Raw genomic sequence first — 72,089 nt, forward strand, 5'->3', positions numbered from 1 at the left:
ACCAACACAGCTCAACAGGGTTTGACAAATCCTGACAGCGCCTGATAGCGAACGATAGAGCCCAGCAGGAACTGACAGGAATTGAGAGAGCGCAACTATGCCCGACAGTGCCCGACAAAGCTCGACAAGGACCAACAGAGCCAGATAAAGCGTGACAGAGCCTGAAAGAGCATGACAGGGCCTGAAAGAGCCTACCAGAAACTGAGAGAGCCCGCCAGAGCATGACAGAGCATGACAGAGCCTGACAGACTTCAACAAAGCTTGACAGAGTCAAACAGAAACTGAGAAAGCCTGACAGAGCCAGTCAGAGTGTTACAGGGCCCCACAAAGCCTGAATAATGGCAACAAAGCCTGACAAAGCCCGACAGGGATTGAAAGAGCCTGACAAAGCACGACAGAGCTGCGGCAATTAGGAACGACGCATACCAGGATGCAGACAGAAATTCACGCAGAGGCAGAGATCTTGTTCAGGAAGGAGAGCAGAGCCTGGCCAAGCCAAGAGCTGACCTAGGCCTAGGCTGCTTTCTTTATTCACCATTGACAATTTATAGGATTTACAGGTACAGGCCTGGACTAAGATGTTTACAAAAAGGTGCTTTTCCACTGATTCTTATTAAGAACACACTAAACTCATGTGGTGTTTGTCTCATTTGTTTTTCCACTCATTCACAGATCAGGCCCAAGGACATTCACACATCCCATGCACTTGGGGGCGCTTATCCGGCCCAAGATACCATTCTCACGAGTCTGGACCATAACTTTTTACAATTACAAGAAATGTACTTCAAAGTAATCTCTCCAAGGCCCTTATATATTATTATGTTAGTATTATGTCTTTGACCGTCCAGATGGTCATGTTAGTATTGATCTTCCTTTATCATCCAGGTGGCTGGAACCGCACATCTTGCTTTCCCACATCTTTGCTTTCCAACACAGAGCCCTACAGAGCCTGACAGATCTTGACAGAGACTGATAGAGCCCAAAAGTGGCTTACAGAGCCTCAGAGGTCCTGTCAGAAGCCATCAAAGCCCGACTGAGACTGACAAAGCTAGACAGGGATCCAAAAAGCCCAAGAAAGACAAATACTGCCCAACAACACTTGAGAGGGCCTGACAGAGCCCAACAAAACCTGACAGAGCCTGAGTAGGCCCTGCAGAGTCAGACAAAAGCTGACTAACCCTGGTAGAGCCGATCACAGCCTGAAAATGCCCTAGAGAGCCCGACATAGATAGACAGAGCCCGTAAAGGCCTAAATGTCCTGGACAGAGCTTGACAAGGCCTGACAGAGCTTGACAGGTCATAACAGAGATTAGAAGTGCCTTACATGACCCAAAAAAGATCGACAGAGCCTGATATGGCCAGAGAGATCAGGACAGAGTACGACAAAGCTGGAGAAAGCCCAACAAATCCCAACAGATTCTGAGAGAACCCAACAGGGTCTGACAGAGCATGACAGGGCCCAGCAAAGCCCAACAGAGCTTGACAGGGCCTGACAGAACCTGTCAGAACCTGACAGAGCTCACCAGGAACTGACAGAAAGTGCAAGTGCCACACAGAACACGACAAAACCCGACATAGACCAACAGAGCTCGGTAAAGATTGACGGAGCCCACCAGGGCATGACAGAGCCTGACATAGCTCAACAGGGTACAAAAAACCCTGATAAAGCCTGACAGAACCCAACAGAGCCTGTCAAGGTCTGACAGAGCATGACAGGACGTTACAGAGCCTAAAAAAGCCTGGTAGGGCAGAAAGAGCACAAAAAAGCTTGACAGATCCCAACAGGGCCTGACAGAGTCCAAGAGACACACAGATCTCAACAAAGTCACGCAGAGACTGAGAGGGCCTGAAAGAGCCTGACAAAACTTGACAGGGATTGACAGAGCCCTACAGAGCACAACAGGGCCCAACAAAGCCCAACAGAGCTTGAAAAGGCCTGACAGAACCCAAAAGAGCTTGCCACAAACTGACAGAGCATGTAAGAGCCACAAAGAACCTGACAAAACTTGAGAGAGCCCAACAGAGACAGGCAAAGCCCGACAGAGCCCAACAGGGACTTACAGAGCCCTACAGAACTCGACAGGGCCTGACAGAGCACGACAGGGCCCAACAAAACCTGACAGAGCCCAGCAGAACCTGACAGAACCCAACAGAACTCGACAGGGCCTGACAAACTCAGACAGTACCTGACAGCGAACTATAGAGTCCAGCAGGGCCTGACAAGGCCAACAAAGCATGACAGAGCCTGAAAGAGCTCAGGAAAACATTACAGAGCACGACAGGGCCTGACACAGCTTGACAGAGCCTTACAGATCCTGACAGAGGCTGACAGAACCTGACAGAGGCTGACAGAACCCGACAGGACCCAACAAATCTTGAAAGAGCCAAACAGCGCTCAGTGGAGCCTGACAGACCTCACCAATACCCAACAATGCCTGACAAAACACGACAGAGCCCTACAAATGTGGAAATGGCATGAAAGAGCCCAATAGACAACCAGAAAGTCCGACAGATCCTGACAAAGCCTGACTAAGGGCGAAAAAGCCCAACAAAGCCTAAGAAAGCCTGATATGACCCAACAGAACCCGATAAAGACTGACAATGCCCAATGGATCCCAACAGATCCTGACCGAGTACGACAAGGCCCAACAAAGCCCTGATACAGGGAGTTGACAATTAACTAATTAACACTTAGAAAACTAACACTTGACACTTAAAGAACTAACCCTACCTCGCATCACTAAAGACACTTAGAGAGCTAACCCTTTAACCCACATCACTATTGCCTAGCCTTGCTTAACTCTGTGTAACCTATTGTACGAAAAACAGGACTTCACTGACACCTTGCAAAAATAATAATCCTTGGGTGCATCCTTGGGTGAACTAGATTACAGAAACTTGGGCACAGGACAGGAGATACGCCAGTTTTAACCCACTCAGCAGTCTGAGACCTAACCAACTCATCACACTGGACCAAAGGTGACCATGTACAGAGCAAGAGGACCCTGGTTCACGATCACTGTGCAGCTGCAACCAGGAGGAGCCGGAGGTGGAGACTATGGAAATGGTCTCCCAGAACTCATTGTAATAAGAATCACCTTCTTGGGGACAGGTTATGAATATGTATAGGCGTTCCTGAAACTTTCATGAATATGTAACACTTTACTGCATTTCACCAAGCTCACAGCTACTGTAATTTTAAACACGTATAAAGAGAAATGATTCCCCGTGTGTCCAGCGTCGTAAAGAAATACATACCTTCTTTATAACCTCAAGGGTTGTAAGGTTATTCCACACCTCAGCCCAACAGAGCTTGACAGGGCTTGGTTTCAAACTTTGCTAACACTTGTCTCGTGACTCTGTTGTTTTTCAGAACGAGCAATTTATGTGTTTTACCTTGGGTTGCCATCTCAGGGTCTACAGGCATTGCAGTAATTTGCATTCCTTGAACTACTGAGTGCATTAACCGAATAAGGCATGGAATCATACATGGTAAAAATAACAATCTTAGAAGTACACATAATAACATAAATCTTAATTTTTCCACTAGGTTTCCCCAAACAATTGGTTACACTAATCATCTATTAGTAAAGAATTCTATTTTTTTTTTTTAAGTGATATACATATGACCCGTTTGATTTCTTCTACAATTTTCATTATTGCGTACCCATTGCCATCTATCTTTAAACAACACTCAGAGATATTCCACTTTACACAAACACCTCCTTCTTCTGCTAAGAGGTAGTCTAAGGCTACTCGATTTTGATATACTGCAGCTCAGGTTTGTGATAATCATTTTGCTATTAGTTTTAGAGCCTCAGCTGTCCGGTTATATATTATTTTTATTACAGCCTGTAATCAGATTATTCTATTTAACATGTACATCAGTGTACGGTATCTCCAATGTCTCCAACTCCCATCTTAGACCTACGTTCCAATTTAGGAGGGTTAGTAGTAAGTACCATTTTACAAGAAGTATGTATATACATATATATTTTTTTTCTTTTTTTTTTAAGTATTTCCACTTGTGAAATACATATTTACCCAATTACTTTATAACTTAAAATTTATCTTTCTGGTCTAGCTTCTCCTGATATGTGTGTTTTATTTCATCTTAATAATTGTTTAGGCTCTACACCTTCTCTATCTGAATATCTCACATTCTAGATCCTACTCTGAAACCTCCTTTTTCCTATAGTCTGTACTACCTATACCTGCAAACTTTGAAACATACATTTTCCCAGTTTCTTTTGACTATAGCATCTTAAATTTATGTGGATGTGATACTGAAGAACTAATTTCATTTTTCTGCTATATCCAACATTTTAGAAGCACTTTAAGCATGGATTCACAATCCCACCCAGGGGCAGGCTCATGAGTAGGGTTATTAGTCCCCACATGATTAGTATCCCTCTGCCTCCTTTGCCTACTGGGTTGCTTCCAGCAGCAAGGCAAGCTATCTTCTTGGCAGCAAGGATAGTCTTCAGGGGATCCATAGGAGCTGTTGCGTTTCCAATGACTGGCTTTAAAGGTTTCTCAAGTTTTGGTTCTTACCAGTGCACACCCACCAGATGCTTGATTTTGTTTTCTACACTCTACCTGTATTTTTTTTTTTTTTGCCTTACTTCACATCTTTTTGCTAATCCCGTGGTCTCACAATTGCTACTATTCCTGAGAATCTAACACTACTATTCTCTTCTGTACTCCTTCCCCCCAATATGTTCTTTGCTTAATTTGTTCACACGTTGGACACAACCCTCCAGGAGGATAACTCCTACGGCAATGGTAATTACTACTTCTCCTTACAGACGTTACATTCAGTCTTTACAAAAAAAAAAAAAACAATTACTATTATCAACTTCAATCCATATTGTGATCCTGTTCTAATTGGTATTGGCCGAGCCAAGATGGGAGCAGCAGAGCAGCACACCAGCCATAGCAGAGGGAACAGGTTCAGGTTCCTACACCCTCTGCAACCAGTCGCTGAGTGACTTGTCTTCTCGGCAGCAAGGGTAGTGTCCCTGCCTTTCCCATTTATCCTGCCTTTTTGCATGGCGGCTTTTTATCTTTTCCCAACTCCTGGGTTTAACTTCCAACGAAAGACAGGAACGGCATGGGACACAATTTTTCTTTCTACACTCGATTCATTCTATAACGGATTCACTTCCCAAACCCCCTTTCATTCCATTTAAAAACAATTCCCACCACTCTTGACTATCTAATTCTATCTTCCCTGTGGATATCAAGACTCTTAGCTGGGCTTCTGTCTCTTTATGTTCTATTCTCAGGCAATTAAAACATAAACCTGATGGCAAATATCCTCCATGTATGTGTTTATACCACAATTCTTTACAATATAGACACCAAATACATGCAAAAGGGTGCGAGGGCAAAAAATCATGGACTCCACACAAACCAATATGAATTCAAGCGAAGCCATTTATTACAGAAACAAGCCTCCTTATATACGCAGTTATTTCCTGATCACGCATCCACGCTCCAAGCATGCATTAGGTGATTGGATATCGTCTATGTTAACGAGCTGTCCACGCGCCCGAGTCTCACTGCTAATAGGTCTGTTGATTTATGTTGTGTTTTCAGCTTTCCAAGGCGGCCTTGAAATTCTTTTGGGCCTGGGTAGTTTAATAACAAATCTCCATCTAATAGAAACCCATCCACACAGTAACTTCAAGAAAATCCAAAAACATCCAAAACACTTCAAAAACTGATCACGGAGAGCTCTGGTTCCCCAATGAGTAAATTTAGAATTCCTTTAACCTAATTTTTGGGGACTATCTCTCTACTATCCGGTAAAAAAAATAACATCCTCCATTCCTGAATTCTGATTTTGTGGTGTTTCCCCTACTTCACCCCTTTTTGGTTTTGAAAAAAAAAAAAACAAACACAAAAACCAAACACAAAAACCAAACACAAAAACCAAACACAAAAAACCAAACACAAAAAACCAAACAAAAAACAAACAAAAACCAAGAAAAAACAAAAACCAACAAAAAACAAACAAAAAACAAACAAACAAAAAAAAACAAACAAAAAACCAAACAAACAAAAAAAACAAACAAAACCCCCCCAGTTAAGAATCAGATAAGTGCGCTGGACCTTGACTACATACTCCGAATCACAAATCAAATTTAGAGGTTCCTCCTTAAAAAGCTCTAAGTCATGTAAAGCTGTGCCAAGTTCTGCTAATTGGGTTGAACCTTCAATAATTTTTTACATAATGACGCCAATTGTTATCTTCGTGCCAGATCACTGCAGCTTTATGAGACTTCCCAGAACCATAAAAAAAAAACAACTGTGCAAGCATGTAGGATCAGACCAGATACAAGTATGGTCTGTGACCTCATGTTAAAGACTTGCAGGTTCTGCTGTTAAGAAAATCAGCTAGTGCAATTTACAAGGACATAGATTGCAAATAAAAAATCAGAATTAAATTTCACAAGTGGTACATATATGACGAAAGGATCATAGCCTATTAAGACTTAAATTCATTCCCTGCATTTCTTGATCAGACTAACAATCGGTATATCAGTCTGTTAGCATTCTCATCATACTGTCCCACAAGAGCCACAGGTTGTTTCTATGTTGTAGCTATAAATAGACAAATCTGCAAGTCCAGTCGAATGCAGTCAGCCTGTAAGCTTGTCATAAATTTATTTCTCAAAGTTTCTAACTCCATTTTGGCTGTCATATTTATTGGATATTGTTTTCCCTTACTGGATCGAAGTCCTGTTACAGTTCTATCAGTGTAGTATTTGTTTTATCAAAACATTGGCTGTTAATACTAGTGGAAATACAGTATTCAGAATTTCCTTGGAGATTTCTCACTTGCAGCAAGCAGATCTGCACCATCCAGGCAGCTTCTTGTAGGACATGCAACTAAACAGAATTCTCAGAAAACGTTATTTGAGCTTACAATTTACTTAACAAATCTTGACCCAAGAGAGGTATAGGGCTTTCTGGCAAATACAAGTATTCCTATGGTAAAACTTGGTTCCAAATTTGGCATTCCATTGTTCTCAAAAAAAGGCCTTTCTTTCTTTCTCTCCCATGACCTCAAAAACTAGCACGGTGAATATACTGAGAAGTCTCTTACAACTAGTTACCATGGAATAAGTCCATTAAAAAACATTTTTACTTTAATTACCCAGCTTTATTAGAACTATGGTTCCACTGGTGATGCCTTCAAATTTCAACCCTCAGATGCCTTCATGCAGTATTACAGTTCTCTAGCAGTAACATTGCTGGGGGGGAGGGGGTGGGGGGGAATAAAACCTCACTCTCACCCCCATCTGAGATGGCAAGACCTCCAGTCCAGCATGAAAACAAAGCAGTTCAAACTCCACATCAAACCATCCTGTCTCCGTTCCACACCCAAATCAGTACCAGTCTGACCCAGAGCAAGACTGAGCACTCTGACCCCCTAAGGCTGACCAGTGTTAAAAGACTGACTTCAGCCAGGAGGTAAAATGATGAGCTCTCTCCCCAGATGTGCCAGAACCTAGGAAACAAGACTGAAGCAAAAAGTAACAGCACCAATGACCCCGATTCAAAGCTGAGAAGCAACACAGTGCCACAATAAGGATGGACGAAAACACTCCAAGAAAAAAAAAAAAAAAAGAAGGACGGGGAGAGAATAAAGCCCCCCTTTCTCTGCTTAGCAGTGGGCAACTGGCTTTTACCTTATTTATTTTTATTTTTTTGTAATATTCTTGCTGCAGTTTAGATATAGCCAAGGCCACGCAGGTGGCGTAATCACTGGTTTGAATTGGGAGGCTCTGGCAAACTCCTCAGTTACAATGAGCTGAGTCTATCTTGCAGTTTGCACAGGTCTGATATATTTTGCTTTTTTGTTTTCCCATTTCATTCCAAACATAAAGCCCTCTATACGCAACTCCAATTAGCTCAACAGTTGTTACATTCCTCAGTCCCATTTACCTTTTACAATTTACAGATCTCAAAAAACAGTATATTAAACATCAATCCATTATTCCATTTTCCTACACCTAAATCAGTTCATATTCTAGCAACTTTTAAAAACAACCTCATAAAATACCAAGTTCACATCCATTTAGGAGTTTTGGTTTGGTTTGGTTTGTGTGTTTTTGTTTGTTTTGTTTGTTTTTTTGCATTCAATGCAAATCAGAGTTTAACAATTTAAATTCTTTTCTGGTCTCAAAATTACTAGATGACAATATGAGCAATTACGCTAATGTGTAAGGATGCATCCTAAGTGGGACAAGGTGGCATTTTAGCAGTGGAACCATTCCCCATTTTGTAATCATCTCCCCAAACAAAATTCTTTTGGTACCGAATATAAATATGCAAATTAAAATATTGAGCTCAGATATGAAAACCAAATACCAAGTTCAAATATGCAGATGGATCACAGTTACACTTATTCAAGACAATATCTCAATTTTTGCACTGCACCTTTGGGCCGCTTACTGCTCAGTCAGGCAGAGGTACCGCTGGGTCTCCCTGACAAAACAGGTCAGTGCACGCTGGAGCCCAAATGGCACCTGCCCCCCCACCGCCGCTGCAAGCTGGACTAGGCAAGGTTTTCATTAGCGTCTCATCTGGTGTGCTACAACTGTCATTCCAAAACAAGGATTCTTTACTTGGTGTGCATACTAAAGAACCAAATCCGGCACATCGAGATGAGACACGGTCTATCAGAGAGTTGCGCAAGTCTTGATACTGCAATAAAGCTAGCATGCTAGAAAGAAAAGTAACAGCTACTACACACAAAATTTTACCATCACATTTACGCAGTAAAGAACTAAATTACTCATGATCTTCTGTATTATCACAAAACGCACATTTTGAGTCCATGGATTCTCATTATGTAACAGTCTATGAACTTACTGTACCATGTAACAGACAAAGACCTATTAAACTGTAATATGCTTAAACAGATACCTACAAAGAAAACAGGTTAATGAGGAAAGTATCTTGCAGACTTCAGCAACTGTTCTATGACCTGTGTGTTATCAGTTAATTCTCAGCTTGTTGAAGTTCAAGTCGTTCCACCTGTAAAACTGTCTGAAACGATTTAATGATCTCTTGTAGAGATTTATTTTGTCCTGCTCTGCACAGAATCACAGAATGTTAGGTATTGGAAGGGACCACGAAAGATCATCTAGTCCAGTCCCCCTGCCGGAGGAGGAACACCTAGATGAGGTTACACAGAAAGGCATCCAGGCAGGTCTTGAATGCCTCCAGAGTAGTAGACCCCACAACCTCTCTGGGCAGCCTGTTCCAGTGTTCTGTTACCCTCACTGAGAAGAAGTTTCTTCTCAACTTTAAGTGAAACCTCTTGTGTTCCAGTTTGTACCCATTACCCCTTGTCCTACCGTTGGTTGTCACTGAGAAGAGCCTGGCTCCATCCTCATCACACTCACCCTTTACATATTTGTAAACATTAATTAGGACACCCCTCAGTCTCCTCTTCTCCAAGCTAAAGAGAACCAGCTCCCTCAGTCTTTCCTCATAAGGGAGATGCTCCACTCCCTTGATCAAATTTCTTGCCCTACGCTGGACTCTCTCCAGCAGTTCCCTGTCCTTCTTTAACTGAGGGGTCCAGAACGGGACACAATATTCCAGATGGGGTCTCACCAGGGCGGAGTAGAGGGGAAGGAGAACCTCTTGTGACCTACTAACCACCCCCCTTCTAATACACCCCAGGATGCCATTGGCCTTCCTGGCCACAAGGGCACAGTGCTGGCTCATGGTCATCCTGCTGTCCACCAGGACCCCCAGGTCCCTTTCCCCTACACTGCTCTCTAATAGGTCATTCCCCAACTTATACTGGAACCTGGGGTTGTTCCTACTCAGATGCAAGACTCTACACTTGCCCTTGTTATATTTCATTACATTTTTCCCTGCCCAACTCTCCAGCCTGTCCAGGTCTCGCTGGATGGTGGCACAGCCTTCTGGCGTGTCAGCCACTCCTCCCAGCTTGGTGTCATCAGCAAACTTGCTGATAGTACACTCTATTCCCTCATCCAAATCGTTCATGAATATATTGAATAATATAGGCCCCAGTACTGATCCCTGAGGCACTCCACTAGATAAGGGCCTCCAACTAGACTTCGCCCCACTGACCACAACTCTCTGGCTTCTTTCCTTCAGCCAGTTCGCAGTCCACCTCACTATCTGATCATCCAGACCGCACTCCCTCAATTTAGCTGTGAGGATGCTGTGGGAGATTGTGTCAAGTGCCTTACTCAAGTCAAGGTAGACCACATCCACCACTCTGCCATCATCCATCCATCTTGTTATGTCCTCCTAAAAGTGAATGAGGTTGGTCAAGCACGACTTCCCCTTGGTGAAGCCATGTTGACTGCCCCTAACGACCCTCTTATCACTGATATGCCTTGAGGTGGCACCAAGGATAAGTCGTTCCATCAGTTTCCCAGGGATGGAGGTGAGGCTGACCGGTCTATAGTTACCTGGGTCCTCCTTCCTGCCCTTTTTGAAGACTGGAGTAACATTTGCATTCCTCCAGTCCTCAGGCACCTCTCCCATTTCCCAAGACTTGGCAAAGATGATGGAGAGAGGTCCAGCAATTACCTCAGCCAGCTCCTTCAGCACCTGCGGTTGCATCCAATCTGGACCCATGGATTTATGAATGTCCAGATTGCCTAATTGCTCCCTAACCCATTCCTCATCAACCGAGGCAAACTCCTCCATTGTCCTGCCTTCCTCTGGGGCCTCAGCGGTACGGGGCTCCTCAGGACAGCCTCCAGCAGAGTAGACAGAGACAAAGAAGGCATTCAGTAACTTTGCCTTCTCTGTATCTTCTGTCACCAGGGCACCCACCCCATTCATCAGTGGGCCTACATTGCCTCTGGTGGTAGTTTTATCTGCCACGTATTTGAAAAAGCTCTTCCTGTTGTCCTTGACCCCTTTCGCCAGGTGTACTTCCAAGGAGGTCTTAGCTTTCCTAGTTGCCTCCCTACATCCTCTGACAACAGCCTTATATTGTCCCCAAGTGGCCAGCCCCTCCTTCCATGATCTATAAACTCTCCTCTTCCACTTGATCATACCCAGCAGTTCCCTGTTTAACCACTCAGGTCTCCTGGCTCCCTTCCTTGACTTCCTACGTGTCGGGATGCTCTGATCTTGTGCCCGGAAGAAACAGTCCCGGAACACTAACCAACTATCTTGGGCCCCTTTACCTTCAAGCAGCCTTGCCCATGGGATTTCCCCTAGTAATTGCTTGAAAAGGCCAAGGTTTGCCCTGCTCAAGTCTAGGGTTGCAATTCTGCTTGCTATCGTGCTCCTACCACATGAGATCCTGAACTCCATCTCATGGTCGCTGCAATCAAGGCAGCCCTCAACCTTTACCGCTTCAACCAGACCCTCCTTGTTAGTGAGGATGAGGTCCAGTAGTTCACCTCTTCCAGTCGGCTCCTCCACCCTTTGCATCAGAAAGTTATTTTCAAGGCACTGGAGGAACCTCCTAAACTGTGGATGGCTGGCTGAGCAGTCTTTCCAACAAACATCAGGGAAGTTAAAATCCCCCACCACAACCATGGCTTGTGATTGTGAGGCTGCTCTCAGCTGTCTGTAGAAGGCCTCATCAACTTTCTCACCCTGATCTGGTGGCCTATAACAGACCCCAACAATAGTATCACCCTTGCCAGCCTGCCCCTTAATTCTCACCCATAGACTCTCAACTCGCTCCTCATCCGAGCCTGGACAATACTCAATACATTGTAGTTGCTCTCTCACGTAAAGAGTGACTCCGCCACCACGCCTGGCTGGCCTGTCTTCTCGCCTTAAAAACAACATTAATTGCAACAAAGTATTATACTTCAAGGTTATATCCTCCAGCCACTTTTCCCATTCATCTAAGTTACACAACAGCCACCATTGATCATAATATTTCACAAGATCTTCCTTGCTCATATTTCCAGGTGCTCTCCTAGGTTTTAAAACACCTCCCAATACCGATTTCTTAGGAACAAGACTGAAAACAGTCATTCCTGACACCACCTCATAAGTAAAAACCATGAGAAGAGGGAGGGAGGGAGGGAGGGGAAGCACAGGGCTGCTTGCAGCATGAGTGGGAAAAGCAGGGAGAAGGCCCACAGTGTATCCACATAAACAATGTCACAAAGAAAGAACTGCAAACAGCAATCAGTGACTCATTCTGCTCTCTCGTGGAAGTTGGAGGGTTAAAAGGCGGTAAAGGCAGATACAAATTGGTAAAAAGAACTGATAGTACACTTGTTTATGACTTCAGCGTTCTCAACTTTCACAGGTTCTTTGGGCAAGTTGTCTGACTCCAGTCCTCTGGACTTGCTGTTCTCATCAGTGTTAGGCAATGGTACAGGAGGCCACCCGCTCGCCATCTTTCCTCCCCCTGCCCCGGACTGCTGAACCATCTGGGGTGCCGAAGGCACAGCAGGGGATGGAGTAGGGAGGACACTGAAGACATGAACTAGGTAAGTTTCATAGCAATTTTCAGGATACTTATCAGGCTGCAATGCTGCAAAAATTCCGGCAGCAGCAGACCGTTCAGCCTTAAGATCTTTTAAGACGGTAATTATAAGCTGCCATGTAGTTGCTAATGATTTAGCTTCTTTATCTCCATTGCTGACTTTATCCCATGATTTCTGCCCTATATCATCCCAAAGTTCAAGTTTAAGTTTTGTGCCACTAATGCTCATAACAGTCTTTTCAGGTTTTAATTGCTTCACTGTAGTAATTATCAGTTTCCAGGCGGTTACAAGGCCGAGAATATCTTTTTCACTGCAACTGATCACCTTCCACAACACAGTTCCCACTTTTTCTCAAGTCTCTATTTGAAAAGCTCCTGACAGATCAGCAGGAAACTCATTGCCTCTCCACCAAAATCAAAGTTTTTTGAGGTTACTCTCCTCATATTTCACCCCTCTCATAGAGAGGATATGCAAGAGGAGCCGCAGAATTTCTTCTTCTTTAGACACATTCTGCCCCATCTCCTCTCGCCCCCAGCTGCTCACCTCTTTGGGTGTCCATTGCAACGATATCAGATCCTCTGTCCCTCCTCTGTCACTTCTGTAGCGATCAATCAGGAGACACACAGCCCGCAGACTACGTCCCGGTCACGGTCCAGCTGTGCCGTCTCCAGCTGGGGTTCGTTCCTTGCAGCAACCATCCCCTCACCGTAAATTCTCCTTTCATATCACGTCAGCATCACCACTTGCAAGTGTGAAAAATCATGAACTCCACACAATCCAATATGAATTCAAGCGAAGCCATTTATTACAGAAACAAGCCTCCTTATATACGTAGTTATTTCCTGATCACGCATCCACGCTCCAAGCATGCATTAGCTGATTGGATATCGTCTATGTTGACGAGCTGTCCACGCGCCCGAGTCTCACTGCTAATAGGTCTGTTGATTTATGTTGTGTTTTCAGCTTTCCAAGGCGGCTTTGAAATTCTTTTGGGCCTGGGTAGTTTAATAACAAATCTCCATCTAATAGAAACCCATCCACACAGTAACTTCAAGAAAATCCAAAAACATCCAAAACACTTCAAAAACTGATCACGGAGAGCTCTGGTTCCCCAATGAGTAAATTTAGAATTCCCTTAACCTAATTTTTGGGGACTATCTCTCTACTATCCGGTAAAAAAAATAACATCCCCCATTCTTGAATTCTGCACCTATCCATTGTCTACAATATCCTAACAATCCTAACAATTGTCTTTTCCCTTTTATAAGCCAATGTCCTAAATATTTTATGTCTGGTTCTACAAACTTCAATTTACTCTCTGATACATTTAATCCTTTGTGTCTAAAAAAGTTCAATAATCCTATGGTTCTTTTTCATACTGTCTCTTCTGCTTCTTTCCGGCAATTAATGTCATCTATTATATTAACTTTACCCCAGAAGGGGATTCAAATTCTAACAATAGTTTTTCTAACGCTTATCCAAATAAATTTGGTAATTCTGTAAAACCCTGTGACAATACAATCTATCTTAGTTGTTTTCGTCCCATTCAAAAGCAAAATAATTCCTGCTACCCTCATCTAAGGAGCAGGCCCAAAATACATCTTTTAGATTTACTACGCTATACTAAATGTTTTCTGGGGACATCTGGTTTAGCAATGTATATAGATTTGCTACCACAGGAAATCAGGATATGGTTGGTTTTGACTTTGTCCTGTGGCGTTAACACATAGTTTTACTTTTAATATTCCCTGTTCAATTTCTATAGTCATGCCTGATGCCACAATTAAATCTCTCCCCAATAGATTATTTTCAGCCTCTGGGACTAATAATAAGTCATTTAGGCAAATTCTTATTTAGATTCAATTTCCACATTATCCAGTATGAGAACTTTGAAGGGTTCTCCCTTTGCTTCCACTACGAGGGAAGTCTTTAAAATGCATCCTCTGGGAAGGTGTTGTATGGTAGACCTTCCTACCCCCGTATCCACTAAAAAGATCACTTCATCTTTATGGGGGCCTATCTTGAGTTTTATCAAGGGCTCTGTTGTTGTCTTTGCCCCTAATATATATAGAGCCCCTGCTCCTCTAAACATCTTCTCATCTTGCTCTCTATTTCTACAACTTTGCTGCATATGTCCCTTTTTCCCACAATAATAACAAATAGGGACATTCTCTCCCTGTATTCGATTCATAGGAGGTCTTTTTACTGGGATCGACCTCCCCCTTTGCTCATTTTGTTCTTCTCTATCTGGTGTTAGTTTCTCTGCCTTTTGACTCTCCCTTACTGCGGCTACTAAAAATTTTTTCCTTTGCTCTTTGTTTCTCCCCATCTCTTTGAGTTTTTCTAATTTCTTTCTTATATCTCCCCAGGATTTTGCTACAAACTGGGGGTCTACTCCTGAGTATATTTATCCTTTTTCTCAAATACATATATTTCTACAGTTCTCAAACTTCCTTCCCAGCATGAAACATAACTGCTTTCTTCTTGATCAAAAAGTTCTTTACCATTTACATACAGTAACAGATCATTTTCTCTTTACCCTTCCCCTGGGTAAATTCCTCATTCCAAAATTCTAACATGACCCCCCACCAGGGACTCTCAGGGGGATTTCTCTGGCAGGTCGCTCCCCTTTAACCTCTTGGGCCCCTTCCGTGGGCCCCACTAGACCTAAGGACTTGCTTGTTCCCTGGCCTATCCTGACTGGTTCACAATATGTGACTCGAATCCACAACCAAAACAAACTGTTCACTCGCTTCGTCCCTTCAGTGGCCAAGCCCCTTGCGGGGTGTCGAAACCGCAATTAGAAGGACTCCACACTCGCTTTGCAACCAGGTTGCATCTCAGCCAACACCAGTCACACACACCACCCGACCCGGAGGTACTTACAGTCCACTTTTCCCGTCCGGACCTTCGTGCACTCTGGATTACAGGTGAACTGCAGTATGGGGAGGAGCTCAGTTCTTTTGCTTATGCTTTATCATGTAATAACGTTGGATCTCCAGACACTCCGAGCACTAGGGTCACTGGTTAGAGTGGGGCACCTCCCCGAGCTCAGAGTGGCACAGAGATATCCAAGATTATCACGTTCGGGTCACCAATTGCAATAAACAACTCAGGCTACTCCAATCATGGATAGCAGCACTTCATGCAATTTATTATAATGTGTTCGCTAATAGAATAAGCAAAACAGTGCTGGGTGTGCAGGGAATCTGTGCTCCACAAACACGCACACTAAGATCTCCAAACTGGCCCTTTTTATTGTCTTTGAGTTCCGGATTTCGGTTAGTTTTAGCCTATTTTTGTTTCTTTGGTATTACTTGTTCTTTCCTTTGCGGTCTTCAGGAGGCCTTCTTGCGGTTAGTCATTCTGGAGAAAGTTCCTCTTTTTTCCTCCGTGTCTTCTTCTTACCTTGTGACCTAGTTTCACAACTAGTCTTACAGTTGGTTTAAAGCAAGCCAGGTTTACAATTAGCCACACAGTTTGCTCAAAGCTTAGCCCTTATTTCCTTTGTCCTAGTGATAGAGGGAATTGACAATTAACAAATTAACACTTAAAGAGCTAACACTTGACACTTAAGAGAGCTAACCCTTTAACCCACATCACTATTGCCTAGTTGTGACGGAGGTACCCCGAGGTTAGTTTAAGGGACAACAGGGTCCAAAACAACTTTTATTAAACCGGTGAGAAACAGGGTTTTAGCACTCCAAAAGTGACTTAAATACAGGTTCGGATATCAATTGAGGAAAATGATTAAGAGGCAGCAACTAATACAACAGGCGGTCCACAGAGTGCATGCACGTGGCTTCACCCAAAACAATGCCGGAGCCGTCTCTGAGTCCCAGAGGAGTACACACTTGCCTGAACACAGTGCGGGATTATTCTTAAAGAGATACACATACTCGTAGTGAGTACGGAAAGTTAGAACACTCGCGATTCTGCAAGGGTAAATTTAGAATACACTCACAATCCTGTGAGGGTTAATTTACTTACGTGTGCAAATGTGCACAGAATATTACATGTGCTTATGTGGAAGCACGGGAGGAAAATACACTCGCGATTGTGCGAAGAAATAATTTATACATGTGCTCGTATTGAGCACGGAAAGTTACACGTGCAAATGTGCACGGAAAGTACACGCGCTTGTATTAAGCACAGAAAGTACGCATGCAAATGTGCACAGAAAGTTACTCGTGTTTGTATTAAGCACGGAAAATTACACGTGCTTATGTGGAAGCACGGGAGAAAAATACACCTGCGATCATGCGAGGATTAAGTTTACACGTGCTCATATTGAGCACGGAAAGTTACACGTGCATATGTGCACAGAAGGGATACACTCGCAATCCTGCGAGAAGTTTTACTCACACCCGTGGCGGCAAGGCAAGCAGAGTCTCCATCCTGGGGAGAGGGGCTCTCGGCAGCAGCATCTTGCTCGTGCTCCGAGAGACCCACGACAATGGGCGGAGTCTCAACGAGAATCCCATTTTTATACTGGCTGATCAGACCTGACTGTAGGCATTCTAGAAGCTTCTCTGCACCCCCACACTGGCTGTGGGGTGCCCCTGAAGCCTCCAAGCATCCCCCACACTGGCCGCAGGTGCCCAGCGGCTCACTGGCACCTCGGCACTCCCTTCTCCTAATGGCCCTGGCCAGGGTGCTCTGAGGCCAAACAAAAGAAGCTGTTAGCCTCAAACAGCAGAGAGAGAGGGAATTGTGCCTACTCCTTCCATACTGAAGGAGGGAGGGGGAGAGAGGGGGGTTTGCATCCTTCCACACAAGCCTTGTTTAACTCTGTGCAACTTATTGTACGGAAAACAGGACTTCACTGACGCCTTGCAAAAATAATAATCCTTGGGTGAATCCTTGGTGCATCCTTGGGTGAACTAGATTACAGAAACTTGGGCACAGGACAGGAGATACTTAACCAACTCATCACACTGTACTGAAGGTGACAGTGTACAAAGAAAGAGGACCCGTGTTAACAATCACTGCGCAGCTGCGACCAGGAGTAACCGGAGGTTGAGACTCTGGAAATGGTCTCTCGGAACTCATTGTAATAAGAACTGCCTTCTCGGGGACAGGTTATGAATATGTATAGGCATTCCTAAAACTTTCATGAATATGTAACACTTCACTGCATTTAACCAAGCTCACAGCTACTGTAATTTTACACACGTATTAGGTGAAATGATTCCCCGTGTGTCTGGCATCGTAGATAAATACATACCTTCTTTATAACCTCAAGGGTTGTAAGGTCATTCCATGCCTCACTAGCTCCATGCCCTATTTGGTTAAGAGGGCGTCCCACCAGAAACCACAATGTGTTTTGCAACCCTCGCAATGTCCCCCTTGCAACCCTCAATGCAAGCAGAATAGTTGCACTCCTTCAGCACGAATCATAACTACATTTTTCACACAATTATACTTTTGGTCATCTTGACAAACTAGGCCTTCAGTTTCGATTCTTGGATGATTCAGGTTATTCTCTCTGTCCCTCAGAGTTCTCCTGCAAAAAGGAAAACAAACAAGGCTCACCTCTTTGAGGCAAAAATAATTAAAATGATGGAAATATCCAGCGGGTATTTATCCGATGTTCCTTGCCCAGGGCATCGGAAGCTACCCATGAATTTGTGTTTAAAGGGGTTTTCAATACCAGTGATACACTTCCCACAGTGGGGAGTTCCACCAGGACTGGCTGTCCCGGGTAATGGGCTGAACCCTTGGAATCATTTGGTCCCTTTAGAGAGGGAATCAAGGAAGGGGCTTTTGGACAGAAAGCAGTGATTTTGAGGCATCCATTTACCCCCCACCTGTCATTTACCCCTGTGACAGCTTGCCACAGACGAGTATCCCAGTTACCCTCATGAGGTCTCAAAGGCCGTTTTAGGAGGCCGTTTTTTCTTTCTACAATTCCATTAGCCTGTGGGTAATATAGGGTGTGAAAAGTCCATTTGATCCCCTCACTTTGTGCCCAATCTTGTACAATTTTAACAGTGAAATGGGAACCGTTGTCAGACTGTATTTCTTGTGTCTTTGGAAAAGTTCCAAACCGTTCTCGCAATGCTTTCACAGTATTTTCACCTGTAGCTTTTTTAAAAGTTTCTGCTTGGACTAGTTCTGACGTAATTTCTGCTCCCACTAGTACGAAGTGCCTGCCCCCTGATTTCTTGAGGGAGGTAATGCAATCCACCTGCCAGGCGTCCCACAAACCTTTACCTTCCCTTAAATGCAGAGGGTTATCTTCTAAAGGGTGCCTTTCTAGCTGTCTCCGACATTGTTTGCAAGCTGATATGCAGGTTTTACACATTTCTCTGGTGACAGGCCAGCCTCGGGCCAGAGCTTCACGATACAAGTCTTTAGCTCCGATGTGTTTGCGCTTTACATGTAACCATTCTAACAAGTGTTCCCAATCTTCTGAAATTTGATCCTTTTGTACAGGGGCCAGTCTTGCTAATTCAACAGCTCAGTTATTCCATTCTCCTACGGATTCCCCATCTACTTGAAGAGAAGCCACCCAGCCCATAGAAAAGTTTCCTTTCCTAGCAATACTTAAAATTTCTTGCCACTTGTCTTTTTACCACAGTGGAATCCTATTAACTTCCCATCCATTCTGTTCCCGGAATGAAGCCACTCGGTACAGCCCTTAAACACAGCATAAGAGTCAGTATAAATGTGTACAGGGGTAGCAGTTTGTGCTTCATCTTGGAAAACACTCCATACTGCAATTAATTCACCTACTTGTGCACTACCATCTCCCTCTGTTATAATCTGTTCTTCGGAAGAGGTATGGAGCATGACTACCCTGTATTTCCACACTTTTCCCTCTCTTTTAGCAGAAGTGTCAGTAAACCAAGCACTAGCTGATCGATCATGCGAAAAGGGAGGTGCGACTTGAATCACTGAGGCAGGTTTATCTTGGTCATCGTCCAAGCTCTCCATTTCTTGTATAGTTAGATTTTTTAAAGCTCCTTCAGATACTGAGAAAATGTTACAATAATGTTCAATCTGAGCATACCGCTTTCGTACTGAGGCCTTTTGGGCTACCCCATCAGGAGGAAGGGTCCCAGAAGTGACTGTTTTTATGACTTTAAATGGGCCTCTTAATATGATTGGCTGCTGTCGTGCAATCTCCTCTACTTCTACTAGAGCCAGACTAACAATAAACAAACCTTTCTCCCGAGCAGTGTATCTCTTTTCGTCATCCCTAAAACCCCAGGAGAAAAATCCCACAGGTCGGGTTGGACCCTCAGGGCCTCTCTTCCATATGTGAACTGACAAGCCTGATAAAGCAAACCCCCATTCCACCTGAAAAGGGTCTGTACGGTGAATAGGACCAAGGGCTTGGTGAGCTGTTGCTTCAAAAATCAGTAATCTCATAGCTTCTTCCTGAGAAGCTGTCCATTCCCGTTTTACCCCTTTTCTTAACAGATCGTAAAGAGGTCTAGCAATGATAGAAAAGTCTGGGATGTGTTTCCTCCAAAAAACTAACAACCCTAAAACATACTGCAAATCCTTTTTTGATTCAGGCATTTTAATCTGAACTAAGGAAGCAAGAGTGTCTGGTAGGATGCAGGTCATCCCTCCCTTCCACCAGATTCCCAGGAATTTTACTTCTTGTGGAATTTGCAAACCCAGATTTTCTAAATGTGTAATTATATCCTGTTGGGTTGCCCCTACTTCTGTTATTTCATTTCCACCCACAAGAATATCATCAATGTACTGATAAACAGCTATGCCTTCGGGTTTGGGTATTTTTTCTAGCTCTTGGGGTAAAGCGTGATGAGCTAGTGTGGGAGAATGTTTATACCGCTGGGGAAGTCAGGTGAAAGGGTATTCTTGTCTTTCCCAGGTGAAAGCAAAACGATCTCTTGTCTTCTGGCTGCAATGGTATCATAAAAAACATGTCCTTAACATCTGTTGTTGCCATGATTGGATGAGCCTTTTCTTGTATCATGGTTATTAGCTCAGCCAGATTGGGGATTGCGGTGGTTAGAGGATCAGTGTTGGCATTTAGCTGCCGAAAATCTATTGTAAGTTGCCACATCCCATTGGGCTTTCTAACTGGCCGCACTGGAGAGTTAAAAGGAGAGTGTGTGTTAATTATTACTCCTTGTTCTCACATTTCTTGTATAACCGGTTTGATGCCTTCTTTGGCACCAAGGGGCAACGGGTATTGTTTTACATTTGTAACATGACTACATGGGAGTGCCGGTGCGACTTGCAGTAGCCTTAGATGTGACAATCCAAAAGTCCACAATAATCCTTCTGAATCTTCCCACTGTCTACCTTTGAGGGTATCCATACCTAGAAAACTGTTAGGAATGTCACCATTTTAATAGTGACTGTGCTCTCATTTCCTGGCAACAAGAATTTTACCCAAGCAACTTTCATAACTTCTGTTGACCCTAAAGCATTAAGGACACAAAAACGTCACTTCGAGGGAAAAACTCCACACCTGTCAGCATCTACATCACTTAGAGCAGAAATTTGTGCACAGGTGTCAATGAAAAAAGTTACAGGTTCATGCTTAGGGCCCCCTTTGGTACGCATGAGCTGTTGGATATAAATCCATCCCCCATTCCCCCACCCACTAGTAAGGAATGGAGGTTCTAGTTTTCCTGTTTCTGGGAGAGACTTTCATCCTTGACGGGGGAGGGAGCTGAAGGTATAACAGGTAGGATTTCTTTTACATTCTGTGAAGGCTCTTTTGGATTTCGCCACCTTGATACTAGTTTACTAAGTTTATCAAGGGGTAAACCTTCCATTATGTCTCTGGGAACTCCCTTTTTAGTTCCCAAAACCCACCATTGTTGTTGGGACTTAGACTGTTCTCCCTTTGCCTGTTTTAATGCATGGATGTTCTTTTTTTGGGATACCGGTAACAGCAGCAGTGTTGGCAGAGAGGCGCAGCTTTTTGATTTCAATATTATGGATTCCTCTCGACCTCTCTTCTAGGATTTTTACTGGGTCATATTTCTTATTGTAATCTATCAATTCTTGTGCTACTTCCCCCCACGCCCACACCTTTTGAGTATTTGTTATTGCGGGAAGTCAGGGGAGGGGTGAAAGAGGCATCCATGCTAGTATTAGTTCCTTCCCTCTGGCTCCCACTTCTGTTACCCTGGCTCCTAGCCATATTTTCCAATCTTTCTATTGGGCTCATTAGTGTGATTGTCCTTTGAATGTTAATTCCAGTAGATTTTAGTGACTCTGGAAGTCCCCTTATTAAGGGAGTCATCATGACTGGATTTACTGACAACATCACTGGAGATTCACATTCAGGAATTAATTTCCTTTCATGCATCATTTGCAAGCATACTGCTTTGTGTACACTTTCTAACAATTGATCAGGTGTGCCAGTAATTGCTAAGGGCTCTCCCCTATCTAAGGGGTTTAGCCCTCCAACCCAGTAAGCAGCTCGCTGGGTTAGAGACCGTGGGGCACGTCTGTCACCAGTTGTTAAGAAGACTCCATGCCCCCAGTATCCATTTGCCTCTTGTTCACTTAACTGAATTTGGTCTCCCCCAGTTAGGGATACACGCCACACATATTCAGTTTCAGATTCTTTAGGGAGGCGACCGTACTCTTTTTTAAGTTTGGCCAGCTCCGTGGCAGTGTAAGGTGTTTGCTTAGTTGTAATGTGAGGGTCAGTATCCTCCTCCTTTGCATAAAAGTATTCTGTTTTAACTAAGGGTTTCACGTGTGGGAATTCGTCATAACATTTTCCCATGTCCTCCAATTCTTTCCGAGGGTAGATTTGATTTATGTGTGGGATATTTTTCTCCTCTAACTCCCTCTCCCTCAGCACCCCCATGTTTTCCTTTAGAGTAGCTTTCAATGAGCAGTTTTCTTCCCTCTCCTTTTCTAATTGTTGAAAGCAGTTTTCTAATTGTTGTTCTAAATTGGAGGTTGTTTTTTGCAGGACCTGCACCAGATTTTCAAGGGATTCTATTATTTTACTTTCATTACTCCGCCGCATGAAGCGATCTTCAATTGCCGCTACTAGGCTGGCTCCTAGAACAGTGCAGACTACAGTCTTATCTCTATTTGATCCAAACTTAGAATTAGTCTGCAAAGAAATCACTCGGTCCACTACACTCTGTAAATTAGCCCAATTATCATGAACTCAGTCTTCTCCGGGTACAGAGGGTCAGGCTCCACACTTTGCTAAAAGCATGTAGAATGAGTCCTGATCTTTCCCTAACCGAAAATCCTGATTGTCAGCTTTTCCGGTCATTCTTACTACGAAGGGGCAGTACACACTCTAGGAAGGCACAACTTAGTTATGAAAACCACAGCAACAACTGCGTCACCCTTCTCTTTCCTGAGTGGTTTAAGAGGTCTAGAAATCTGCTATGTGAGGATCAAACTTAGCTACACAAACACACAAGATTGCCCCTTCACTCTCCCTAGCAGACGATACTCATTATCATGAGAACAACACCCCTTTTTGCACTTTGAGATCTTTTGTGTTAGATTCTGGGAAACAGAACCCTCAACATGAGTTTGGGGTGCTTTACACCAAGGCGTGTATGGTGTGTGGGAAATCTGAATCGCCTCCCTTGCGTTCTAGGCACTTATCACTGATAAATCAGTGTAAGGCTAGGTGCAGCTGAGACGAAACATCCTTCCCCTGGTGCAGACCATACACTACCTACACCCCTCTGTTTTCCCAGAATCCCATCCTCGTCGCCAATTTACCTTGATCTCAGAGCTCAAAATTAAGGCAACCAAAAGGCCGAGGGGTTATGGTTACTTTATTAATTTGCCCGTAAAGCAGCACGCGATAGAAAGAGAGAGTAAGAAAAAGAGAAGGGAAAAGAAACGGGGAACAGTAAAAGGAAAGATGAGAAGTAAGGTTGCATTTACCACCAGTCGATCTTCAGAGGCGTCACTCTGATCTCCAGGCCCGTAGAGTCCTGACAGTCCTCCGTCGTGGTTCAGGATCCTCTGGTGGGAAGATCTTGACAGTGTCCATTCGGGAGTCATCTCTTATGCTTCTTCACCCCACCTCCCTCACTTTTTTGGGGTATATAGGGCACTGTCAATCTGTGTCATGCTTTATCAGGCTCTGCCAAGTTCCTTTGGGCTCTTTCTGCCCTACTAGGCCTTTTCAGGCACTGTAATGCCCTGTCATGCTCTGTCAGGCCTTGTCTGGCACCTGACAATTTTCAGTCTCTGTCAGGTCCTGCCAGGCTCTATCATTCGCTATCAGGTGCTGTCAGAATTTGTTGAACCCTCTTCAGTTGTGTTGGGCTCTGGCAGGCCTGTTCATGCTCTGTCAGGTGGTGGTGGGCTCTGTCAAGCTTTGTCGAGCTCTGTTGTGCTTTGTCGGGTTTTGTCAAGCTCTGTTGGGTTTTTTCAGGCTCTCTCAAGCTCTCGTGGGCTCTGTCAGTCCCTGGCGGGCTCTGTCGAGTTCTGTCAGTATCTGTCAGGCTCTGTCAGCTTCTGTCAGGATCTGTAAGGCTCTCTCAAGCTGTGTCAAGCCCTGTTGTGCTCTGTCAAGCTTTGTTGAGCTCTTTCAGGCTCTGTTGCGCTTTTTCAGCCTCTGTCAGGCCCTACTGAACTCTGTAGTGTACTGTAAGGAGCTGTGGGGATTTGTCGTGCTTTTTTGGCCTCTTTCAGGCTTTGCTGGACTCAATAGTTCACTGTCAGGTGCTGTCTGGATTAGTCGGGCCCTATCACATTCTGTTGGGCTCTATCAGACCTTCTTGGTCTCTGTTGGGCTTTGTTGGGCTGTTTTGAGACTGTGTCAGGCTCTATCATACTTTCTCAGATTGTGTCAGGTTCTTTTTGGCTCTGTCAAGATTTGTCGATATCTTTCAGGCTCTGTCAGGCTCTGTCGTGCCCTGGCAGGCTCTCTCAGTTTCTGGTAGGCTCTTTCAGACCCTGTCATGCTGTGTCACACCCTGGTGGGCCTTGTCTAGCTTTGTCGAGTTCTGTTGGGCTCTGTCGGGTTTAGTCGAGCTCTATCAGGTTCTTACAGGCTCTGGCAGTCTCTGGCAAACTCTCTCGGGTTCTGTCAGGATCTGTCAGTCCTTGTCAGACTCTGTCAGAAGCTGTCAGGATCTGCTGGGCTTTCTCAAGCTTTGTAGGGCATTTAGGGCACTGTTAATGTGTGTCATGCCCTGTCAGGCTTTGTGGGACCTTGTCAACCTCTGTCCAGGTCTTTTAGGCTGTTACAGGCTCTGTCTATCTATGTCAGGTTTTCTAGGGAATTTTTGGGCTGTGATCGGCTCTGCCGGGCTTAGTCAGCTTCTGTCTGACTCTTCAGGGCCTACTCACACTCTGTCAGGTTTTGTTGGGCTCTGTCAGGCCCTGTCAAGAGTTGTTGGGCAGTGTTGGGCTTTTTGGATCCCTGTCGGGCTTTGTCAGTTTCTGTCGGGCTTTGACGGCTTCTGTCAGGACCTGTGTGCCTTTGTAAGCCCCTTTCGGACTCTGTCTGTCTCTGTCACGATCTGTCAGGCTCTGTTGGGTTTTGTGAGGCTCTGTCTGGCTCTGCAGGGCTCTGTCAATCCCTGTCAGGTTTTGTCAGGCTCCCAGACAGGGATCACAGAATCACAGAATGTTAGGGATTGGATGGGACCTCAAAAGATCATCTAGTCCAATCCACTTGCCGGAGCAGGAACACCTAGATGAGGTTACACAGGAAGGCGTCCAGGCAGGTCTTGAATGCCTCCAGAGTAGGAGACTTCACAACCTCCTTGGGCAGCCTGTTCCAGTGTTCTGTCACCCTCACTGAGAAGAAGTTTCTTCTCAAATTTAAGTGGAACCTTTTGTGTTCCAGCCCTGCTATGCTCTGTCAGTCCTTCTCAGGCTCTGTCAAGTTCTGTCAAGCTTTCTCGGGCTCTTCCAATCCCTTTCAGGCTCTGACAGTCTCTGTCAGGCTCTGTCAAGCTTTGTCGGGGTCTATTAGGCTCTGTCAGGCCTTGTCAGGATTTGTAGGACTCTGTCAGGTTTTGTCCGGCTCTGTTGGGTACTGTCAAGATCTTTCAGGCTCTATTGGGCACTGTTGTGCTCTTTCAAGCTTTGTCAGGCTCTGTCAGGTCTTGCTGGGCTCTATTGTTCACTATCAGGCACTGTCAGAATTTGTCGAACCCTTTTGAGCTGTTTTGAACTCCGGCAGTCCCTGTCATGCTCTGTCAGGCCCTGACAAGCTCTGTTAAGTTTTGTTGAGCTCTGTTAGGCTTTGTCACGCTCTGTCTGGCTCTGCAGGACTCTGTCCATCCATGTCAGCTTTTGTCAGGCTCTTTCAGGACCTGTCAGTCTCTGTGTGGCTTTGTCGAGATCTCTCGGTCTCTCTCAAGCTCTGTCAGGCTCTGTCAGGCAAGCTTTTTTGTGCTCTTTTTGCCCTACCAGGCTTTTTCAGGTTTTGTAAAGCCCTGTCATGCTGTGTCAGGCCTTGTCCGACTCTGTCGGGTTCTCTCTGGCTTTGTCAGGTTTTTTTGATCCCTGGCAGGCTCTGTCAGGCTTTTTCAACCTTTATTGCCCTTATTCAGGTTTTGTCGGGCTCTGTTAGTCTTTCTCAAGGTCTATCATGCTCTGTCAGGCCATGTCAGGAGTTGTAGGGCTCTGTCGGGTTTTGCTGGGCACTGTTGGGTATTGCTGAGCTCTGTCAGGCTCCACTGTGTGCTTTTGGGCTTCTTCAAGCTCTTTTTGGCTCTGCCGGGCTCTGTCAGGTTCTGTTGGGATCTTTAAGGCTCTGTCAAGGTGTGTCAGGCTCTGTCGTACTCTGTAATGCTTTGTTGAGCTCCTTCAGACTCTGTCGCGCTTTGTCGGCCTTGTCAAGCCCTGATGGAATTCGTAGTTTGCTGTCAGGTGCTGTCAGGATGTGCCAGACCCCATCGAATTCTGTCAGGCACAGTCAGGCACTGTTAGGCTCTGTCAGGTTTGTCAGGCCCTATGAGACTGTGTTGGGATCCGTCAGGCTTTCTCAGGTTCCATTGGGCTCTGTCAAGCTTAGTCGAAATCTGCCAGGCTCTGATCAGCTCTGTAATGCACTGGCAGGCTCTCTCAGTTTCTGGTAGGCTCTGTTAGGCCCTGTCGTGCTCTGACATGCTCTTTCGGGCTTTGTCATTGTCACGGAGGCACCCCGAGGCTAATTTAAGGGACAACAGGGTCCAAAACAACTTTTATTAAACCAGTGAGAAACAGGGTTTTAGCACTCCAAAAGTGACTTAAATACAGGTTCGGGTATCAGTTGAGGAAAATTATTAAGGGGCAGCAACTAGTACAACAGGCGGTTCACAGAGTGCATGCACGTGGCTTCACCTAAAACAATGCCGGAACCACCCCCGAGTCCCAGAGGAGTACACACTTGCCTGAATACGGTGCGGGATTATTCTTACAGGTAAAGCATACGCTCGCGATTCCGCAAGGGTAAATTTATAATACACTCGCAATTCTGCGAGGGTTAATTTACTTACACATGAGAATGTGCACGGAATACTACATGTGCTTATGTAGAAGCACGGGAGGAAAATACACTCGCGATTGTGCGAGGATAAATTTATAATACACTCGCAATTGTGCGAGGAAATAATTTTATACGTGCATATGTGCACGGAAAGGATAAATATACTCGCAATCCTGCGAGGGGTTTTACTCACACACGTGGCGGCAAGGCAAGCAGAGTCTCCATCCCGGGGACGGGGGGTCTCGGCGGCAGCATCTTCAACTCGTGCTCCGAGAGACCGGCGACAATGGGCTCAGTCTCGACGAGAGAGTCCCGTTTTTATACTGGCTGATCAGACCTGACTGTAGGCATTCTAGAAACTTCTCTGCACCCCCACACCATGTGTGGGGTGCCCCTCAAGCCTCCAAACATCCCCCACACTGGTCACAGGCGCCCAGCGGCTCACTGGTGCCTTGGCAATCCCTTCTCCTAATGACCCTGGCCAGGGTGCTCTGGGCCAAACAAAAGAAGCTATTAGTCTCAAGTAACAGAGAGAGGGAGATGTGCCTACTCCCTCCATACTGAAGGAGGAGGGGGGAGAGAGGGGGGTTTGCATTCTGCCACAGTCATGCTTTACGTGGCTCTGTTGGGTCTTTAGAGCTTTGTCAGGCACTGTCAGGTTTAGTTGGGCTCTGTCAATTCGTGTCAGTTTCTGTTTGGCTCTTTCAAACTCTGTCAGGCCCTGTCAGGCTCTGTAATGCTTTGTTGAGCTCTTTTAGTCTCTGTCGCACTCTGTCAGCCTCTGTCAGGTTGTGCCGGGCTCTATCATTCACTATCAGGTGCTGTCAGGATTTGTTGAACCCTGTTGAGCTGTGTCAGGCTCTGTTAGTTCCTGGCAGTCTCTGTCGGGTTTTGTCGGGCTTTGTCAGGTTCTTGTGGGCTCTGTCAGTCCCTGGCAGGCTTTGTCAGGCTTTGTCGGGCTTTCTTGCCCTTATTCAGGCTTTGTTGGGCTCTGTTAGGCTTTCTCAAACTCTGTTGAGGAATAGAAATGACCTTAGAACCCTTGAGGTTTTAAGGAAGGTATGCATTTTTCCTATTTATTTATGACATCGGACACACGGGGAATCATTTCACCTAATGCATGTGTAAAATTACAGTAGCTGTGAGCTTGGTTAAATGCAGTGAAGTGTTACATATTCATGAAAGTTTTAGGAATGCCTATACATATTCATAACCTGTCCCCAAGAAGGCGGTTCTTATTACAATGCGTTCCGGAAGACCATTTCCATAGTCTTCACCTCTGTCTCCTCCTGGTTGCAGCTGCGCAGTGATCGTGAACCTGGGTCCTCTTTCTCTGTACATGGTCGCCTTTGGTCCAGTGCGATGAGTTGGTTAGGACTCAGACTGCTGACTTGGTTAAAACTGGCATATCTCCTGTCCTGTGCTCAAGTTTCTGTAATCTAGTTCACCCAAGGATGCACCAAGGATGCACCCAAGGATTATTATCTTTGCAAGGCTTCAGTGAAGTCCTGTTTCTTGTACAATAAGTTACACAAAGCTAAACTAGGCTAGGCAATAGTGATGTAGGTTAAAGGGTTAGCTCTCTAAGTGTCTTTAAGTGTTAGTTAGTTACTTGTTAGTTAATTATTTGTTAATTCCCAGTATCAATCCCCTCTTTTCTAAGAGGTTAGTAAATTCTTTTGCTAATGTGATGATTCTTTACCTAATGTCTTTACAAAATACCTATTAGATTCTAGCTCCTGTCTTAATTGATGTTTCTTCCAGTTGCTGTAAGCATTCCCGGTACTCTGGCAACACCACAAGAAACACCTCATCATCATACAGACCAGTATCCCGAAAGCTAATATTCCCACTAAAGCTACAAATAAGGATCGTAATCAGGTTAAGTTGGGAAGCCAGGAAGTGAGGCCTTCCCATAAATTAGAGAATCCCCATGTTGTATTGTCTCTAGTAACTACATGGAGGATCTGAGATTGTTCCCATATCTTTTGAATATCTGTTTCTACCCGTTTCTCCTGATTAATATATGAACAACAACTTTGGTTTATCACCACACAAACTCCTCCTTCTTTTGCAGTCAGGAGGTCTAGGACCATGCGATTTTGTAGGACTGTCTTGCCTAGTGATGATATCTCCTCCTGGAACCCCTGAAGAGCATCCATAGTGGCATTTTCCATTTTCTTGATTGTGTCTGATATATTTACTATGGCTTTTTCTAGTTCAGTAACTCCTAGTTGAGGAATAAACCATCTAGCAAAACTAGGAAATCCAGAGGGCCTCTTTACAAGAGAGTTATTCAGCACTGAACGTGTTTTTTCCATAATGTCCTAACAATACCTGGGGGTGGGTATGAATGATTAAACACCTTTTCTTGAGGTGCTCTGTATCCCCCTGTACAATGGCCTTGCCAATTACAAGGTAGGCTTTTCCTGGCTCGTCTATCCCTGCAAAGCCACCACCACCCAAGAGCTAGATTACAATTTGTTGCTATGTTGGAAGGGAAGGTAAAGTTCTCAATGTTTTGTATGCTGTAACTAAACCCCAGTTCTTTCAGCTTAGTTATATCAAAGATTCCAACACCCTGTGACTGACCACATTCACTGCCATTTGGAAACATGTCCCAACTGGTGATTTTATCTATGGAGTTCATACATATAGAATAAATTGTGATTTCAGTTTGATTCGAAGGTACCAATTTGAAATGTCTTCCTATAATTTTACTTGGGTCCTGCCCATAAAGACAGGTTTGCTTCTGGTTTGCATCCAACTTCCCCCCCTGTGGAGGGGTTTCGTTAGATGGAGATATGTTGTTGAATTAGTCAGGCCCAAAGGAATCTCAAGGCCACTTCGAGAAGTTGAGAACAGAATCTGCTGTGAGAAAGAGGGGCGTTTCTTCATTAACAGGGCCTCAGCATGGCGTGAGTCATCGGACCTATCATCGGTGGGGCTCCAGCGTGTGGACTGACCATGATATTCATTTAGCGAATCCATGCTTGGAGCGTGGACGCATGATTAGAGAATAGTTTCGTATATAATGAGACTTGTTTCTGTAATAAATGGCTTTGTGTGATTCACATTGAATCGGAATGCTGAGTCCTTTATCGCTCCAACACCCCCCCACCCCCTTTTCTACTCCAGTCTGGATGGGGGACTCCGAACAGTCGGAATTCCATTCCTCTTGGGAGGACCGTGCATATCCAACAGTCTAAAAGGTTCAAATTGTTCCAAATCATTTGGGTGAGCTTTACATGCCAATTTTTTTCATGCCAAATGTGTCCTAAAGCTATGATTGTGAGAAATACAATTTTCCAGGCTGCACCTGGGTTACCCTGCATGGAGTTTTCCAGGTTTTCTTCACTCTAGAATGATGGATCCGGGCGTTCTGTTCTTTAATCTTGATAGCAGTGAAAGATGTCAGGATAACTTAAAATGGACCTTCCTATTGTGATTCCAAAGTCCTTTTCTGCAAGAGACTTCACATACACATAATCGCCCAATTGGATGTTATGTACCGGCCCATTCAAACCTGTACTCTGAGTTCCAAACACATTTCTCAGTTTTGTTAAGTTGTTTACCCAATACTACCATATAAGAAGTCATAATTTCATCCCCTTCTTGTGCAGACATTCCCTTCTGTACACTATAGGGTCTCCCATACAGGATTTCAAAACGATTTAACCCTTCCTTTGCCCTTGGCCTTGTTCATCTATGCAAGAGGGCCAAAGGCAAAGATTGAGATCAAGCTTGACAAAGCCTTACAGATCCCGACAGGGCCTGACAGAGCCCGACAGGGCCCAACAGAGCTTGAAAGAGCCCAAAAGCACCCAATGGACCCTGAAAAAGCTCGATAATACACATTGGAGCCCGACAAAGCCCGACAGAGCCCTACAAATCCTGACATGGCCTGACAGAGCCTGATAGACCCCGAGAAACCCTGACTGAGCCCAACAAAGCCTTGTGGGAGATTTAAGGGATTTTCTTAAGGTTGTTGCGTGGATGGGTTTCTGTTAGATAGAGATTTATTTCTGAACTAGACAAAGTAACTCCAAGGCTGGCGCGAAGGCTGAAAAACAACACCTGTTATGAGAGTGAGGTAATCCTATAATAACAAGACCTGAACATGGACAATATCCGATCAGCCAATGCGTGTTTGGAACGTGGATGCGTGATCAAGAAATAACTGCATATGTGTCCTGGTTTTGTTAAAAACAAGTTTCCCTTTTAGTGAATTTGCCTGTCAGCTAAAGCCTTCATGTTAGCTGCATTTTCCTGGAGAACCCAACACATGTTTTGGTTAAACCTAGCAATGGGATGCAAACTTATTGATAAGCACGGATGGACATCTCGCGAGAGGGGCAACGAGAAACTGGTGATCGAGAGACTGACCAGTGGTGTATAACATTCCATTCACGTGAATACTTAATATAAAAGTGGGAGATCACTAGGATCTCGTCCCTTTTTTCCCTTTTCCTTTTTTTTCCTCATGGCTGACATTAGGAGAGGACCTTGCTGGTCGTCCCTGCGAACTGAGGCCTAGTGAGAGACTGAATCCAGCTCCGGTTGGCTGCAGAGTCTAATCCAGGACTTTGGGTGCTGGCTCTGCAGTTGCTGAGACTTACAAGATTGGTTTTGTATATTTTGTATTATTTTCTCTATTCTTATTAGTAGCATTAGTAAAACATCTTTAACTTTTCCAACTCTCTTCTCTCTGTCCTTCTTTCCCTCCCGATCGCCTGTCCTGAGTGGGAAGGGGGGAGAGGGAGGGGCAAAAGGGGGAAGTGGGGGGGAGAGGAGGTTAACAATACATCTGCCAGGGTTTGATTGTCACCCCGCAATCTTAACCCTCGACAATATGTAAGGAGGCTTGGCTCTGTAATAAATGGCTTCGCATGAATTCATATTGAATTGTGTGGAGTCCGTGAGTTTTCGCCCTCGCAAGTGGTGACTTCGACGTGATCCATAAGGAGAATTTATGGAAGGGGGACGACTGCTGCGGGAAACGAGCCCCAGCTGGAACAGCTCGGCTGGACCGTGACTGGAACACAGTCTGCGGGCTGCATAACTCCTGATTGATCACTACAGAACCGACAGAGGAGGGATAAAGGATCCGATATTGTTGCAATGGACACCCAAAGAGGTGAGTAGCTGGGGGCGAGAGGAGATGGGGCAGAATATTTTTAAAGAAGAAGAATAAATACTGCGGCTCCTCCCGCATATTCTCTCTAAGAGAGGGGTGAAGTATGAGGAGAGCAACCTCAAAAGACTATTAATTTGGTGCAGAGGCAATGGGTTTCCTGCTGACCTGTTAGGAGTTTTTCAAATAGAGACTTGGAAAAAAGTGGGAACTGTGTTGTGGAAGGCAATTAGTCACAGTGAAAAAGATATTCTCGGCCTTGTAACCACCTGGAAACTGATAATTACTACAGTGAAGCAATTAAAACCTGAAAAGACTGTTATGAGCATTAGTGACTCAAAACTTGAACTTTGGGATGATATAGGGCAGAAATCGTGGGATAAAGTCAGCAATGGAGATGAAGAAGCTAAATCATTAGTAACTACATGGAAGCTTATAATCACTACCTTAAAAGATCTTAAGGATGAACAGTCTGCTGTTGCCGGAATTTTTGCAGCGTTGCAGCCTGATAAGAATCCTGAAAGCCGCTGTGAAGTTTACCCGGTTTGTGTCTTTGATACCCTCCCTATTCCATCTCCTGCTGTGCTTTCGGCACCCCGGATAGCTCAGTAGTCCGGGGCGGGGGGAGGAAAAATGCCGAGAAGCTGGCCTCCTGTACCATTGCCCAACCCTGGTGAGAACAACAAGTCCAGAGGATAGGAGTCAGACAACTTGCCCAAAGAACCTGTGAAAGCTGAGAACGCTAAGGTCGTAAACAAGTGTACTATCAGTCCTTTTATCAATTTGTATCTACCTTTACCGCCTTTTAACCCTCCAACTTCCACGAGAGAGCAGAAGGAGTCACTGGATAAGAACTGGACAACAGAACTGTGTGACAGATTATATCAGCTAATAGAGAGTGAATCCAACAGTCGGCAATGCAGTCATGATGATCGTGATGGGAAAGGGGGTGCGCCTGGGGACTCAGGTTATACGAATAATTGTGATGCTAGAAAGCATTGGTGAGACTGTGCACTGTTCCGAACCCTCCTGTTGCTAATGATTCTCCAGCACCGTTCAAGTCCGCGTTATCTGATGACTCAGATGAGGATGGGGGTTTGCATCATTTTCTTCAAAAGTTAACAGGAAAAAGAGTATGTGTACATGTTGCCCCGAGATCAGATAAAAACTATGAAAGACTCATGCAAAATTAGACCTGTGCAATGGAACAGCTATAGATCATTTAGGACAGAATGATGGGGACTCGTTGAAAGGGGCAGGTATCCCACAGCTCTTGGAACAGACACTAATTGACACACCACAATTACAGGCGCGATTAGTTACTGAAATCCTGAGGCAATCAACAGATCTTGCATATCAAGCTATAGTAGAAATGTCTGAAACCAACAAAGCAGCCAAATCTTTTATAACTGCTATCAGGGTCCCAATGAGAATTGCATGCAATTTATTGACCATCTTCAAGAGGTTATCAATAAGCAGGTTGAAAACTTAGAAGTTAAGGAAGCACTAGTGTTGAAATTAGCAGTAGAGAATGCTAATGTTTACTATCAACGTGTTATTTGCGAGTTTTACAGTACATATTATATGCTTCTGTGTATTGCCCCTCTGAAAATCAAGCAGTTTGTCAGGAATGTGAGTTAATTGTTTTACTGGTTGTTGTTAGAATTGTTTCTTTGTGGTATAAGTACACCGTTAAACTTTCTCCCCACTTTTCCCACTCGCGCTGCAAGCAGCCCTGTGCTTTCCCCCCACCCCGCCTCTTCTCATGGTTTTTACTTATGAGATGGGGTCAGAAATGACTGTTTTCAGTTGTGTTCCTAAGAAATTGGTATTGGGAGGTGTTTTAAAACATAAGAAAGCACTTGGAAATAGGAGGAAGAAAGATCTTGTAAAATATTGTAATTAATGGTGGCTGCTGTATAAATCAAACGATTGGGAAAAGTGTCCGGAGAATAGAATCTTGAAGTATAACACTTTGTTGCAATTAATGTTGTTTCTAAGGCACGAAGAGCAGGACAAAATAAATCCCACCAAGAGATAGTTATATCATTTCAGACAGTTTTACAGGCGGAACGGTTTGAACTTCAACAAGCTGAGAGAGAGTTAACTGATAACACAGAGGTCACAGTAAACTTGCTGAAGTCTGTAAGATGCTTTCCTTATTAACCTGTTTTCTTTGTAGGTATCTGTTTAAGAATATTACAGTCTTTGTTATACAGTACAGTAAGTTCACAGACTGTTAAATCATGAGAATCCGCTGACTCAAAATGTATGTTTTGTGATAATACATAAGATCATGAGAATTCAGTTCCTTACTGCGTGAACATAATGATAAGATTTTATGTGTAATAGCTGTTAGTTTTCTTTCTAGAATGCTGGCTTTATTCCAATATCCAGACTTGCACAACTCTGTGATAGGCTGTGTCTCATCTCGATATGCTGGATTTGGCTCTTTTGTATGCACACTAAGTAAAGAATCCTGGTTTTGGGATAACAGTTGTAGCGCACCAGATGAGACACTATTAAAAGCCTTGCCCAGTCCAGCTTGCTGCAGCAGTGGGGGGGCAGGTGCCGGTTAGGCTCCAGCACACACTAACCTATTTTGTCAGGGAGACGCAGCGGTACCTGTGCCTGGCTGAGCACTAAGCAGCCCAAAGTTGCAATGCAAAAATTGAGATATTGTCTCGAATAAGTGTAACTCTGATCTATCTGCATATTTGAACTTGGTATTTGGTTTTCATATCTGAGCTCAGTATTTTAATTTGCATATTTATATTTGGTACCAAAAGAATTTTGTTTGGGGAGATAATCACAAAATGGGAACCGGTTCCACTACTAAAATTCCACCTTGCTCCCCCTTAGGATGCATCCTTATTCATTAGAGTAATTGCTTATATTGTTATCTAGTAATTTTGAGATCGGAAAAGAGTTTAAACTGTTAAACTCTGCTTTGCAAAAAAAAAGAAAAAGAAAAACAAAGAAAAAAAAGAAAAAAGAAAACAAAAAAAACCACACCAAAAACAAACGAACAAAAAAAGCAAAACAAAAAAAAAAAAAAAGAAAGAACAAAAAAACAAGCCACCTCAATGCTATGATGGATGTGAACTTGGTATTGTATGAAGTTGTATTTAAAGGTTGCTGGAATGTGAACTGATTTGGATCTAGGAAAATGGAATAATGCAGTGATGCTTAATATACTGTTTTTTGAGATCTGTAAACTGTAAAAGGTAAATGGGCTGAGGAATGTAACAACTGTTGAGCTAATTGGAATTATGTATAAAACTCAGCTCATTGTAACCGAGGAGTTTGCTACAGCCTCCCACTTCGTACCAGCGATTATGCCAGCTGCGTGGTCTTGGCTACATCTGAACTGCAGCAAGAAGAGAAAGGAGAGAAAAAAAAAAAAAAGAAAATAACCTGTTTTCCGCTGCTAAGCGGAGAAAGGGGGGCTTTACTCCCCCCGCTCTGTCTTTTTTTTTTTCCTGGAGTATTGTCATCCATCCTTGTTGTGGCACTGTGTTGCTTCTCGGCTTTGAATCAAGGGTTGTTGGTGTTGTTTATTTTTGCTTCTGTCTTGTTTCCTAGGTTTTGGCACATCTGGGAAGAGAACTCATCATTTTACCTCCTTGCTGAGGTCGGTCTTTTCACACTGGTCAGCTTTTGGGGGTCGGACTGTTCAGTGCTTCTCTGGGTCAGACTGGTACTGATTTGGGTGTGGAGTGGAGCCAGGTTGGTTTGATGTGGAGTTCGAACTGATTTGTTTTCATGCTGGGCTGGAGAGCCTGTCATCCCAGAATGGGGCGAGAGGGAGGTTTTATTCCCCCCCCAGCAATGTTACTGCTAGAGAACTGTAATACTGCATCAAGGAGGCTGAGGGTTGAAATTTAAAGGCATTGCCAGTGGGTCCATAGTTCTAATGAAGCTGGGAAATTAAACCAAATTTTTTTTTAATAGACTTATTCTGTGGTAATTGGTTGCAAGAGACTTCTTAGTAAATTCACCATGATAGTTTTTGAGGTCATGGGAGAGAACGAAAGAAAGGCCGTTTTTTGAGACCAATAGAATGCCAAATTTGGAACAAAGTTTTAATACATGAATTCTTGTAGTTGACAGAAAGCCCTATACCTCTCTTGGGTCAAGATTCCTTAAGAAAATTGTAAGCTCAAATAACGTTTTCTGAGATTTCTGTTTAGTTGCATGTCTTACAAGAAGCTTCTTGGATGGTGCAGATCTGCTTGCTGCAAGTGAGAAATCTCCAAGGAAATTTTGAATGCTGTATTTCCACTAGTATTAACAGCCAATGTTTCCATAAAGCAAACACTACACTGATAGATCTGAAACAGGACTTCAATCCGGTAAGGGAAAACAATATCCAATAAATAGGACAGCCAAAATGGAGTTAGAAACTTTGAGGAATAAATTTATGACAACCTTACAGGCTGACTGCATTCGATTGGACTTGCAGATTTGTCTATTTATAGCTACAGCATAGAAACAACCTGTGGCTATTCTGGGACAGTAGGATGACATTGCTAACAGACTGATATACCAATTGTTAGTCTGATCAAGAAATGCAGGGAATTAATTGAAGTCTTAATAGGCTATGATCCTTTTGTCATATATGTACCATTTGTGAAATTTAATTTTGATTTTTTTATTTGCGATCTACATCCTTGTAAATTGCACCAGCTGATTTTTTTAACAGCACAGCTTTTGGCATGCCTAAATGTAAACTGATGCAGAACCTGCCAGTCTTTAACATCAGGTCACAGACCACACTTGTATTTGGACTGATCCTACATACTTGCACAGTTTTTGTTGGTGGTTCTGGGCAGTCTCATAAAGCTGTAGTGGTCTGGCATGAAGATAACATTTGGCATTATTCTGTAAAAATTATTGAAGGTTCAACCCAATTAGCAGAACTTGGCGCAGCTTTACATTACTTAGAGCTTTTTAAGGAGGAACCTCTAAATTTGATTTGTGATTCTGAGTACGTAGTCAAGGTCCAACGCACGTATCTGATTCTGAGCTGTTTTTTTTTTTTTTGTTTTTGTTTTTGTTTTTTTTTTTTTTAAACAAAAAGGGGGGAGAAGTAGGGAAAACACCACAAAACCAATTGTCAAAAGCATTGTATGTGATGAATCACTTATATCTAAGTGGTGCAGCCTACATTTGCCCTGTGATGAAACACTTTGCAAGTATGACCCAAAACCGTGATAAATCAGAAAGAACCTACATTAGTTATGGTCAGATCACTAGTTAATGGTAAATGGAAAAGGCCATTTCAATTGATAACCTGGGGAAAAGGTTATGCTTGTGTCATCATGCTTGTGTCGTTGAAGTGGATTCAACAAAGATTCAGCGGATGCAGACAGACAGGAGAGACATAAGTTGTGAGGACTGTTTCATATCTAAACCATGCATCCTAATTCAGTGTTATAGATGCTCACAGATCTGGTGGTCTAGAAGCCTATCAGCAAGCAGGTGGTGTACCTTCTGTGGAGAATGGCAATGTGAGCAAACAGCAGGAGAGTCAGAAGGGTGATATTACACTTAGATAGTCAATGCAAAAATGAGGTAAAATTATGAGACATTCCTACCATAGTATCTACTGCACTCCTTCTCCCTAGTCTAGCAGCTAGTAAAGCTTTAGGAGACATATCAAAGTTAAGCTATTGGTCTTTTAAACAGGCTAATCTAACTTCTGAGATATTAACTCAATTAATAGCAGATGTTGATGGTATTAGGCATGTTACACTTCAAAATCGTGTTGCTGTAGATTTTTGTTGTTATCATAAGGACATGGTTGTGATGAACTTAAGAGAAAGATGTTGTTTAACTTGTTTAATCATTCTGGATCTATTCATAGTACTTTAGACAAACTAACCCAGCACGTTAAGAAGATTGCCATAGTAGAATTAGGGTTTGACAAATGATGGGTAATTTTTCTTTTTAACTCTATAACCATTCATTGCTCACTGTCCATCCCCTAAACTCTGTGGTCCAGATAACACTGTACCAGGAGGGGCAATGAGAGACAGCAACAAAAACTGTGCACTTATTTAAATCATCCTTAGACTCAGTCCCCTTGGACACATGTTTGTTTTCATAACTCAGTTTAGCTCTGTACATCCCCACAGTTAAGGATGTGGCAATCATCTACTCAAATTGTTAGGGAACCTTCAGTTTCAGTGATGTTTGTTAAGTAACCCATTTGTAAATTCTACATATACAGGATTAACAATCCCCAAAAGTTTCATTTCATTTTCATCTCCGTATCTTTAGTCGAAGGGGGTCGTCAGTTGTCAATACTTGCCACTCGTCATTGTCCTTTGGAGGTTCGATTGGCTCTTTAATCCATGTCTAATGAGTCCACCCTTTCTCAGCTGGTCGTACCACTGTCTCGGTGATCAGCAGAACTTGAAATGATCCTTTCCAATCTGTCTGAAGCTTAGTTTCTTTCCAGGATTTGACCAGGACCCAGTTTCCAGGCTGAAACTTGTGAGCTGCAAACTCTAAAGGCAGAGTTTCTGCCAGAAGCCCTTGGTGCCTGAGAGGAGATAGAAAAGACAACCCGAGTATACAGTTTTTGAGAGATAAATCCTTAGTTTCAAACTGTGGAGGTCCACCTGTTATTAAACTTTTGCTACCACTGCCACTGTGGCAGTGCTCAGGAGGAAAGCTTCTCCCCATCTGGTAAGGTGATCAACCAACACTAGTATGTATTTAATTTGACCAGCTACAGGTAAATCAACTTGAATATTTTGAAAGAGTTGTAAACTTGGACTCTGCCCTCCTGCAGGCTGCTTTTTAAGTGCCTTTTTATTTATTCTTTTACAAACCACCCATCTTTCACAAATTTGCTTGGCTATAGTATAAATTCCAGTACTATGTCACACATTGCCTATGTTCCCCAATAACTCTCCTGATGTAAAATTGCTAATACCTCCCTCACGATTTGCTTATTTCCTACCATTATTGCTTATTTCTCTACCATCTGGGAATACCCATTTCCCACTCTGTTCCCTGGCTCCTAATTCTTGGGGGACTTCTTTTTATTTTTCATCAAAAACCGGAATTTCCTGCGGGGCCAGGACCTCAAGCGTGAGATAACTTGCAGTTATTACTTCAGGTTTTAAGGCTGCTTCTCAGGCCATTTCATCTGATAACCTATTTCCCCTGACACAAAAGGAGTTTCCCTTCTGATGTCCATTAACATGTACTACAGCCACTTCTATTGGTGACATCAGATTACGTAACACTTGTCCAACTGGTTCTTCATGAACCAATTCTTTCCCTGTACTATTAATTAGACCACATTCTTTCCAGATTTTCCCAAAGGTGTGCACTACTCCAAATGCATATCTAGAACCATTACAGATGGTACCTTCTTTTCCATCTAACGTTTGCAGTGCCTGATTGACAGCTTATAGCTGTTTGAGCTGACCAGTTATTAGGCCACCTTCTCGTTTCTTATTTCACTACTCACACCTTCAATGATGGCACACCCATTGTGCCTTTTCCCTTGAATCACCCTCGAAGACCCATCTGTGAAGAGGTGCAGCCCATTGTCATCTCTCCACAGGAAAGCAGCAGGGTTTAATTTCCTGCTTTCTTTCACCAGAAGAGCGGTTACTGCTGCAGTTTGCACACACTCAAGACACTGGGTCTAAGACCTTAGATAAATGTGTCACTGGCTGTCGCTTCCCCCCCCAGCCCACTTGCTGGTGGAGCAGTGTGGGAGGCAGAACAGGCCTCTACTCTGTGCAAGCATCGCTCAACAATAACAAAAACATCTCTGTACTATCAACACTGTTTTTAGCACAAATCAAAAAACATAGTCCCATACTAGGTACCACAAAGAAAATTAACTCTGCCCTGGCCAAAACCAACACAAACTTCCAGGTAATATAATAGCTTTCAAATTTTCTCCTTGTCACCCCCCCAGGCAGTAACTGTGTTTCCACACCCAGAGCCTGTAAAATATTTTTCTCTAATAAATAAGCTGTGGAATATTCCACTAATATATTTTTCCCCATACACTTTTAATTCTTATTATCACAAATAGGAATTTATTCATAATCGTCTCTCCTTCTCCCCTGCTACCCCATTTATTACAACTCTTTCTTCAGTTTTAGATCTTTTTAGGGTAGAATTTAGAAGGGATAGGGTATCTTCCATTTTTACTAAAAACTAGACCTCATTACCTCCTACTTTACCAATTATATGCCCTTTTGCAATTTAAACAAGTTTCCCCACAGAAAGAAAAAAAAAAAAAACACCAAAAATATTTTCAGCCCCTCTGATTTTCCAAAGTGTATTGAGTTTTCTTCCTTTAGCCGTTTCTAACAGTTGCCGTCCTCGGGGTAAGTATCCCAGATTTCCACAATAATAGCATTCCATTTTCTCTCATTCTCTCACTTTTATCACTGACTTCAGTCTAAATCTTCTGCGGTTTGTGTTTTGTGTTTTTTTTTTTTTTTCTTCCAATCTTTATCTTTCACTTGCAAATTCCCAGCTAAAGCTGCTGCTAACAAATCAATCTCCTTCAACTTTCCGCTTCTCTTCCCAACCATCATACACAAACGTGACCACACTCAGAATTTTTGCAAATTCTTCCTGCCAACCTGGCACATGCTCTCTGAAATACTTCTGTAGATCCACAAACACACTTGCTACCAGTTCATTACAAAGCCTTCCAAAAATCTTTCCCCAGTCAGTGCTCCTCTGGCTTCTGTCTACATTCCTGCACTTCAGTTCAATTTACTCTTATCTCCTCAAAAGCCTGAAAGCTTTTATCAGATTTTTAACCACTGTTTGGCAATTATCTCCATTTGTTTGATTATTATAATCTCAATTAGAATCACCTTGGGGCCAGGCAGTTCCCCACGTCTGTAGGGTTAGTTACACATTCTTTTAAATGACAGACCAACTCTCTCAATAACAGGTTAATATCGGCTCAGGATGGATTATATCCCGAAAAAAATTAGAAAATAATGATGCATATCGATCCCCATCTTCCCTTAAGAGTTTGATTTCCTCACATAATCAAATCCCCAGGGTGCCAGGGAGTGCATCCATGTAACACTGGAGGGCATTCACATGTACATCCCCCCCCCTTTCACACTTCTTCCCCTACACACACACATCTGCTGCTGGCTGTACTGCAAAGTAACTGTAGCAATCCCAGGGTAAAGCCCAGCAAAAGCAGTAAGGACAACAAAGACAGTTGGGGAGGGAATCAAGAGGTTATACAGAAAGCAGAGACCAGCTCTGCAAGCACCTTAGTTAAATTACTCCCAGCTGTAGCTAAAATTCCCAATTTTTCAATACCTCGGCCCAGGGCGTCCCCTTTTCTATGCCGAGTTTTATTTCCCATCACTAAAAAAATTCAGGGAGACCCTCCCGTTGAGTCATGAGGTTCAGAAAGGACCCTCTTGCTTTCTAAACTCCTTCAGAGAGGAGTTTAGGTGCGGCTGGATCCAGTCCTAGTCTCAGACTTGGTCAACGGTTTATGTCTAAAGGATATTTTCCCATTCTCAAAAGAGACTTGAACCCCCTTTTATGTGCACTTTACACTGATCAAGTCACACACTTTACACTCATAAACATGCTGCAGCAAGGGAGGGACTGGAACCCACCCTGGTATGGAGGAAGATTTAAACCCCCTACAGGTTTGTTTGGTTTTGGTTTTTTTTGTTTTGTTTTGTTTTTATGTATCAATTTAGATCTTTGCATAGTCAATTGTCATCGGATCTGTATTATTGGTCAGAATACCTTCCGCTGTATTACGGGCTATTTTGTCCAGACAAAACACAATACTTAATCATTTTCTATTTATCCTTCCTTTTTGTACATCACAAGTTTCCCCAATACCTTAACATCCTCCCTAAAGGACATGGAGGGATGTTATCATTTTTCTTCTACATTTCCCATTCTGAATCCTGAGGCCCCTCCTTTCGCCTCACCCCTCCTCTCAGAATGCCCCCGACCACCAAGGTAATACTTAACAGTCTGTTTTCTTACCTTGGTCTGTGCACAGTTGTCTGGTCGCTTGTATTGTGCCTACCACATTTTCCTTTTACCTTTCCCCTATGGTTTGCAGAGATCCACCTTTTTCAATATAACCTCAGGATTTCTGTCGATCTCTTCTGGAGTCCCTACCGATGATCCACAGGACCGCTGAAATAAACGGCGTGCGCCTTCCTGTCCTTCGGCGATAGGGACCCCCGAGATGACGACGTTTCTCCCGGATGAGCCCCCAAATTTGTAGGAAACAATTCTTTTGCAAATATAATAGGCCCAGGCAGGATCTCTTGGCAAAGCATATTTTAATAACAATTTTGCAAGACCGGGTGTTCTACCTAAAGGCAGGCACACCGAATAGGGCAAAAAGCCCCTGCTTATATCTCCCCAAAATCCCAACCGCAATTTCCCTCCCCTGTTCCCCACTGGTTGGGTACTTCAGGGTTTACAGACTATCCCAACGCACACAATACCCTTCCCCTTATCAGTTTATTTAAGATATGGATTCCTGGTACTTTGGCTACACTTCCCCCTAAATTAACTTATCAATACAGGTATCGGTATGTATACAGGTGTCAGTCCATATTCTGGGAAGAAACTGTGTATTACACTAAGAATTCATAGTCCAATGTCTCTTGGTCCTTCCCCCCTGCTAGGGTCAGGCGCCAGGTCTTCAGTTATGTAAAAACAACAGTTCTTCGTTAAATGTTCCTTACAGTACCGAGCGGGTGTCCTCCTACACTATTACCCAACCCTGGTGAGAACAGCAAGTCCAGAGGACTGGAGTCAGACAACTTGCCCAAAGAACCTGTGAAAGCTGAGAACGCTAAAGTCGTAAACAAGTGTACTGTCAGTCCTTTTACCAATTTGTATCCGCCTTTACCGCCTTTTAACCCTCCAACTTCCACGAGAGAGCAGAAGGAGTTACCGGATAAGAACTGGACAAAAGAACTGTGTGACAGATTAGATCAGCTAATAGGGAGTGAACCCAACAGTCAGCAATGCGGTCATGCTGATCGTGACGGGAAAGGGGGTGCGCCTGGGGACTCGGGTTATAATTGGCACACCACAATTACAGACGCTATTAGTTTCTGAAATCCTCAGGCAGTCAACAGACCTTGCATATCAAGCTATGATAAAGGTGACTGAAACTGACAAAGCAGCCAAATCATTTACAACTATTAATCAGGGTCCCAATGAGAATTACAAGCAATTTATTATTGACCATCTTCAAGAGGCCATCAATAAGTAGGTTGAAAACTTAGAAGCTAAGGAAGTGTTGCTTTTTCCATGCGAGCCACGGAACCTGACACACCAATATGATGTTCACAGAGTTCACTTTATTGTTGGACCGGGCTAGCTTTATAGCAAAGCTGCCCTGTCCACACGCCTTACAACAATGTGATTGGTTGTAACTCGTGTTATACAATAACGTGATAGGCTGCATGTACTGTCCACGTGCTCTGCACGCATGTGTTCCGCGATTGCTCACTCATTATTACCTTCTAATGGTGCTCCTTTAGTTTCTTTTGTCTCTGGCTTCACCTCACAGCCAGGCTGGCAACAATCCCATCCCCCCGGGGCGGGGTGGGGGAGGGGGCTCTGCCACTACATCTCCCCCTCTTTTACTTAATATAATATTAACAATACGCCGTATCATGCTTTAAAGACAGTGTGAAATACAGGGTAAGAACATTAAGGCTAATACAATTACAATTAACAAGAACAGACCTCTTTTCAATATTCCTTTTAACCAAACAAGGCATCCAACCCAAAAAACCCAACATCTTCTGTTATTTTCTTGTTCTGCAAATCTTCTATCTTTTTATCTTTTAAGTTTAAACAACACATACAATCAAACTCTTCATAACTGTGAACATGTCCAATAACAAAACATTAATTGCTGCTCTGTTTTACAAAGTGGTATTCTCAGCATTGGCTACATCCGTTGCTAAAAGCGGTAACACCTCTGAGGTTAAGGGTTGTCATCATTGCAATCGGTTTCTTCTCTGTTAGCTAGCCAAGGTCTCACCCACTTTGCTGGAATCCACGAATTTTTGTGGTTACCTGTAGAAACACAAGCATATCCCCTTCCCCAGGTTATTAGTGACATAGGACTTTCCCATTGTTGTGTTGTTGGATTAAACACACTAACCTTAGGCACGTTTTCGGAAAAATCTTTGACATTTTTGATATGGTGCATAACAATTGGTTCCATTTCAGTTTCACTTTTAGGATTAAGCCAGTTCAGCACATACAATGCCTTCATCAATACCTCTTCTGGGCTCACACCAATTCCCCCTTGTTTCTTCAAAACAGACAAAAGATTTTTCAAGGTGCGGTGTGCACGCTCAATAATTGCTTGGCCAGTAGAATTATAAGGGACTCCAAACAGGTGTTGTACCTTCCACTGGATGAGGAAGGTTGCAAGTCCATCAGAGCGGTATGCAGGACCATTATCTGTTTTGATTTGTGTAGGGACACCCATGACAGCAAAAGCCAGTAATAAATGACGTTTTACTGCCTTTGCATTTGCTGAGGTCAAGGCTGTAGCCCACAGCAGTCCTGAACAGGTATCTATGGAGACATGAATGTACTTTTGTCGGTCAAATGGTGGGAATTCAGTAATATCAGTTTGCCATAACTGACCTGGCTGCAAGCCCCCAGGATTTACTCCCTTTTGTTGGAGAGGTACTATGCAGGCACAATCAGGACAAGCTGCAATAATGGCTCGAGCTTGTTCCTTGGTAAGTGTAAACTGCTTTCAGAGTGCTGCTGAGGATTGATGAAAGAATTCGTGAACTTGTCTGGCTTGTTCAAAAGGGGATATATCTGTTACTGCCACAAGTTTGTCTATAATGCTGTTTCCTTCTACTAGACCACCTGGTATGTTAGTATGGCTTTTTATATGCATGATAAATACTGGTGCTGTCCTATAATCTAACACGTTCCACAAATCCAACAATGCTTCAAACAACAAGGAATTGGAAACTTGCTGCAAAAGTGCTCTATGTATTCTTTGTACAACTCCCACAACATAAAGAGAATCTGCTATGAGATTAACTGGACAGTTATGCCATTTTTGCAATGCTGCTAAGCGTATTGAGGGCAGTTTCTTTTAATATGTCCTGTCTGTCCGCAAGTAAAACATGCTAGGCCACAAGAAGAAGGGCTTCGGTCTTTCATTGCAGGCTTAAGTGCTGCAGCCAAGGCAGCAGCGTGGGCTTGAGCATGTATTTTTGCTTTTTCTACCTCCTGTTGCATAATCGGTACCCGTGTGCAAGCTTCCACCATCTCTGCTAAAGAAGCAGTTTTTCCCAAACCGGCTAATATCTGTTGGCATTGGGTGTTTGCATTCATCATAGCAAAATCTTTCCCCACAGCAGTTTTTGCCTCTGGAGTCAAGTTAGGAGAGGCATCTATAGATTCTTTTAAACTGTCCACAAACTTCATATATGGTTCCCCAGGATCCCACTTTATTGTAGAATAGGGTGGCACAGGGTTACCTATATTTGGCAATTCTTTCACTGCCGCCAGAGCAAGCCCTTCCGTTTGCTGCAAAATCCTTGGATGAAGTGCTGCCTGAGTGGCACCATCCGCATATTGCCCACGACCCAGTAATTGGTCCATGCTAGCTAACCACAACGGATCATCAGCTGGTAAACGAACATTTTCTAATACTGCCAATTCCACCTTCCCCTGCCACTTGTCCAAGAACAGCAAATACCCCGTTGGAGGAAGCAATAACTCCATCAATGCCCTAATATCTGTCGGAGTAGAGTACTTGACCCTTGAAAAATGAATTGATTAGCTGCATCACATGCTTATTATCCGTACCATATTGTATAACTGCACTTTGCAATTGCTTAACCGTTTTCCAATCAAAGGGCGACCACTGCCTTTGTCCTCTGTTATCTATGTGCACTGGCATTGCTGTAATACTACCAGGTAACATGATCCCTTCAATGGTTGCATCTCTGATTACCCCTTGCCAACGTTGCCCTGCATTATAAGAATGATCTCGAGGAATATCTCTACCCTGATGCACAGGGGCAGCACCCAAATTATCATTGCTATCACTGCTATACAATTCCCTTGTGTTTCCCTGTGGATCAGTAAGTCGACGCATATTTGCAAACCGATCTGCTAACCCAGTCTCCAGCCCTTTTCCATATCGCGCTCTCAAATATTCATCTACTTCTCTTACAGACCACATCCCATCTTCAACACATTGTCTAGCCCATTTTTGTATTCGCTCCCTTTTAATACGGAGCTCCTCGGGAGTGAGGTCTAATTCCGCCCCCTCCCTTTCCTGTTTTCCCCGTTTTTCAGATTCCTTGCCAATTGCCTCCAGCCCGTCCTTAATTGCATCTGACGCCTTTTTATATGCTATTAACCGTGAAGTTTTACTGTTACCGCCATCTAGTCGTTTCATAGTTTTTAGAACTTCTTGCATCTGGCTCTCCTGCCGTCTCAGTAAGTCCTTCAGACTCTGCACGTGGCTCTCCTCCTGGAAGTCAGGGCGATTCTGCGGTGCTCCGTCCTGGTGTTCCATCGGGTCCTCCGGCAAAGGCACGTCAGCTGGATTAACTTGTCCTGGCTTGTTGAAACTTGCCAGTTGCTGCCATTCGTCGTCGGAGCCAGGCAATGGCTCAACGGGTGCAGAGGGTATAATTTGCTCTCCGCCCCAGAACTCCAGATCTGATACGGGACATACCAGCGGTGTTGATTTTGCGGAGTTCTCGGAGAGGGGGCAGCTCGCAGCGGGCAGCTCCAAGGGGACGGCACACAGCTCCGGCTCCTCTGAGACTTCCTGCATTAGTTGCCTGAACTCCCGCCAGGGTCCGGCAAGATCACAAACCTCGCGGCTCCCCCGTGTGACCGCTTCCCATGGTTCGGTCCCTATGTCCTCCCATGTACCGGGAGAAAAAAATTCGTCCATCGATCGGACACACCCCTTCTGCTGAGCGAATCGGAGCAGACGCTTTAACGCGTCTTTTTCAAAATACCTTCCTGTTTGTGCAGCCAACTGCAGAATACTTTTCATTATTATTTTTTCTTCCACGGATGCCGTTTTTCCCATGCCACCTGCTTCCCCGTAGGCCTACTTTCTGCTATTCTTCAAGCGCTGGACTGGTGTCGCCCACCAGCAGGTGGCGTCCTCGCGTCTTCACTTCCGGTGATCTTGCTTCAATACGGGGTGACCAAAATGTTGCTTTTTCCATGCGAACCACGGAACCTGACACACCAATATGATGTTCACAGAGTTCACTTTATTGTCGGACCGGGCTAGCTTTATAGCAAAGCTGCCCTGTCCACACGCCTTACAACAATGTGATTGGTTGTAACTCGTGTTATACAATAACATGACAGACTGCATGTACTGTCCACGTGCTCTGCACGCATGTGTTCTGAGATTGCTCACTCATTATTACCTTCTAATGGTGCTCCTTTAGTTTCTTTTGTCTCTGGCTTCACCTCACAGCCAGGCTGGCAACAATCCCATCCCCCCGGGGCGGGGGGGGTGGGGCTCTGCCACTACAAGGAAGCACTGGTGTTTAAATTAGCAGTAGAGAATGCTAATGTTTGCTGTCAATGTGTTATCTGCGAGTTTTACAGTACGTATTATATGCTTCTGTGTATTGCCTCTCTGAAAATCAAGCAGCTTGTCAGGAATGTGAGTTAATTGTTTTGTTGGTCGTTGTTTGCAGTTCTTTCTTTGTGACATTGTTTATGTGGGTACACTGTGGGCCTTCTCCCCACTTTTCCCACTCACGGTTGCAAGTGGCTCTGTGCTTCCCCCCCTCCCTCCCTCTTTTCAAGGTTTTTACTTACGAGATGGGGTCAGGAACGTCTGTTTTCAGTCGTGTTCCTAAGAAATCGGTATTGGGAGGTGTTTTAAAACATAGGAAAGCACTTGGAAATATGAGGAAGGAAGATCTTGTGAAATATTGTAATTAATTGTGGCTGCTGTATAAGTTAAATGATTGGGAAAAGTGGCTGGAGGATAGAATCCTGAAGTATAACACTTTGTTGCAATTAATGTTGGTTTTAAGGCCAGAAGAGCAGGACAAAAAATAAAAAACTCTACAAGAGATGATTAAATCATTTCAGACAGTTTTACAGGCAGAACGGTTTGAACTTCAACAAGCTGAGAGAGAATTAACTGATAACACACAGGTCATGGAAAACTTGCTGAAGTCAGCAAGATGCTTTCCTTATTAACCTGTTTTCTTTGTAGGTATCTGTTTAAGCATATTGCAGTTTAATAGGTCTTTGTCTGTTATATGGTACAGTAAGTTCATAGACTGTTAAATAATGAGAATCCATGGACTCAAAATGTGCATTTTGTGATATTACAGAAGATCATGAGCAATTTAGTTCTTTACTGCGTGAATGTGATGATAAGATTTTGTGTGTGAGAGCTGTTACTTTTCTTTCTAGCATGCTAGCTTTATTCCAATATCCAGACTTGCGCAACTCTGTGATAGGCTGTGTCTCATCTCGATGTGTTGGATTTGGCTCTTTTATATGCACACCAAGTAAAGAATCCTGGTTTTGGGATATCAGTTGTAGCACACCAGATGAGACACTATTAAAAGCTTGCTGCAGCGGCGGGGGGGCAGGTGCCGATTGGGCTCCAGCATGCACTGACCTGTTTTGTCAGGGAGACCCAGTGGTACTTCCACCTGGCTGAGCAGTAAGTGGCCCAAAGGTGCAATGCAAAAGTTGAGATATTGTCTTGAATAAGTGTAACTGTGATCCATCTGTATATTTGAACTTGGTATCTGGTTTTCATATCTGATCTCGCTATTTTAATTTGCATATAGATATATTTAGTAACAAAATAATTTTGTTTGGGGAGATAATTACAAAATGGGAACTGGTTCCACTGCTAAAATACCACCTTTCTCCCCCTTAGGATGCATCCTTACACATTAGAGTAATTGTTTATATTGTTATCTAGTAATTTTGAGACCAGAAAAGAATTTAAATTGTTAAACTCTGATTCGCATTGAAAAAAAAAACCAAACCAAAAACAACAACAAAGAACAACAACAACAACAACAAAAAACCAACCAAACAAAAACAAAAACAAAAAAACAAAAACAAACCCATCAAATGCTATGATGGATGTGAACTTGGCATTGTATGAGGTTGTATTTAAAAGTTGCTAGAATATGAACTTATTTGGATCTAGGAAAATGGAATAATGGATTGATGTTTAATCTACTGTTTTTTGACATCTGTAGATTGTAAAAGGTAAATGGGGCTGAGGAACGTAACGACTGTTGAGCTAACTGGAATTGCGTATCATGTGTATTATATTTGGAATGAAATGGGAAAAAAAAAAAAAAAGCAGGGCTGCTTGCAGCGTGAGTGGGAAAAGTGGGGAGAAAGTTTAACGGTGTACTTATACCACAAAGAAACAATTCTAACAACAACCAGTAAAACAACTCACATTCCTGACAAGCTGCTTGATTTTCAGAGGGGCAATACACAGAAGCATATAATATGTACTGTAAAACTCGCAAATAACACGTTGATAGCAAACATTAGCATTCTCTACTGCTAATTTCAACACTAGTGCTTCCTTAACTTCTAAGTTTTCAATCTGCTTATTGATGACCTCTTGAAGATGGTCAATAAATTGCATGCAATTCTCATTGGGACCCTGATAGTAGTTATAAAAGATTTGGCTGCTTTGTTGGTTTCAGACACCTCTACTATAGCTTGATGTGCAAGGTCTGTTGACTGCCTCAGGATTTCAGAAACTAATAGCGCCTGTAATTGTGGTGTGTCAATTAGTGTCTGTTCCAAGAGTTGTGGGATACCTGCCCCTTTCAACGAGTCCCCATTGTTCCGCCCTAAATGATCTATAGCTGTTACATTGCATAGGTCAAATTTTGCTTGAGTCTTTCATGGTTTTTATCTGATCTCAGGGCAACACGTACACATACTCTTTTTCCTGTTAACTTTTCAAAAAAAAAAAAAAGCTGGAGACCCTCATCCTCATCCGAGTCATCAGACAATGTGGACTTGAGCAGTGCTGGAGAATCGTTGGTAACAGGGGGGTTCGGAACAGGGCACATTCTCGCCAATAGTTTCTAGCATCATAATTATTCGTATAACCTGAGTCCCCAGGAGCACCCCCTTTCTCATCACGATCAGCATGACCTTATTGCCGACTGCTGGATTCACTCGCTATTATCTGATCTAATCTGTCACACAGTTCTGTTGTCCAGTTCTTATCCAGTGACTCCTTCTCCTCTCATATGGAAGTTGGAGGGTTAAAAGGCGGTAAAGGCAGATACAAATTGATAAAAGGACGGATAGTGCACTTGTTTACGACTTTAGCATTCTCAGCTTTCACAGGTTCTTTGGGCGAGTTGGCTGACTCCAATCCTCTGGACTTGTTGTTCTCACCAGGGTTGGGCAATGGTACAGGAGGCCACCCGCTCGGCATTTTTCCTCCCCCCGCCCTGGACTGCTGAACTATCGGGGGTGCCGAAAGCACATCAGGGGATGGAATAGGGAGGGTATCAAAGACACGAACCGGGTAAACTTCACAGCGACTTTCAGGATACTTAACAGGCTGCAACGCTGCAAAAATTCCAGAAGCAGCAGACTGTTCAGCCTTAAGATCTTTTAAGGTAGTGATTATAAGCTTCCCTGTAATTACTAATGATTTAGCTTCTTCATCTCCATTGCTGACCTTATCCCATAATTTCTGCCCTATATCGTCCCAAAGTTCAAGTTTAAGGTTTGAGTCACTAATGCTTCTAACAGTCTTTTCAGGTTTTAATTGCTTCACTGTAGTAATTATCAGTTTCCAGACGGTTACAAGGCCAAGAATATATTTTTCACTGTGACTGACTGCCTTCCACAACACCGTTCCCACCTTTTCCCAAGTCTCTCTTTGAAAAGCTCCTGGCAGATCGGCAGGAAACCCGTTGCCTCTGCACCGAATTAATCGTCTTTTGAGGTTACTCTCCTCATACTTCATCCCTCTCTTAGAGAGAATATGCGAGAGGAGCCGCAGTATTTCTTCTTCTTCTTTAAAAATATTCCTCCCCATCTCCTCTCGCCCCCAGCTGCTCACCTCTTTGGGTGTCTGTTGCAACGATATGGGATCCTTTATCCCTCCTCTGTCGCTTCCGTAGCGATCAATCAGGAGTCACGCAGCCCGCAGACTACGTCCCGGTCACGGTCCAGCCGAGTTGTTCCAGCTGGGGCTCGCTCTCCGCAGTGGTCGTCCCCCTTCCGTAAATTCTCCTTGCAGATCACGTCGGGGTCACCACTTGCGAGGACGAATTATCATGGACTCCACACAATCCAATATGAATTCAAGTGAAGCCAATTTCTTACAGAAACAAGCCTCCTTCTGTATGCAGTTATTTCCTGATCACACGTCCACGCTCCAAGCATGCATTAGCTGATTGGATATTGTCTGTGTTCACGGAGCTGTCCACGCGCCTGAGTCTCACTGCTAATAGGTCTGTTGATTTACATCTTGCTGAGGCCCTGAGGCCTCACTCCCACAGCAGGTCCTGTTTTCAGTTCTCGAGCTGGCCTTGACATTCCTTTTGAGCCTGGCTAGTTCAGAAATAAATCTCCATCTAATAGAAACCCATCCACACAACGATCTCAAGAAAATCCCTCAAATCTCCCACATTCACCAAAGGCAAATCATGTTTGACCAACCTCATAGTATTCTATGTTGGTATGACTGGTTGGGTAGATGAAGGAAGAGCAGTGGATGTTGTCTACCTTGACCTCAGCAAGGCTTTTGACACCGTCTCTCACAACATCCTCATAGCAAGCTCAGGAAGTGCAGAGTGGATAAATGCACGGTGAGATGAATCATGAACTGACTGGATGGCAGAGCTCAGAGGGTTGTGATCAAAGGTGCAGAGTCTGGTTAGAGGCCTGTAGTTAGTGGGGTTCCCCAGGGGTCAGTATTAGGTCCAGTCCTGTTCAATCTGTTCATCAATGACCTGGATGAAGAGATTGAGTGCACTCTCAGCAGTCTTGCTGATGATACCAAACTGGGAGGAAGGATTGATACACCAGAAGGCTGTGCTGCCATTCAGCGAGACCTGGACAGGCTGGAGGACTGGGCAGAGAAGAACCCGATGAAGTTCAACAAGGGCAAGTGTACAGTCCTGCACCTGGGGAGGAATAACCCCAGGCATCAGTACAGGTTGGGGGCAGACCTGCTGGAAAGCAGCAGTGCAGAGAACAACTTGGGAGTTCTGGTTGACAACAGGTTGACCATGAGTCAACAATGTGCCCTTGTGGCCAAGAAGGTCAATGGTATCCCAGGTTGCATTAGGAAAATTGTGACCAGCAGGTTGAGGCAGGTTATCTTCCCCCTCTACTCTGCCCTGGTAAGGCTGCATCTTGAGCACTGTGTCCAGTTCTGGGCTCCCCAGTTTAAGAAGGGCAAGGAATTACTGGAGGGAGTCCAGCAGAGGTCTATGAAGGTGATTAGGGGTCTGGAGCACCTTTCTTATGAGGAGATACTTAGAGAGCTGGGTCTGAGCAGCCTGTTTATATGTTTATATATATTTATATGTTTATAAATATCTGAAGGGTGGATATCAAGAGGATGGGACCAGACTCTTTTCAGTGGTGCCCAATGATAGGATGAGGGGCAACGGGCACAGACTGAGCCATACGAGGTTCCATCTGAATATGAGGAGAAAGTTCTTTACTTTGAGCGTGCCAGAGCACTGGAACAGGCTGCCCAGAGAGGTGGTAGAATCTCCCTCTCTGGAGACATTCAAAACCCACATGGACGCGTTCCTGTGGGATCTGCTCTAGGTGTACCTGCTTTAGCAGGTAGGTTGGACTAGATGATCTCAAGAGGTCCCTTCCAACCCTAACCACTCTGTGATTGTGTGAAATTGGCATCTGTACAAAATCTGAGCTCACACAATCAGGATTCTGATCTTGGCCTGCATGGTGTAGCCATGTAACCTGCGCCCTGATCTAGCTACCTAACTGTGCATATGAGATGTACAGCCTGGTTCAGCTATGGGAAAATTGAGAATGGGCTCTTTGTCCTGAACTGACAGTAGTATGCCTTGTTCCAAACTCATTCAGGAGAATGTGGAAGCCACTACTGCAGAAAAATGTGTTAGTTCTTGCAAGGAAGTGCAGTCGTAACTGGTTTTTTCCCATTAGCACTGGGCAATGTAATATGCTGCCATGCACCAGGTGATGTGTGCACTTACCCATTACAGAAAAGACTTCAGAAATCTGAAGGGTCATCTCCAAATGTACCTGCTCCTCTGTATTCTCTCCTATTCCTCTACCTCTTTCTTGGGAAGAGGAAAATCCTCTTCCTTCTCAACTGCAAGCATTGTGTTAACACTGCTGCCAAGAGACTTGCTTCTTGTTCCTTTTTCTTTCTCCTTTGTCAGTTCCATTCTCTTTTTTTCTTCTCAACTGTCATATACAAACACAGCCACACAGGGTCCCATCTGGGGTGCTAAAACTGTTGTAGGAATTATGCAACTGCCCCCTAGACTATGGTAGGAATTATGTGGACACCACCTCAACAGGGGTCCTACCTAGGTTCCACTTTAATAAAAGAATCAGAGTTCCTTCTTCTACTATGATTAATATGCAATAGTAATTACAGCTTGAGCTGGGTACCTCTGAAGAGAGACTCCACCTGTCAATTGTTATAGGATTTTATATTCTCTATAGGTTGCCTGATTTCCTGATGGCACTTCTGCTCATCCAATCCTGTTTGTAGATTCTAGGGTCTTTTCTTCTGGTTCACTCTCATTGTTTCTAGATACTCTTTTTGTCTGTGCCTTGTGACATTTCCTTATATTTTCTTACAGAACATCCTGTAATTAAAGTTTTACTTATACTTCCTGTGGCAGAATGCAAACCCCCCTCTTTCCCCCTCCCTCCTTCATGATGGAAGGAGTAGACACATCTCCCTCTCTCTCTGCTGTTTGAGGCTAACAGCTTCTTTTGTTTGGCCTCAGGATCCCCCTGGCCAGGGCCATTAAGAGAAAGGAGAAGGGAGTGCCGAGGGCCAGGGAGCTGCTAGGCGCCCGCAGCCAGTGTGGGGGATGTTTGGAGGCTTCAGGGGCACCCCACAGCCAGTGTGGGGATGCAGAGAAGCTTCTGGAATGCCTACAGTCAGATCTGATCAGGCTATAAAAAACGGGACTCTCATCGAGACTCCGCCCTCTTGTCACTGATCTCTTGGAGCACAAGCGAGATGCTGCCGCTGAGAGCCCCCCCTCCCCGGGATGGAGACTCCGCTTGCCTTGCCACCACATGTGTGAGTAAAATTTCTCCTCGCAGGATTGCGAGTGTATCTACTTTCCATGCACATTTGCACGCGTACTTTCCGTGCTCAATACGAGCACGTGTAAAATTAATCCTCGCATAATTGCGGGTGTATTTTCCTCCCGTGTTTCCACATAAGCACGTGTAACTTTCTGTGCACATTTGCACGTGTATTTTTCCTCACAGGATTGCGAGTGAACACTTTCCGTACTCAATACAAGTATGTGTATCCCTTTAAAATAATCCCACACCGTGTTCAGGCAAGCATGTACTCTTCCCTCACTCAGGGGCGGCTCCAGCATTGTTTTTGGTGAAGCCATGTGTATAGACACTGTGGACCGTCTGTTTTATTAGTTGCTGTCCCTTAATAATTTTCCTCAACTGATATCCGAACCTGTATTCAAGTCACTTTTGGAGTGCTAAAACCCTGTTTCTCATCGGTTTAATAAAAGTTGTTTTGGACCCTGTTGTCCCTTAAACTAACCTCGGGGTGCCTCTGTGACACTTCCTTATCTACCAATCACTGTTCCATAGTCACAAAACAAAGGTTAAAGTACACTTCATGTGGCCTAAGACTTCATTTTATGGCTCTCTTCCATTCTAATATTCTTCTTTTGGAAGATCATTCTATTCCTAATTCCATCTTCAAATGCAGTTGGCTAATGCTGAATGGATGTTCAGTTATCTCCTCTGGTAGGGGATGCTTACAGTCACTGCTCTGATGTTCTACTTTTTTGCTACTTCTTTTCCACATCTCAGGTTTTTAGGCAGTATGCAATTTGTGATTGTCTCCTGCTCTGCTTAGGGCATAGCATTAACTGAGTTAACAATAAATAATGGAGTTTGCTTCTCAGTGTTTCAGATTGTATTTGACCTACATTTCACCAGGCTGTGCTTTGCATCAGAAAATACCTTGTGAAAGTGGACACAACACCAAGTTATGCTGTATTGAATGCTACTAGAAAATGACCTTTTAATGCAGTTAGAAAGACAGAGTAATTTCTCTTCTCTTCAAATAGGAAAAAAAAATTGTGGAAGTCTAAACCAAAATTCAATTTATTTTTTTAAATGCTTTGTGTTTGATCCTATCTACAAATTAAATTAATTTGGGATACATGGAATCAGGTTCTTGGATTCTGTTAATCTGTTATCTGTTATCTGTTTGAGGGGGGAAGAGAGAAATAGTAAGTGGTAACAAGGTCAATTGTGTTTTACAATCTATCCTTAGCTTGCATTCACTTCCAGAAATGTCTTCATCCTTCTGGCTGTCTTAAATACCTACCAAATCATGATTGCTCTTCATGTCTGTTTAAATACCAAGACTGGAGTACGTAGTCAAGGTCCAACGCACATATCTGATTTCGAACTGGTTTTTTTTGGGTTTTTGGGTTTTTTTGGTTTTGTTGTTGTTGCTGTTGTTGTGTTTTTTTTCTTTTTTTTTTAAACAAAAAACAGAAAAACAAAACAAAACAAAAAGGGGGAGAAGTAGGGGAAACACCACAAAACCAATTGTCAAAAGCACGGTATGTGATGAAACACTTTGCAAGTATGACCCCAAACCATGCTAAATCAGAAAGAACCTACATTATTTATGGTCAAATCACTAGTTAATGGTCAATGGAAAAGGCCACATCAATTGATAAGCTGGGGAAAAGGTTATGCTTGTGTCATTACAGGCCAAGGATGGAAGTGGTTTCCCGCGAAATGGGTCAAGCCATGGCTCAATTAAGACGACAAAGATTTAACAGATGCAGATGGACAGGAGGGAAATAAGTTGTGAGGACTGTTTCAGATGTAAACCGTGGATCCTAATTCAGTGTTATAGATGCTCACAGACCTGGTAGTCTAGAAGCCCGTTAGCAAGCAGGTGGTGTACCTTGTGTGGAGAATGGTAATTTGAACAAACAGCAGGAGAGCCAAGAGGGCGATATTACACTTAGATAGTCAATGCAAAAATGAGGTAAAATTATGGGACGTTCCTACCATAGTATCTACTGCACTCTTTCTCCCTAGTCTAGCAGTTGGTAAAGCTTTAGGAGACATATCAAAGTTTAAAAGGTGCAGAGTCTGGTTGAAGGTCTGTAGTTAGTGGGGTTCCCCAGGGGTAAATACATTTTACATTGCCTTAAATTCTGTGTGGAAGATCTATTTTTGCATCTTGTTTTCTGATTCCCATCAGTGGTATTTCTTAAACTGTATTTGTCGAGGGCTTAGTGCAACAAGCTCTATTGTACCTTCAAGTAAAGACCCTGCGTGACTATTAAGGAAGATAAGTGGGGAGAGAAGACAAGTATTGGCTACTTAAACTTGCTAAGTGCAGCTGAGTTGCTAAGCCATCTCCATCTCACTTCCATGCCCATCATCTTCACTCTCACCATCAGATCCCATGGGTGCTGGTAGTGGTCAGTGCTTTACAGGGTTATCTCTGGGCTGCTTAAAAACACTTGCCATTGTCTTTGAAGTTTCCTTGGAAGTCTTCTTACAAAGTGGGTCTGAGCAAATCTGCTTCTGTTTGTGTCATCTGGAGTTCAGGGCTCAGATTGCATCCAGAAGCAGCTCAGCATTTTGTGTGCCTCAGTTCATATATAGAGGAAAGCAGTTTAATGAAGTCAAGACCAATAGCCAGACCTCTGCATTTCTACTGAAATAGAAATGATGTGGGAAAAAATCAGTCTTTGTTTATTCATGGAAGAGAAAAGATTCTGTTATGGTTGAGACATAAGGCAACAGGTTTTCTCTGCTTTAAGATGCAGACCTGTTTTTAACGAGGAATGTGCACATGAACTTTCCCTGATGAACAAGGGATTTAATGTTAACTAGTACAAATACAAACTTATGTGTCTTGGGCACATCTCTCTAATAGCACTGTTGGCCTATCTATTCCAAAATCAGATCCGAGATGCAGAACTGTGTTTAAGTCAAACTTTCTCTGCAAGACACTTATTTTAAGCTCCACAAAGGCTTTGCAGGCATATCAGATATAACTAGAGCTCGCATAGCTGCAGGGAAAATAAAAAGCTGTTTATTCACTTGGTGATATGGCTGCTTATGTCATCCACAATGTCAGACAAAAAGTCAGCACCTCTGTTTAACTCATGTTTCCACTTTTCACAGACCTGATATCCTTAAGTACAACTTATACCTTCTGTATATCTTACAAAGAGTCAGGAGGCATGGGTTCCTTCCAACTTGAGATATTCTATGATTCAGTGCCTGCGCATCAACTTTATCACGCTGGAGCTATCCCACATGAGCATGTGTGCAGATAGTAATGATCTTTTGGGTGCATTTTAGAACAGAAAAACGCCCCAAATACAACCTTGTAGATTCTTTTATGTTACTTGCTCAGAGCATTTTATTGAACCAGGATAAACATGGTGCTGGGATGATGACCTAATGGAGCAAAGTGCAAGAGAAATCATCAATGCTCACACATTTGTTCTGTTGGGCACCATGGCCTAAGAATAAAGTGTGCACCTTGCAGGGATTAGCCCATCTGTATATTTCCATTTTTTTAGAAAATGTCAGCTTTATGAGTGTTTCAGCCCTCATGATGATTACTGTATTTTGCATCTGATAAAACTAATGATGCAAGAAATTTCCAAAGTTCAAACATTTTTTCTTTTCCTAAAGCTCAAAGCTAAAACACATCTGGGAACTGAATGCAAATTTCTGAATTGAATTAAAAGAAAAATGGATTAAGAAGGTTTTTTTCTTCTTTTAAGAAATGAGAGTTAAATGTTGTACCACAGTAAGACTACGCACAACAGACAACACATAGCAATAATTCAGAACTAGGTAACCATAAGGCTTGATTTATATTTTTCTTTGGATGCAGAAAATGAGTCAAAGCGACCATGAGATGGTGGAGTTCAGGATCTCAAGTGGTAGGAGCAGGATAGCAAGCAGAATTGCAAACCCTGGATTTCAGCAAGGCAAATTTTGGTCTTTTCAGGCAATTCCTAAGGGAAATCCCATGGGCAAGGCTGCTTGAAGGTAAAGGGGCCCAAGATAGTTGGTTAGTGTTCCGGGACTGTTTCTACCGGGCACAAGATCAGAGCATCCCGACACGCAGGAAGTCAAGGAAGGGAGCCAGGAGACCTGCGTGGTGAAACAGGGAGCTGCTGGGTATGCTCAAGTGGAAGCGAAGAGTTTATAGATCACGGAAGAAGGGGCTGGCCACTTGGGGAAAATATAAGGCTGTTGTCAGAGGGTGTAGGGAGGCAACTAGGAAAGCTAAGGCCTCCTTACAATTAAACCTGGCAAGAGGGGTCAAGGACAACAGGAAGAGCTTTTTCCAATATGTGGCAGATAAAACTAACACCAGAGGCAATGTAGGCCCACTGATGAACGAGGTGGGTGCCCTGGTGACAGAAGATACAGACAAGGCAGAGTTACTGAACGCCATCTTTGTCTCTGTCTACTCTGCTGGAAGATGTCCTGAGGACACCCATACCACTGAGGTCCCAGAGGAAAGCAGGACAATGGAGGAGTCTGCCTCAAATGATGAGGACTGGGTTAGGGAGCAGTTAGGCAATCTGGACATCCATAAATCCATGGATCTGGATGGGATGCACCCGCAGGTGCTGAGGGAGCTGACAGAGGTCATTGCCGGACCGCTCTCCATCATCTTTGCCAAGTCTTGGGAAACGGGAGAGGTGCCTGAGGACAGGAGGAAAGCATATGTCACTCCAGTCTACAAAAAGGGCAAGAAGGAGGACCTGACCTGGGTAACTATAGACTGGTCAACCTCACCTCCATCCCTGGGGAACTGATGGAACGACTTATCCTTGGTGCCATCTCAAGGCATATCAAGGATAGGAAGGTCATTAGGGGCAGTCAACATGGCTTCACCAAGGGGAAGACATGCTTGACTAGCCTCATTGACTTTTAGGAGGACATAACAAGATGGATGGATGATGGCAGAGCAGTGGACGTGGTCTACCTTGACTTCAGTAAGGCATTTGACACAGTCTCCCACAGCATCCTCACAGCTAAATTGAGGGAGTGCGGTCTGAATGATCGGGTAGTGAGGTGGACTGCGAACTGGTTGAAGGGAAGAAGATAGAGAGTCATGGTCAATGGGGAAGAGTCTAGTTGGAGGCCTGTATCTAGTGGAGGGCCTCAAGGGTTAGTACTGGGGCCTGTATTATTCAATATATTCATCAGTGATCTGGATGAGGGAATAGAGTGTACTATCAGCAAGTTTGCTGATGACACCAAGCTGGGAGGAGTGGCTGATACGCCAGAAGGCTGTGCCGCCATCCAGCAAGACCTGGACAGACTGGAGAGTTGGGCGGGAAAAATTGAATGAAATACAACAAGGGCAAGTGTAGAGTCTTGCATCTGGGTAGGAACAACCCCAGGTTCCAGTATAAGTTGGGGAATGACCTATCAGAGAGCAGTGTAGGGGAAAGGGACCTGGGGGTCCTGGTGGACAGCAGGATGACCATGAGCCAGCACTGGGCCCTTGTGGCCAGGAAGGCCAATGGCATCCTGGGGTGTATTAGAAGGGGGGTGGTTAGTAGGTCATGAGAGGTTCTCCTTCCCCTCTCCTCTGCCCTGGTGAGACCACATCTGAAATATTGTGTCCCGTTCTGGGCCCCTCAGTTCAAGGAGGACAGGGAACTGCTGGAGAGAGTTCAGCGCAGAGCAACAAATTTGATCAAGGGAGTGGAGCATCTCCCTTATGAGGAAAGGCTGAGGGAGCTGGGTGTCTTTAGCTTGGAGAAGAGGAGACTGAGGGGTGACCTCATTCATGTTTACAGATATATAAAGGGTGAGTGTCACGAGGATGGAGTCAGGCTCTTCTCGGTGACAACCAATGCTAGGACAAGGGGTAATGGGTACAAACTGGAACACAGGAGGTTCCACTTAAATTTGAGAAGAAACTTTTTCTCAGTGAGGGTAACAGAACACTGGAACAGGCTGCCCAGAGAGGTTGTGGGGTCTCCTACTCTGGCGACATTCAAAACCCGCCTGGATGCCTTCCTGTGAAGCCTCATCTAGGTGTTCCTGTTCTGGCATTGCGATTGGACTAGATGATCTTTCGAGGTCCCTTCCAATCCCTAACATTCTGTGATTCTGTGATCTTCTCACTGAAATGAATGGAGTTTGTTTTGGTTTGTTTTTTTACCTGTTTTTTTTCTCAAATAATGCAGTTCATAATTGTATATATATTTTTATTTATTTAATAAGGTTTAAACTTGCATTCTAAGCATAGATCCCTGTCTAGACTTGTATTTAACTGAGGACCAGGTTGCTCTTACCAGCTTTGTAGTTGGCCCAATTTGTTTTCCTGACTTGATCACCTTTTCTAACATAAGCTAACTGCTGAGATTGACTGCAGCAAGGCATCCATTTCAGCAGAGGGCTGGTCTAGGCAGGGAAGATATTACATGTTGAGGTAGTGTGTGATTTATGTTGCATTCCTGCTCTGTATTAGCTGTCCATGGAAATGTGCTCAGTGAGCAGATGGTGTGGAGAACAACTAGCTGGTATGACCTGAAGATCCCAGACTCTATATCTGCTTGGCTGTTTACAGAATCAAATTCCTAGTCAAGAAAATATCCTTGTCCTAACCCACTCTTAAGAAAGGTTAAATTTCAGGATTGCTTCAGCTCTTAAGGGAAGGCAGTGTCCCAAAGAGCTGAGGTTCAGGCCAAGCTGGGTTGGACAGGTTCAAAGGAGTACCTTGCACACTTGCACAGAGGAAGTAATGTCAGCCACTGTAATTCCAGTAATGTGATCCTCCCTGGTAAATACAATGATACAGAGGTTCAGCCACAGATGGATGAAAAGAGATTTTGGCTAGGGATAGCATTTCAAACTTTAGGAACAGTTGTTGAATAAGACATTTCAAAATACTTTGCCTCCTTCCAGTGAGTACAGTGTCATTTCAGTAATCATCAGCCTGAAGTATCTGAAGGTAAAACCTGCTCGTTTTGGAAGCTAATACAGTTTCATACTCCTTTCCATTCCAATATAGTGGAGCAAAGTACCGTATAGGATGAATGAAGCTGGACAAAAAAAAATTAATTATTATCTTGCAGTATTTGCTTTTCTGAAATATAAGTCCTAACTAATGAGAAATCTACAACCTTCTTTTATGGGAATATATTCTTAATAATGTGGATTTCCACTTAGGTTCAGAAGTGTATCAAATGGCAGCAGGCACAAAGCCGAGTATGACCCATTTCTGGGTCATGCCCTAATGTTGTGAACAAGTTTGCCCTATGTTTGGGAACATCTGGAATGATATGGTGAGACTGACAGAGTACTCACATGTCTCTAAGGAAATAGCTTTTCCAGTTCTTTTGGCAGAAACATATCTGAAAGATCTTAAGGCAGGGAGCTGCAGTGTCTATGGTACAGCTTCACCTTGCTCAGTGGTGTCTCCTCATCATAGCTTTACTCTGCCCTGGTAGGTAGGACCATAGAAATTCTAAACAATGTTTTATAAAGCAGCTTCTGAAGCCCTGAGACAGCTCAAGGGGAAACCCAGGAGTTACAAGACCTAAATAGGATGCTGAATGGAGATTAGCCATGGCTCCTCCAGCATTGTAGGCATTGCTGCAGAGAATTTGTTCATCTGCATTTCTGAGCTTGTGGTGCACGTTTTTAGTGGTCTAGGTTGCATTATAGACTGGATGTCTGAACTGAGATCCAGACTGGCATGTCTGACTGCATAACAACAGACAGACATGCCCCAGTTCCAGAAGGCACACTGTCCTGTGTTTGGAGATGTCTGCCATCTCTCTACAGACCACCTACAAATTAAATTAAATTGGGATACATGGAATCAGGTTCTTGGATTCTGTTAATCTATTATATGTTATCTGTTTGAGGGGGGAAGAGAGAAACAGTAAGTGGTAACAAGGTCAATTGTGTTTTACAATCTATCCTTAGCTTGCATTCACTTCCAGAAATGTCTTCATCCTTCTGGCTGTCTTAAATGCCTACCAAATCATGGTTGCTCTTCATGTCTGTTTAAATACCAAGACTGGAGCTGCAATCGATGAGATGGAAGACCAAAAGTCATTACAGCCATGCTTCAAGATGAGAGTCAAAAATCAAAATGATGTAAAGCTAATTGAGCCTTGATCACTATAGTGCAGAATTATAACCATTCTATGGTAGGCTTTGGAACTCACTGTGTGAATTTTCTCCATTGAAGAAATTATGTACTATACACACAAACTTCTAAATTATGTGACATTCATTAATCCAAAATAATGTGTTTATAATAGAGACATTTTTTTTTCCAAGAGTGGAAAGGATTTAAGATCTTAAAAATGTATTTAGTCAACACAGCTGATAGAAATGGTCAAACTGCTGGTGTACATTGTGTTGGTGTAGCAGATGGAATTGTTAGACAGAAAGTGTTTCACTGACAGAATAAACTGATAAGCCTGTTTTTATTAAAGAAAAAGGAAAAGATTAGTCAAATTGTGTCTAGTATGATTCACAACAGTAACAAAATACTTTGAATTTGCTTTCCTTTGCATTTACTGACCAGATTTCTGGATGAACTTGTGCTCTTCAAAGTCATAAAAGAAATCTTGTTCTCAAATATCCAGATATTAGCTGTCTATCATAAAAAATACACAGTCTCAAACTACTGCAGCATTGTAGGCTGGAGTGGATAAGTGTGTGCTCCTGACAACAGAAACAACATGTTCATCTGATAAAGTAGGAGTTTAGTAGCAGCAGATCCAGCCATGGAAGAATTGCCTCTGCTCAGAAGTCAGAGAAGCAAAATACCATGGCATTCATGTCAGCTCCCCAGCCTTGGTATGGAGACAGCAACAAAACTCTCTTATTTCTACATGCAACCCTCTTAATTCTCATGGTTAGAGATCCCCAAGGAGGCCTTTCACAGCCTCTCTTCTTACTAACAATAAGAAATGTTCACTTTCACCCTGGTTCCTAATTCTCTAACTGCAAATATGTGGAAAACTGCTGGATGTTGTAGCAGCCTTGTGTAGCAAACACTTATGTTCATCAAGAAGATGGTATAAAAAACTGTAACACTTATAATATCTAAGGTAACTTCTGAGATTTTATGTTCAAAGCACTATATGAAAAAAATGGGATCATTTACTCAGTCTAATTGATCCTGCTGTGTTTGCACAGACTCTCAAAAGAAAAAGTGGAAAAAAAAAAAGTGATTCAAATTGTGATTCAGGATATATTAATAGTAGTTGCACAAACCCGAAGGCACGACTGTGAAATGAATTCTCTGTTGAATGCATATGGTAGGAGATGCATATTTTAAAGATGACTTTAAAAAAAAATCAAAACAAAGAAAACCACCCACTTGAGGAAGTATCTGCTGTCAGATTCCATGCTATAATTTGCCTGTTCTGGCAGAGGAGTAAACTTCAAATAGGATCCTTGCACTGTGGCAGTGATGCTATGGTCTGCCTTTGCTTTGGACAGAGTGAGGATGCCAGTCCTGCCCTAAATCTCCAAGACAAACAAACCATCAAAACACAAACAAACAAACCCTGCCCAGACTGTGTGCACATGGAATTCATATCCATGATAGTATATTAAAATCAAATCAGTGAATTGACAGCAAAGTTACTGGAATTAATGTGAAAACCAATGCTGGTGATGGCAGCTAGACCAATGCTGACTGACTGCAGTTCTCTGCACCAACTGCAATGACACTGCAGGATTTCCTTCCAGCCCATGGCATCTCAGTTGATGATAAAGAAGATTTCTCTCCAAAGAATGAACATCTCCAGAGGTTTGTGAGTCAAATATAAATTACAAGAACAGCTGTAATATGGAAGAAGACTTGTCCCCTCCCTTTAGCACACTTTCTCAGTGTCATTTTACTGCATGGACCCATGGGACATTCAGACCTGTGCTCAAAGGACACTGAGCAAGTAGTACACAAAAAGGCCAGCATGGATGTTTGAGACCTGCTTTGTACATGCTACAGACCATATTTACTGCATGTAGAAGACTATCATGCAAGCTCAGGGTCTCTTGTCTACTTGATATAGCTTCTTTTCTCTGAAAGCTCCTGCCACTCTCATACTTTAAATCATCTTCCTACACATATCCATGATTGCCATGCCTCCTCTGCAAAAGGTCCAGGACTATAGCTGACCCAGGAACAGGACTCTGGACGGTGGATGGATTTCTACTTTCTAGTCCTCTCCCACTTCTTCATTTATCTTGTAACAAGCACAATTATCCAGTGGAAAAAAACCTGCCTACCCTCAGAGACACCCACTATAAGGGAGCAGGAGCTTTTTCTCTGACTTCTGATGCAGGAGATATCCAAGACAACTTCAACCAGGACACAAGTTTGCCCTTGAAAAGCAGAGCCAAGTCCTAAACCCATAAAAGTGTATTGTACTTTACAGTTGCTTTCAGTGGAGGTCAGGGCTTCAGTTTTTACTCTAAAATTCTCTTTTATCCTCTGCAAATACAAATGCAGCATCAAGATTTTATCTTCAGACAATAACAGTCACTTTTTTTTTCTTATTGTGTCCTATTCTGTAAATCAGCCATTTCTCCCATTTCTCCTGTGTTTTTTATTCCTGTGGTTTCAAAGCTCTTATTTTAAGAAATAGGAAGCTTCGTATGCCACCTCTGTATTAGACACTACATTCTATGTTATTAACTGTTGCCCAGTTTTTACATACACAAACTCAATATATATGGAACCCTTCAAGAAGGTATTTTGGTAAATGCCTATTTCTGAGCACGTAAGTAGTAATGCAGTGGTATCACTCACACATTTAATTGCCTTGCTGGACAAATTTCAGTTTTATCACTGTCCTAATTCTATTTTAAAATACAAAATGTTATATTTGATCCTGAAAAATACCATTCATCAAAAAGATCACATTTCAATGTATGATAGAGACTGAAATCCAGATCAATCACCATCACGTTAACAGCTAATATTTCAATGTGGTTTTCTTTATTTTACTTCAGTTGGTAACCCTGTGTGAAGTTTAATATCAGTACCTAAATGATGACGCCATTAGAAATGTAGTATATTAAGCATTCGGGTGTATTAAGCAGAGATGTAGATGAGGTCCACTGGTGTATTCAGACCATAGTGGAACTGGACTGACTTTCAGAAAGAGGGACAACTCTTTGAATTCCTGATGATTTTCCTTTCCCTTCTAAGCAACTGAGCCCAGACCAATACAATCACTCTAAACAATGGGAGGGATTTCTAATGGGATGGTCAAATTATTAATGCTTGTCTGTATTTGTGACAATGCAAGAGGTGTGTATATATATCCTGTTATGTATTTTCTCATGTGTGCTATCAAGCAATAGCAGACTTGATGGATAGCAAGTTGATGTATCAGATGCATTTGTGTGCAAACCATAACCTAGTAATTATACTATTATTACTGTGTGCATTTTCAGAGGATGCTTAAGCACAAGGGTGACTTATGAATAACAGGAATGAAAACAACTGCAAAATCTAAGCAGCATATACACACACAGAGGCTGGGCAGATCTACTTCAGTGTTACAGCCTAACTGTATTTGTCTATTAATTTAAAAGAAAAACCTGTTAGTCACTGATAGGTTCTGTTAAGAAATAAACCTTACTTAAAATTGAAAAAAATACTTAATGGTTGCAGAATGGCATTTAATGCAATGGATTTCTAGAAGATAACCCCATGAGTTCAAATCATGGAAGTAAAATAGAGAAAAACAAGATGCATGCAACACCCAAAACACTAAGCCTCTGGATTAGTCTATGTACTGAAGTACTTTAAAAATTATGATTGTGACTGTAAGCCTTTTTCAGATCAATGTTCTTTACTTTGCAATTCCTTGACTATAAATGCACAAAATCAAAGTGAAAGTTCTGGCTTCTTAAGGACTGGATGGGGAAGGACATTGTACCAAACCATATTGCTATGTAATTACAGCAAAGCAAAATGAATCCCAGTTGAGGAGGCTGTTGTAGGAACAAGCACCATGCAAATAACACCATAAATCCATGATGCAATTTGTTGAAGATGCAATTACCTAAAGACCTGCAATATGACATTAAAATACATATGTGTGAGCCAACACAGGCAGGTCAAAGGAACCACAAACCACAGATGAAATGCAAAGAGTAAATTTATTGTTACCTTGCTAACTGGGGGATGCCCAAAAAAACACCAAAGCACCCGGGAAGAGGTACACAAGTGGGAACACAGGCACTGCAGAGCTCAGTCCTTGCTAGAAGATCCCCAAGCCTGCTGGTTTCACCTGTATTTCAGGGATTCACACAGACACAGTTTACCACACTGCTTTGATCTTTGCCTGCAGTAGAGCAGGAATTTCAAGGATGTTCAAAAAGGTGCCTCTAAGTCTTTCATAGGCCTATGTTATCTAAACACAGAGGTTCTACTTTGTCAAGCACACAAAGCTAAATAGCAATTAGTATGATATATGTGTTTTTCTACACCCCAGCTGCAGGCGCTTGGAGTGTATTTAGGAATCTTCTCCTTGCCCATCTTCTATTCCCACAGCATATTAAAATATAATGTAGCATTGGAAAGAGTTAAACAGATGGGCTATTTTAAAAGCAATTTTACAACTCAAAATGGAAAAGTAAACTTCTTCTACCATGAGAGTTTTGTTAACTAATTATTTCAGGAATATTTATTCTGCGTGTATGCGTTTCTCTCCCTCTCCAGAGAAATGTGTGTACAGCAAGAGTTTTCTGAATTTGTCAGAGGACAGTGTTAATAGTCAGGATCCCAGGAGTTTACATGAAATGGAGTAACTTGCCCAACCCTGGGAGCTTTTTTGAGTGCAATGAATTTATGATGCTTCATTTTTGTTCAGGTGACATGGAAGAAATACACAGAACAGCAGCTCTTTGGCCTTCTGGGAGCACAGTCAACAAAGTAAACAGATAACTGATGTTTTTTATTCTTGCTTTCTTTTGGAGTTTTTTTTTTTAACCCTTATCTTTCATATGGAAGAAATCCTTAAAATCCTCTTCACATGGAGAATGAGATCACATCTACAGTCCTGTGAACGGTCCCTCACATTCTCAGCTTTCTCCATAAACAGCTGCAATCTAGATGCCATGTGACTGTACCAGAGTGAAGCTGAGTCTGGACTATAAATTCTGCCTTCTCGAGAACAGACATGGAGCTGTCTGCACTATGTCCTTGATGTCTCAGCACTAGCTCATCAGTAAGTCAAGGACACTGAGGGATCCAGTGAGTATCAGCATAGCCAAACTTTTCAGGGAAGGAAGCTAACATCTCAGGCAGGGATAACAACTTGCAAGCAGTGCAGTGACATTGTGTCCTTCCAACTACAGACTTTCCCTGGACACAGATGCCCCTGAGTGTAGAGCCTGACCACTGCTGCTAGCCCCCATACACCCAGAATGAGATGTGGTGTGTATATCACGTGAGGCGGCAGGGAAGAGATTGCTGCTTTGCCAACACCTCTGAGATCTGTTTGAGCACAGGAGCCAGCACTTCAGCCTCCTGCTTATTCTAGGCCTCCTTGTATACTGTGACTGGGTAATGTCTGGGTTTACAGTTCTTTATATACTTTAGGAAAAGAAGTTTATTTAAGTTGCAAAGCTCAGACCTTCTATAATTATCTTTAAGACTGACAGTTCTGTAAACATTAAGTCCAGAAATATGAATGGCATCACAGGCTGAACTTCAGTGCGTTTGAACACTTGGTTAATTGGAATACTTGGTCTCTCTCTGCTCTGGATCTCACAGATATGTGGGACTCAACACAGCCACATCATCATGTTGTTCATTGTCCAACTCCACGAGCTTAACTTCAGTGGTTAAGATTATTTATTTAAGATTAACCTTGATACTCAGTACACTTCTTTTCTGTTATTGGTTAGAGAGAGAAATGACCTGACTGGGTCTCTGCCTTCCTTTGGTCCATATGTCCTGGTTTTGTTAAAAAACAAGTTTCTCTTTTAGTGAATTTTTTGCCTGTCAGCTAAAGCCTTCATATTAGCTGCATTTTCCTGGAGAACCCAACACATGTTTTGGTTAAACCTAGCAATGGAATGCAAACTTATTGATAAGCACGGATGGACATCTCGCGAGAGGGGCAACGAGAAACTGGTGATCGAGAGACTGACCAACAGCGTATAACATTCCATTCACGTGAATACTTCATATAAAAGTGGGAGATCACGAGGATCTCGTCCCTTTTTCCCTTTTTTCCTTTTTCCTTCCCTTCTGCTTATGGCCAACATTAGGAGAAGACCTTGCTGGTTGTCCCTGCGAACTGAGGCCTAGTGAGAGACTGAATCCAGTTCCGGTTGGCTACAGAGTCTAATCCAGGACTTTGGGTGCTGGCTCTGCAGTTGCTGAGACTTTCAAGATTGGTTTTGTATATTTTGTATTATTTTCTCTATTCTTATCAGTAGCATAAGTAAAACATCTTTAATTTTTCCAACTCTCTTCTCTCTGTCCTTCTTTCCCTCCCGATCGCCTGTCCTGAGTGGGAAGGGGGGAGAGGGAGGGGCAAAGGGGGGAAAGTGGGGGGGGAGAGGAGATTAATAATACATCTGCCAGGGTTTGATTGTCACCCCGCAATCTTAACCCTCGACAGATAATTGGCGCCCAACGTGGGGCAAGAGAAAGGGCTAAATTTGGAGATTTTTGGCTTTTCTACTGCTCTGACGTACCTTTCAATTTTCTTGGCACGGTGCCAACTCATAGAGTTGTGATACTCGCGCGTCTGTTTGCTTCAGATATTTTTTAGTGGTATTAAGGCAAAGTGAATTACACTGATTTAAAGATGTTATGGTAAAAGTTGTATCAGTTATTTTCTACATTGTGCTCGCTGATCCCATATCTGTGTTGGTGTTTCTTTCTGAATCGAAGTATTCATTATATAACAACAAGAAACTGGACAGCGGTCATGATGATTCTGTGTCGTTTGGCATTGGTTTATTTCATTATACTGCAGCCCCTAATGAATTTCTACTCGCTTCTGCTTTACCTTGAAAAACCTCCAGGAGAGATTAAAGAGCAGAATGGCTCTATATTTGCTAATTGGTCAAGCGAATCTTTAGAAAGGCTGACTAACAATACTTTTGTGTTTTCGCTAGGACAGTTTGCAAATGTTTTAGAGAACTTTGAATATCCTTGGAGCTTTGATAGAACTGTGATGGTGTTATCTGGTTTGCTGAATGTGTGTCAGTTTGTGTTACTGCTAAGAGAAATGAGGTTCAATAGGAGGTTTGCGTCTCTTTTTAGTCCTGAGATTTCCAGTGCGTCTTCGGAAGCTTTAGCAAAAAGCACTCCTAGCCGCTCGAGAAAAGGCAAAACAGCCAAAGCTGCTGCTGCAGCCACTGCCCCCCCAACCGCGGCTTCACAGGCTGAAGCTACAGCTCCTCCACAGAGCTCCTCTGCCAAGGTCGCTGCAGATAACGTTACCTCTCCAGCCTCAAAGGCTAACAAGGCAGCCCCCCCGTCTTCACACACTGGTCACTGTTGCTGCTGTAACCACAGCAATCACTGTGACAGTCATTCAGACTCTGGAAATGAATCAAATGATGGTGAACCCATATCAGCATCAGTTGCTGGTTGTAAGAAAGTCACTAGAAAGACTACCCGTGCAGCAGGTGATGGCACAGGGCCAACATCAACCCAAGGGGCATCATCAGCGCAGGGAGGAGATGAAGCGACCACCACTCAGTCCTTTTCTCCAGGTGAGCTGAGAGATCTGCGAAAAGACTTTAGTCATCGTGAAGGCGAGAATATTTTAACCTGGCTGCTGCGATGCTGGGACAATGGGGCAGAAACAATTGAATTAGAAGGTGGTGAAGCCAGGCAGCTGGGATCTCTGTCAAAAGATTCCACCACTGATAGGGCAATTTCAAGAGAGTCTAATGCCGCTACTCTCTGGACCCGACTCCTGGCAGCTATGAAAGTCAGATTTCCCTACAAGGAAGATTGTATATCCACGTTAGGGAAATGGAATACTATGGAGAGAGGTATCCAGTTCCTGAGAGAATTAGCTGTGCGAGAGATCATCTATCTAGGACCAAACAGCCAAGAGGGGACAGACCCAGATAGAATCAATTGTACAAAATCTATGTGGCGCAGATTTGTACAAAGTGCACCACCTGCATATGCTAAGTCATTGGCAGGAATGGTCTGGTCAGCTAGAGGTGCACAAGAAATTCATGAAGTGATTGAGCAGCTCCGGTACTTTGAGGACAGCCTTGCTGGTTCTCTATGGGCTTGTGTCTCCACTGTGGAGAAACTGTGTGAAAAATCTGATGACCGGTTTGAAAAGCTGTTGCAAGAAATCAAAGAGCTCAGAGAAGACTCGTACCGTTCACGACCTGCACAAACCTATGTCTCAGCTATTAGGAGAAGGCGTTTCCAATCTCGAGAGAGAGGGCAGAGACAGCCCACAAAAAGAGGTTCACTGTGGTTCTTCCTACATGAGCAGGGAGAAAACATGAATAAGAGGCATGGAAGGCCTACCTCAGAACTTCAAGAACGAGTACGTGAGATAAAAGGAAAAACTCCTAGGAAGGTGGCTGCTCCAGTTTACAAAAGGAGCAGAAGAGATTCTGATGCTCTTGAAGGAACTTCTAATTCACACCCAGAGACTGTGCAAAACAGGAATTAGAAGTGCCCTGCCCCCAACCAGGTGGAGGAAAGGGATAACAGAGTTTATTGGACTGTACAAATACTATGGCCTGGTACAACACACCCCCAGGAGTACAAAGCTTTAGTGGACACTGGTGCTCAGTGCACAATAATTCCTTCTAATTATAAAGGAACTCAATCCATCAATATTGTTGGAGTGACTGGGGGATCCTAGGAGCTGACTGTTGTAGAGGTTGAAATGAACCTAACTGGAAAAAACTGGCAAAAGCATCCCACTGTGACTGGTCCAGATGCTCCGTGCATCCTTGGCATAGACTACCTCAGGAGAGGGTATTTTAAGGACCCAAAAGGGTATAGGTGGGCATTTGGTATAGCAGCTGTGGACACTGAGAAAATTGAACAGTTGTCTGATTTGCCTGGTCTTTCAGATGACCCTTCTGTTGTAGGACTGCTGATGGTTGACGATCAGCAGGTGCCAATTGCTACCACGACAGTGCATCGCGGGCAATATCGCACCAATCGAGACTCTTTGATTCCTATCCAGAAGCTGATCCGTCAATTGGAAAGCCAGGGTGTGATCAGTAAGACTCGGTCACCTTTTAACAGCCTAATCTGGCCAGTGCGTAAGTCTAATGACGAGTGGAGACTAACTGTAGACTATCGTGGCCTGAATGAAGTTACGCCACCACTGAGTGCTGCTGTGCCTGACATGCTAGAACTGCAATTTGAATTGGAGTCAAAGGCAACTAAGTGGTATGCTACAATTGACATTGCTAATGCATTTTTCTCTATTCCTGTAGCAGCAGAGTGCAGGCCGCAGTTTGCTTTCAGCTGGAGGGGCATCCAGTATACGTAGCTTGCCCCAGGGGTGGAAACACAGTCCTACCATCTGCCATGGACTGGTCCAGACCACGCTGGAGCAAGGTGAAGCTCCAGAACACTTGCAATATATTGATGACATCATCGTATGCGGCGACACAGTGAAAGAAGTCTCCGAGAAAGGTGAGAGAATAATTCATATTCTTTTGGATGCTGGTTTTGCCATAAAACGAAGCAAGGTCAAGGGACCTGCACGAGAGATCCAGTTTTTAGGAATAAAATGGCAAGATGGCCGTC

General features: G+C 43.4%; 1 protein-coding gene and 1 pseudogene across 1 annotated transcript; both read right to left on the reverse strand.

Annotated features, from left to right (window-relative positions):
• Positions 1-19,019: 19,019 nt before the first annotated feature.
• LOC136114538 (uncharacterized) lies at positions 19,020-22,284 on the reverse strand. The gene is made up of 3 exons (XM_071801581.1): positions 21,563-22,284; positions 21,435-21,501; positions 19,020-19,112 (listed from the first exon to the last, which is right to left on the reverse strand). Exons 1-3 carry the CDS (start codon positions 22,282-22,284, stop codon positions 19,020-19,022), a joined length of 882 nt encoding a protein of 293 aa, XP_071657682.1.
• A 6,284-nt stretch (positions 22,285-28,568) lies between these two features.
• On the reverse strand, positions 28,569-29,503 carry LOC139826306 (syncytin-2-like; annotated as a pseudogene).
• Positions 29,504-72,089: the final 42,586 nt, after the last annotated feature.

This window comes from Patagioenas fasciata, chromosome W (assembly GCF_037038585.1).
Source record: "Patagioenas fasciata isolate bPatFas1 chromosome W, bPatFas1.hap1, whole genome shotgun sequence".
In the NCBI taxonomy this organism is placed as follows: domain Eukaryota; kingdom Metazoa; phylum Chordata; class Aves; order Columbiformes; family Columbidae; genus Patagioenas; species Patagioenas fasciata.

Coding starts and splice junctions, on each gene's coding strand:
- LOC136114538 (XM_071801581.1), bottom strand. CDS start 22,284: ATGGGGGTGCTGAGGGAGAGGGAGTTAGAGGAGAAAAATATCCCACAC. Junction 21,502..21,562: donor AGTGGGAGCCAGAGGGAAGG/AACTAATACTAG, acceptor AATAACAAATAC/TCAAAAGGTGTGGGCGTGGG. Junction 19,113..21,434: donor ACAATAAGAAATATGACCCA/GTAAAAATCCTA, acceptor GCTGTGTTTAAG/GGCTGTACCGAGTGGCTTCA.